Here is a 59,088-nt window from a genome sequence, read left to right as displayed (position 1 = left end):
TCTCACTAAGTAAGATCATAGGGAGACTAGTTAGGGTCACAATGTTTTGCGAGAATGCTCCAACCATATGGGATCAGCATAGGCTTAAAGGAGCACTCAAACTCGGTGACCCCCAAGGCCTACACTCTGAAGAGTCCATCATGGCCTCTCCCTTCCGATTCAGGTCCAACCCCTAAAAGAATTTTTTGCATGCAGACACTGCTCATGAATTGTACAATACCCACGACCTCACACTCGTGTTTAAAACACGTTTAACACAATTGCGCTACAATTTAACACTGGTTCCTAAATAGGAAACCTACACTTTCTCTTTAACACTGGTTCCTAAATAGGAAACCTACACTTTCTCTTTAACACTGCGCATCAACACTTTTCTCAAGATAACACTGGTCAGGTTATTGTACAATTCACAGCTTACAACACAAGTAATATCACATCAAGTGTTAACCACACACTAATTCACAACCAAAACTCATTCACAATTTCACATCTCATACTATCACAATCCACCATCACAAGTTTACACGTATCACACAAATTAACACATGTTCAACTTTGCACTTATACTTAATCTCAATAACAATATCATAATCTCAAGACAACATGTTATTCCATAATTCATCACATATTTCATTTATAAGCACTTCTCATCAATTATACAATATCCATGACCTCACACTCGTGTTTCAAACACGTTTAACACATTGCGCTACAATTTAACACTGGTTCCTAAATAGGAAACCTACATTTTTTCTTTAACATTGCGCATCAACACTTTTCTCAATATCAACACTGGTGGATTATTGTATAATTCACAGCTCACAATGTAATTATTGTCACATAAGTGTCAAACACACACACTTATTTGTAACCAAATATCATTCTCACACTTTAACATCTCATAACTCATATACACATCACACAATAATCATATTTGCATGACACAAAACACACACACACATATATATATATATATATATATATATATATATATATAGTAAATCAAGCTACATTATTTTTAATCAAAAGAGTTTTTATAACAATTAATTTAATGTTACATCAAAAGAAATTACCACTAGGCATTAACCTTACAACTTTATTTAATTCATCATTTTAGTATTACAATAAATATATACACACAACATGTTGATAATCATCGTGGAAAAATATAGAATAAGATAATAATTCATATAAAATAAGTCATTAAAAATAATACTATTTAGAATATAATTCACGTTAATAAAAAGAGCTCATTTTTTTAAGGGTTCACACTCAACACAAGAACACATTAATTTCACAACAATTTTTCATTGGGACACTAACTGGTTCACCAAACATATATAATTCATATATAATTCACAGTTATAATTATAAAGATAAAATAAAAATGACAGAAACATCCAAAACTCATTCCAATTGATACTCTAAGTATCCCTACACATGTTTTCACTAATTCCCAATTGTGAATAACTCATCCCTTACCTCTAAGTGGACTCACGTGTCTTCCGAAAGCGATAGAGGCATCTCTAGCAAGTTCCTAAGATTCCTCAATTTTTTTCTGTGATTGCTCTGGTAGGGTTCCCAAACGTTAGAGAGAATGAGAAGAGATTTAAGCCTCCATTTGTACTGTCTTCGTGCGATTCCTTTTTCTCCCTCACGAATATTCTTTCGCAAATCCCAACGGTGAAGGCATGAAAAATTGAATCTCGAACAACATATCAAGATTTCACGACAATCCAACGGATAACGAAACCGAGATCGTAGTTTTACCGAGACAGCTCTGGGTTTCTGCGGGAAAGGAAATGCTACAATGCGAAGCGTATTTCTCTTATCTCAGACAAGATATCCAAATTCCCAACGGTGAGAATGCTCATAAATGGGTTTCGAACATGCTGTTTAAATTTCACGACAATGCAACGGTGAATAAGTTCGAGATCGTCATTTTTCTGAGACAAGTTTGGTGGCCTACGGAAAAAAGAGAGGATTTTGGGAGAAGAAGAGAGAAAAACGAAAATGAGGGAAAGAGGAGACATCCTTAGTCTAAAAACTGACCTAACATCGCTATTTATACCTAGGGTACAAACAACTTATTATTACTCTATTTTTTTTAATATTTTATAAAAAAGAACTCTATTTTATTCCCTATCAAATTAATAAATCAAATGCCTTTTTTTTCCCTTCAAATCATTATTTCTCATTATTTATTTATTTATAAAAACCTGATCATTTTTCTAAAACTCTATTTATTTAGAAATAAAAATTCTTTTTAAATTGGCTTACGAAAAATTGGATGTTACAGAAGACCCCCCCTTGATGATCGTCCTATGGTTGCACTAATCAATGGAGCATAAGTATTACAAAATTTATATTTTTATATTATATATGATACATCATTTGATCTTTTACTTTTTGATGAATTATTTTTATATTTAGGTTTCATCAATCTAAGATTGTGGCAAAGGCTGTCGCTTTGTCCATTAAGCAACAATTTGGTCAGGCTTGGCCTACATGGGGAGCGATTCCAAAAGTTCATCAAGAACTTCTTTTCCAACATTTTAAGATAACTTATCCTTCTGTTAATGAATTAGTTCAATGGTTGAAATGGATAGTAATGCTGATTTTGTTTTATTTTATCTGAAATTGTAAAATTTGTATTTTTCTAATTGTGAACCATGTCATAACTTTGTCATACTTTAGAGAAAATTGGTCTAGAGACTCGAGGAAGAGAATGAAATTAAAAAAAGCTTTTAACTCGAAAGCCTCTCATAGACTTTTTGAGATGTTTAGGGATACTCGAAATGAAAATAAAAGGTCATATTGGATTGGAGGTAGTGTTTTGAATGATCTGCTATCACATTGGAATGCACCCGAGTATCGCTCCAAGTGTGAACAAGCCAAAAAAAAAATCGGCCATCTGAAAAGGGTGGGTGTATGTACACAGGTGGTTCTATTAGCTAGCAGGATCACACCATTCGCTTGGTATGTACATTATAATTATAATACATACTTGTTTAATTTACCACTTAATGTTTATTTTATAATGTTTGTGAATAGTCAGAGGAGCTCGGTCGATCTGTATACGTAGATGAGGTCTTTCAGCAAACTCATTTACGAAAGGATACTGGTCAATTTGTCGATGATAGATCTAGGCAGACACATGTTAGACGATTATCTTGCATCTTTTTTTTTTTATTCTTTAAAATGTTTATTATATTTATGAAATAATAACTGTTTATGAATGATAGGAAGAATTTGAGGCTAGGCTATCTCAAGCTAGGTCTGATGCTGCATCAAGTGTTAGTGAATCACAACTTACTCTTTTAGACCTTATTGAAGAACAAAGACTTAAGAGTCAGTGTTGGGTTACAGTTGTGGGACCAAAGCATAAGGGACACATTTGTGGTACTGGAGACCTTGCTTATACTTATAAATGTGGTGGAAATGACAGCTTCATGCAGCATACGCAAGGATCAACAAAGGCACTCTCCTGATGACTATTTTGATTATTAACCTAGCAACACAAAATTACTATTGGCAATCACCATTGACATATTACATTTTGTTTTTATTTTACATTTGTTTTCAATTTTACTTAATGATCTATTTTACTCTTTGTTTGGGATTTATCAATTTCACTATTTCGTTAATTACATGTATGTATTAATCCAAATTTTTACGCTAAATAATATAAATACATAAAATAATTTCTAAATTATCAATGATAAAAAAGAAAAACAATTGAAATATTTTTTTTATGAAAAAGGATTTTTGATGGAAATATTCGATAGATACAGTTCATCGGAAATTTCTGACGGGTAGAAAAAAATTCGTCGGTTAAAATTTCCTACAACCATTTTTCCGACGATTTTTGGTTTGTTGGAAATCCGTCGGAAATTTTGAATTACCTATGGATTTTTGACGTTTCCGACAAATTTCTGTCGTTGGAAATATGCTTTTTTTTGGGTAGTCATATGCTTGAATTTTTGAAGGCATGCTAGAATAAGTTTTTCTAGTTTGGGCTAAGGGTAGGTGTCTCTTAGGCTTTTATTCACAAAGAATCCTAGGGTTGAGTACCTTAGTCTTTTTTTCTGGGGAGGAACTAAGATTGATTGTGATTGCTTGTAGGAATTCCATTTGCATGGTGAAAATCCGATTCAGATTAAATTAGATAATTGAAGTAGCTTCTCTAGATATATAGAGTGAACTAGTATAAAAATTGTTGTACATCTGCTCTTGACCTTATCTTTCTTTCTCATTGTATTTTTAATCAATTTGCTAAGCTTAAAGAAAATATCTTTTTGAAAAACAACTTTAACAAAAGGATTTTGTGTTAAGGGTGATTGATTAGATATTGGTTTTAACAAAAGTTTGTGATACGATCCTTGGAAAAGAAATTTTTTCTTTTCAAAACTCTATTGTTTTTTAAAGTTTGATTTAAACACCATTATTTTTAAATTTTGATTTAAACACCATTGTTTTTCTTTTCAAGATCACAGTTTTTCTAAAACGGGCTCTAAACAAATCACTTTCAAAGATGATGCCTTTCTCAAGCGACCTCCATTGTTTGAGGGAGAACATTTTTTTCGTCTTGGCAAAAATGAATGAAAATATTTATTCAGTCAATTGATCCCGGTGCATGAAATGCTATTGTTAAGGGACCTTTTATACCTACTAAAGAAGTGAATGGTAAATTGGTGCCTAAAGAATGAGATGAGATGAAAGATGATGAGAAAAGAAAAGTGCAAGATGATAAAAAAGCTAAAAACATTTTAACTTCTGGTTTATCTTCTAATGATTTTTTTGTATTGCAAGGTGCAAAAGTGCAAAGGAAATATGGAAAATGCTTGAAGTCGCTCATGAAGGCACCACAAATGTAAGAAGAGCAAGAAAGCACACTCTTGTATTCGAATATGAAGCTTTTCAAATGAAGAATGGAAAAACCATTTCAGAACTTCAAACAAGATTTACTCATACTGTGAATCACCTTCTTGGTCTTGGAAAAACATTTGAAGATGATGAGCTAAACATCAAATCCTCAATTGTCTTAAAAGAACTTGGGAGCCAAAGATCACAGCGATCAAGGATTCCAAGGACGTGGCATCAATGTCGGTGGAAGCTCTATTCGAAAAATTGCTTGCATATGAACATGAGTTGATTCAACAATATCATGTAGAAGAAATAGAAAAGAAGAGAAAAAGAATTGCACTCAAAGTTAGTTCTTCAAAGGAAGATTGCAAAGAAATATATAGTGATGATGATGATGCAGAGAATTTAAGCTTGATGGTGAAGAAGTTTGGAAAATTTCTCATAAGATCCAAAGATAGAAAATTCTCTAAACCTTCAAAGAAGATAGAAAGCAACAACAACACCCTCACATGCTTTGAATGTGGGAAGCAAGGGCATATCAAATCTGAATGTCCTATCTACCTTAGAAAACAATTTTCTGAAAAGAAAGGAAAGAAGGATATAAAATATTAAAAGGCCTACATAGCTATGGAAGACAATGCATCCACATCCTCTGATTCTTCTAGTGAAGAAGAAGTTTCAAATGTGTCCTTGATGGCAGATTCAATGGATGACTCCTCAACCATTGAAGAAATTGAGGTAAATTTTGAATTTTAAGAAGTTTTAGAAGCATTTAATGAAACGCATGAAGAAGCGCAAATGCTTGCTATTTCAAACAATAAGCTGAGAAGTGATTTAAAATTGCATATCACTAAATTGGCTTCAACAAAAAGTGAGTTGGATAAATTGAGGCAAGAAAATGAAAAATTTGTTTCAAGCTATAAAGCCACTGGTTGTGTTTATGCTTCTACTTCTCTTAATACAGATGATTACCAATCTTTGCAAATTGTTTGAAAATTTAAAAAAGGATCACTGTGAAGAACGTATGAAGTTGCAAACTATGCTTTCCTATCTTAAAGATATTTTTAGAAAAATGAACAAAGGCAAGAGTGATCTTAGTCACTTGCTCAATGTGCAAAAGCATACTATCGATAAGATTGATTTAGGGTATAACAAGCAAACTACCTTTTCTAAGAAAACCAAGTTTGCATCCTCCAAAAAGGTGAACCCAAACAAAGCCTCCAAAAAGAAAAACGTAATGAATTCTAAGCCTAAAACAAAGACTTGTCATTATTGCATGAAAATAGGGTAGACATCTTATAAATGCTATGTTAGGAGATTTGACATTCCTAGAGGAAAATGTGTTTGGATTCCTAAAGATTTAATTGTGGAAATTAACCTCATTGGACCCAACCTCAATTGGGTACCACCTCTCTCTAATTGATTTTGTCTAGCAGGTGTGCGTAAAAGCAAGCGACTCACTATGGTAGTTGGATAATGGCTATTCTATGCACATGATGGGTGACAAGTCTAGACTTACTGACTTTGTGTCAAAGGAAGGAGGATATGTCACTTTTGGAGACAATAATAAGGGAAGAATTATGGGAGAAGGAAACATTGGAAATCAACACAAGACATAAATAAAAAAATGTTCTTCATGTTAATGGACTTAAGCACAATCTCTTGAGCATAAGTCAACTATGTGACAGAGGCTTCAAAATTGAATTCAACAAAAATTGTTGTTTCATTTGTGAAGCTATATCTGGTGAGGTTGTTCACATAGGTAAAAGAATTGGTAATATCTATATGTTGAATATTGAACATGCATCATTTCATGAACTTAGTTGTTTGGTATGTAAGATTGATGATTCGGGGTTATGGCATCGTAGGGCTTCCTATATAAACATGCATCATCTCAATCATCTAGTTAAAAAGGACTTAGTAATTGGTATTCTGAAACTCAAGTTTGAAAAACATGAATTGTGTGAAGCATGTCAAAAGGGGAAACAAGTTAAAAACTCTTTTCAAAGTAAAAACATTTTTTCTACTTAAAAACCCCTTAAACTACTTCATATAGATTTATTTGAACCTTTGAGAACTATGAATTCAGGTGGCAAATATTATGGCTTAGTAATTGTAGATAATTATTCAAGGTTCACTTAGACTTTGTTTTTGAAAACAAAAAATGAAGCTTTTGATTCTTTTCGAAAACTTGCCAAAATTATTCAAAATGAGAAAGGTCTTAATATTGTTTCAATTAGAAGTGATCATGGAGGTGAATTTCAAAATGATTATTTTGAAAAGTTTTGTGTAAAAATGGAATTCACCATAATTTTTCCACCCCAAGAGCACCTCAACAAAATGGTTTTGTGAAAAAGAAAAATAGATTCCTTGAAGAAAGAGTTAGAACTCTTCTAAATGAAACATAGCTACCAAAGTACTTTTGGGTTGATGCTGTGAGTACTATTTGCTATACTTTAAACAGAATTCTTGTAAGACTAATACTAAAGAAGACTCCTTATGAGCTTTACAAAGGAAGAAAACCAAATATATCTCATTTAAGGGTTTTTCAATGTAAATGTTTTGTTGTAAACAATGGAAAAAAATCCCTTGACAAATTTGATGCGAAAGTCGATGAGGCTATTTTTCTTGGTTATTCATTGCAAAGCAAAGCATATAGAGTGTTTAATAGGAGAACTTTGTGTGTGGAAGAATCTGTAAATGTTGTGTGTGATGAAACTAACTCTATTGTTCAAGAAAACTCTTTGGAAGATGAAGATGGAGGTTTTCAGGATAAGGGCATTGCACTTGAAGATGAATCCAAAGTTAAAGAGCTTTAACAAAGCAAAGAAATCACTGCCACACCTCCTAAAGACCTCCCAAGAGAATGGAGAACTCAAAGAGACCTCTCATTGAAGAAAATTATTGGTGAAATATCAAAGGGAGTATCTACTCACTCTAGACTCAAGATTTTATGCAATAACATGGCTTGTGTTTTTCATATTGAACAAAGAAACATAGATGAAGCTTTGTATGATGAGCATTGGTTGCTGGCTATGCATGAAGAATTAAATCAATTTAAAAGGAATAAAGTGAGGGATTTAGTTCCTAAACCTGCCTCTCACAAGTCAATTAGAACCAAATGGGTGTTTCAAAATAAGCTTGATGAATGAGGCGTTATAGTAAGGAACAAGGCTAGATTGGTTGAAAAAGGATACAACCAGGAGGAAGGCATTGACTATGATGAAACCTATGCACCTATTGCAAGGTTGGAAGCCATTTGGCTACTGCTTGCTTTTGCATGTATTATGGATTTTAGGTTATACCAAATGGATATGAAGAGTGCTTTTCTCAATGGATACATTGAAGAAGAGATATATGTAGACCAGCCTCCAGGTTTTGTAGACTTCAAACAACCTAATCATGCTTACAAGATGAAAAAGACTTTGTATGGTTTGAGACAAACACCTAGTTGTTGGTACGGAAGATTGAGCAATTTCTTAATTGAACAATTTTTGCAAGATGTCAAGTTGACAAAACGTTGTTTATCAAGAGATTAAACAATGAGTTGTTCATTGTGCAAATTTATGTTGATGATATAATCTTTGGTGCTACTAATGAAACGTTGTGTATGGAATTTTGCGGTACTAATGCAGAAAGAATTTGAGATGTCTATGATGGGAGAATTGAACTTCTTCCTTGGACTTCAAGTCAAGCAAATGAAACATGGAACCTTCCTATGTCAAACAAAATATTGTACATAACTAATTAAGAAATTCAACATGAAAAAGTGCAAAGAAGCATCAACACCAATGACAACATCGACTTATCTTGACTTAGATGAAAATGGTAAATCAATGGATGAGTCAAAGTATAGAGGTATGATTGGTTCACTTCTTTACTTAACTGCAAGTCAACCAGATATTATGCTTAGTGTTTGCTTGTGTGCAAGGTATCAAGCTTACCATAAGGAATCTCACTTTAACAATTTTTAAAAGGATCATTAAGTACCTTAAGGGCACAACCAATGTTGGTTTATGGTATCCCAAAGGTACCTCCTTAAATCTAATTGGCTTTTTAGATTTTGACTTTGTAGGATGCAAGCTAGATAGGAAAATCACAAGTGGGACATGCCATCTCTTAGGAAGCTTTCTTATATCTTGGAATTACAATAATGAGGCATGTGTAGCACTATCCACTACAGAAGCAAAATATATTGCAACTAGAAGTTGTTGTGCTCAAAGTCTTTGGATGAAACAACAACTAGAAGACTTTGGAGTAATCCTTGATCACATTCCCTTGAAATGTGACAGCACAAGTGCTATTAATCTATCTAAAAATCCTGTCATGCATTCTAAAACCAAACATATGGAGATTAGACATCATTTTCTTAGAGATCATGTATCAAAGGGTGATTGCAGCATTGAGTTTGTTGATAATGAACATCAACTAGCTGACATCTTTACTAAACCTCTTGCTAGAGATATGCTCTTCTTTATTAGGAATGAACTAGGTATCTTAGATGGATCTAGTATTGAATGATGTTATGCTTTTAAAACATGTAGCTTGTATATATATGCTCTCTATGTCTGTCATTTTCTTTAATGTCTTAGTATGTTGATATGTGATTGATTTTTTTTTTAAAAAATATGTGTTTTACTTTGTTATTTCGTGTTTTTCACTATTTTAACCGATTACCTTCCTGTGTTAATCAATTACAATGTTTTTGTGTGGTTACCAACTTCTGAAACATTCTTGCTTTAATTGATTACCATACATGCTTTTGTGGCTCTTTGGTTTAAGGTTTTTTTGTTGTAATCGATCATTGCATCATTTTAATCGATTACATGTTTTGTCTTACAATCTTTTTTGGCGTTGTGCTCTATTGTAATCAATTACGACCTTGTTTTAATCAATTACATGCTATGGTTTATGGCTTCTTTTTGGCTTTGTGTTCTATTTTAATCGATTACCTTACGTTTTAATGGATTACAAAAGCCTAAGGGGGAGTTTTTTTTGGCATATTTAATCGGTTACACTTGCATTTTAATCGATTACTTATATCAACTTTTGGTTTTGGGTGAAAACAAGGGTCAATTTAATCGATTACTATGCAATTTCAATCGATTACTTGCGTGTTTTTTGTATGTAATCCATTACATCTCTTGGTCTTCACCTCATCAACCACCATTATAACTACATTTACTCCCGCCACCCACCTCGGCCAACCATAACGCCTTAGTCTCTTTTTATAAGCCAACCTTACCCTGTCCACAAATCACACGAACACCTCCTTTAAAACCTCTTTTTACCACCCCTTTCTGAACCCAAGAATCTTCTGCTCTCAAACTCTTTGTCTCCTCTTCAAGATGGCGATCAATTTTTCAAGAGCACAAAAGAAAGCAAAAACTTCCAAGAGGAAGCAAGGTGAATGCTCACATGCAGCTACTAACCATTTAGACACATGGTTCACAAATGAAAGCAAGAAGAATGACTACAAGATGATATATGTTGTAAAAAACATGAGGATCCCCAAGTATTTGGACTTGGAATGGTTCTCTCAACAAGGGTTCAACTTTCCTAATTTGTTGGAAGCACAAAGACTGTCAAAGCTAGTGTAGATGAAATGAACTTTTTATCCAGAGCTAGTCAAGGTTTTCTACACTTGTGCGTGTGTTGACCTTGAAGGTAACATCTTCTTTACTGTCAATGAAGTAGATATGGTCATTGATGCTACTGTGTGGAAAGAAGTAGTCGGTCTGGACATGGGAGGAGTCCGCAAGTTCGATGAAACTCCTTATGGGTACTGTTAGAGATAGGGGGAGCAACATGAAGACTTAGCCTTGAATCTTGAAGAAGTTTTGTCTTTTATATGTTACTACAAGAAAAATGACATATGCCTACGAAAACTTTTGCCTACAAATATAAATTATTGTAGGTAAAAGTTAAAAAATACTTATACCTACAATTGTTTGTCATTGGTAAAATTCAAAGATTTATACCTACTATTATTTGGTGTAGGTAAAACTCAAAATAACTTTTACTTATAAATAGGGGTAGTTTTGTAATTTCACATGCACTAAGTTTTTGTATTAGGGGTAGTTTTGTAATTTCACATGCACTAAGTGGATATTTGATGTGTGTGGTTGGAAATAAATTTAATTGAATTGGTAGAAGCCCAATCCAATTAAATTTTAGAGGGGGAGGTGAGCATTTGCTTACTACACCCCAATTCCATCATATAGTCACACTTTGTGCATGTCCTTCATGCTTTTCATGCCTCATGACACCTAAGCACACTTAGTGGAGAATCTTGGAATTGATCTTGGATTAGTGGGCTGAACCATAACTAAAATTCACTAATCATAATTAGTTAAATTTTGGCTCCAAAGTTTGGCTCCACAAATTCAATTTCAAATTCAAGTGAAATTTGAATTTCCCTCCAATTTTGTGTGACACTTAGGCTATAAATAGAGGTCATGTGTGTGCATTTTTTTGGAACTTTGATCATTTGAATATTAAACTTCAGATTTCAAAGCTCATTTAGAGCACAAAATTTCGTGCTCTTCTCTCCCTCTCCCTTCATTCATCTCCTTCTTCCTCCAAGCTCTTATCCATGGCCTCCTATGGTGGTGAGCTTCTTCTAGACTCATCTTCTCCTTGAAGTGGCGTCTCCTCTCTCTCTTCCTTCTCCATTCCGCTGCCATTCATCTTCCAAGAAGCAAAGGAATCCATTGATGAAGAAGATCCTAGGCCTACAAGCTCCAATGGAGCTTGCATCATGTGGTATCAGAGCATCTTCATCTAGGTGATGTTCTTTTGCTTCCTCTATCTTTTTGTTCGGTGAATTCTCTTTAATTCCTTGTTCTTCATCTTATTCTCCATGTATATCCTCCATTGTCTTGTGGTTTGGTGCTGTTTAGAGTAGATTAAAAAAAAAAAACTGATTAAATCTTAGATCTACACTTGTTCTTGCATTTCTATGGTTCAAATTTTGTAGATCTACTCTTGAATCTTGTTTTTGTGTTGATTTTAGGTTCTATCATTTTTCATTCATAATATTCTTATGCTGAACCTTAGATCTAAATTTTCTTCCAAAATATTGATTAGAAAAAAAAACACAAAAATCTAAGTGTAAATCACTTAATCCATGTTGTCTTAGAGTCATGTTTAGTCATAGTAATTGTCACATTATGTTCTAAGTTTGTGTTGAATTTTTATTTTGTTGATTGAATTCTAGATACATTTGTTCATGTATTCTTGTCATTCTTAGCCTATCTTTTTAATTTTGAGTCTAATTCATGCATGTTATTTAGTTCATAACATGTTTTAAATCAATTCCTAGAAGTAGTCTTGTTCTTGAACTTTTTTTTTGTTTTCTAAGTTTCCTACGTGATGCCTATGATGAAGTTGAGTTGTGGTGCTGAGTTGTGGCTGGATTTGTGAATCAAATAAGTCTTAATCTCTCTTGAATTGTTTTATTCAAGATAATTGAGCATAAGCAAACACAAATTGTAACTATCCAAGCCTTAAGCAACATAAACACTACTCTTGATTTCTAGGTTGAAATCGCTGGTGCTGGCAGCTTGAACATACAAAATTGTATAAATTACTGGGAATTGGTCACTACGCGTTTTGAGCTGAAATTTTTACTGAATTTTCTAGACATTTGGAAAAAAATTATGAAAAAAGAACCAAGCGATTTGGATTAAAGGAAAAAATAAGAAAAATCACACAAGTTGGCAGAAAAATCAGTGTCCAGGAAAAAAAAAGTGAAAGGGAAGTGTGCTTGTTGTTTTGGCTCAAAAATTTGTTCTATAATTGGTGCCTATTTTATACCAATCCTAGTTCTGAAATTTAAATTGAAAATTATTGTGAAAACAAGTGCCAAAACTAGAGGTTTCTTGAGTCTCTTTTTTTTTTTAGTTTTTCTACTCTACTCTACTCTAGAGCCATTCTAGGTTTCTCTTTGAGTCCTAGCTTGCTTTTTTGTGCTTTTCATTGCTTTAATTGTTGAATAATCCTTGAAAATTTGTCTTGTTAAAACTCTATTGGTTTAGCTTTCATTTCATTTTTTTTGTCTTTGGTTATTGCTTGTCTCTTTGTTTCCTTGTTTGTGAGTTACCATATAGGGAATTGGAAAGGAGGATTGGTGCCATATCTTGAAGAATTTGAGTTAAGAAGCAAGGGGCCAACCACCTTAAGAGCTATTGGACTAAGAAGCACTCCAAATTGAGTGAAACACTAAAGAGAGAATAGCCACCACAATTGAGGACTTTTTTCTTTGTAATTTTATAATTGGCAATTTGCTTTGCTTTCAAATTTTGTAACAAAAAGGCCTTTCATTGGAAGTAAGTTGGGAGCCTCCGCTAGGTCACCCTACTTCCATTTTTGTGTAATAATTTTAGGCAATTTCCCCTTAGGATAGTGAGTGTTTTGTTGGGAACCTTAAATGAGGTCATCCAAACACTCTTAGGATCCGCCTAGTTTGCATTTCTTGCACTTTAATTTCTTGCTTATTTTCATAGCTTATTTCTTTTACCCTCCATTGTCAAACCGCCTAGATAGCTTGCCTTTTACCAATTAGTTTTTACCTTATCTTTCACACCTCTTTTAGTGTTTATTTTGGCTAGTTTCAACCATAGTTTCTTTTACCTTTTGTTTTCAAACCCCCAACAAGAAAGAACCATAACTTAGGAACCAACATGAGTCTTCATTCTTCATCTAGTGTTAATGGTGAGGGTTCTACTCCTAAGGACCCCTTGTATAAGATATTAGATGAGTTGAGATCCCTTAAGTTGTGGAAAGAAAAACAAGAGAGAAAAGAAAAAGGTAAAAAAAGAGTGGAAGAAATAAGTCAAGATGAAAGAGAGAAAATAAGAGAGGAAGAAAGAAGAAAAATAATGAAAGAAATGAAAAGAGAAAAACATGTCTCCTATAGTAGTCATAACTCCTGCAAGAGCCTAAGTGAAGAACTTCGTGACTATTATGAAGGAAGGCATAGGTCACATCTTAGACCTCACAACCATAGGAGAGAAAATGAAAGAAAGCCTCAAGAGGTTAACATTAGCCTCCCATATTTCCACGGAAAAGATAATGTTGAGGCCTACTTAGATTGGGAAATGAAGGTTGAACAACTCTTTGCTTGCCATCATATTAGCGAAGAGAGAAAAGTTCCATTGGCTACCCTTAGCTTTCAAGGGTATGCCCTCTATTGGTGGACTTCCCTTGTTAAAGAACGAAGGATTCATGGGGATCCTCCAGTAGAGTATTGGAATGATCTTAAGAGTGCCCTTAGGAAGAGGCACATTCCCTCCTACTATGAAAGAGAGCTTATAGACAAGCTCCAAAGGCTTAGACAAGGGAGTATGAGTGTTGAAGAATATAGACAACAAATGGAATTACTCCTTTTAAGAGCTGGACTTAGGGAGGAGGAAAGAACAAGCATAGCTAGGTTCCTTAGTGGGCTTAATATGGAAGTGAGGGACAAGGTTGAACTCCTTCCATATAGGGACCTAGATGAGCTAGTCCAACTTTGTATAAGAGTGGAGCAACAACTTAAAAGAAAGCCTTCTTCAAAATCTTATGGCTCTCACTCTTATCCAAGGAAGGACCAAACCCATGGAATTTTAGGGGCTGCACCTTCAAAACCCAAGGAAGATAAGGGTAAGACCATAGAGAAATACACCCCTAAGACTAGTTCCCAAGAAAGGACTAGCAACATTAAATGCTTCAAATGTCTTGGGAGAGGTCACATTGCCTCTCAATGCCCCACAAAGAAAACCATGATCATGAGGGGTCAAGACATTTATAGTAGTCAAGAGGAGACTACTTCTTGCCCTTCCTCTAGTGGAAGTGAAGATAAAGTAAAGGGTGAAGAGTCTAGTGAGGAAGTCTACCCCCATGAAGAAGGTGACCTCTTAATGGTTAGAAGGCTCCTTGGAGGTCAATCTTGTGATCTATCTCAATCTCAAAGAGAGAACATCTTTCATACAAGATGCAAAATTTTAGATAAAACTTGTTCTCTCATTGTGGATAGTGGATCTTGTTGCAATTGGTGTAGCACAAGATTAGTTTCCAAGTTGAACCTCACTATCATTCCCCACCCAAAACCTTATAAACTTCAATGGCTCAATGAGCAAGGGGAAATGATAGTTAACCAACAAGTGAAGGTACCTATCTGCATTGGGACATATAAGGATGAAGTTAATTGTGATATAGTTCCCATGGAGGCAGGACATATTCTTTTAGGAAGGCCATGGCAATTTGATAGGAAGATCATTTACAATGGCCTAACTAATGAAATTACCCTCACCCATCTTGGCACTAAATTTGTGTGGCATCCTCAAACACCTTCACAGGTGGCCAAAGATCAACTAACTATGAAAGATAAGAGGGATGAGGAAGAAAAACTAGAAAAACAAAAGAAAAAGAAGGATAGTAAGGCCTTGTGTTCAAAGGCCATGGGGAAGGAAAAGGAGGAAAAGGATTCCTCCAAGAAGATTGTTAACAAGGAAAATCATTTTGCAACAAAATGTGATATTAAAATAGAACTCCTTCTTAATCAATCTTTCTACCTTCTCCTATCAAGGGAAACATCCCTTAGCACCGCCTTACCTCTTGAACTTGAGGTTATTCCTCAAGTAAAGGAGTTGTTGGATGAGGGTTTGGTTCGCAAGAGCTTAAATCCTTGTACTTTGTTTGTGCCTAAAATAGGTATTATTAGGCACCAAATCCCTATGATAGGTGGTATAATGAATGTGTTGAGTGGTGCAACACTCTTTTGTAAAATCACTCATGCACCCAACATCTTCATGATTTGTGTACATAGGGACTCATTAGGTAGGCTTGTTCTTATTTTTTGTTTCAATGCAAACCTAGGTGCTCATGTGGGACACCTTAGGTTTGTCGTAATTCTTTTTAGGAATAATCAACATGAAAATAAAGAAAAAGGTATGTATTATTCCATTACTTTCCTTAACTTTTTAAATAGTGATCAAGGGCTTTCCATGAACCCTAAGAGAATAAAGGTCATTCCTGAGTGGTCTACTCCACCAAGTATAAGGGAAATTTGGGGCTTCAATATCTTAACAAACTTTTACAAAAAGTTTGTCCCATATTTTTCTATACTTGTAGCACCACTCATTGAGTTGGTGAGGAACTATATTCTCTCATGGGAAGATGACCAGGAAAGGGGTTTTCAGTCCTTACCATACTCTAACATACCCAACATCACTAATACATATGTTTTCATTCTTTTTACAGGTGTTGAGGAAAGAATCCATGAGTTTCAAGAACCTCTGGATTTGAGGTCAAATCCTTTTCAAGGGGGAGGGAATGATGCAATCCTACCCCCCAAGGGCATTGGATAGAAGACTCCAAGAAGATTGGGCCAAAAATGCAAGAGAAGGCCCTAGGGTTCTCATGAGGAAAGATGCAATCCTACCCCCCAAGGGCATTGGATAGAAGACTCCAAGAAGATTGGGCCAAAAACGCAAGAGAAGGCCCTAGGGTTTTCAGTCCTTACCATACTCTAACATACCCAACATCACTAATACATATGTTTTCATTCTTTTTACAGGTGTTGAGGAAAGAATCCATGAGTTTCAAGAACCTCTGGATTTGAGGTCAAATCCTTTTCAAGGGGGAGGGAATCATGCAATCCTACCCCCCAAGGGCATTGGATAGAAGACTCCAAGAAGATTGGGCCAAAAATGCAAGAGAAGGCCCTAGGATTCTCATGAGCCTTAGGGTAGATTTCGGGCCCATGGGCTAAGTATGAGCCCACTTATCTTGGTACATATTAGATTAAGGTTTCATTAATTATGGGCCTTGTATTTAGGGCTCCATAATGTAGGTAGGGTACCCTAGAAATATAGGATTTTTCAGCCCTTGTATTTTAGGGCACCTAGACTAGTTTTTGTATTAGGGGTAGTTTTGTAATTTCACATGCACTAAGTGGATATTTGATGTGTGTGGTTGGAAATAAATTTAATTGAATTGGTAGAAGCCCAATCCAATTAAATTTTAGAGGGGGAGGTGAGCATTTGCTTACTACACCCCATTGCCACATCATATAGTCACACTTTGTGCATGTCCTTCATGCTTTTCATGCCTCATGACACCTAAGCACACTTAGTGGAGAATCTTGGAATTGATCTTGGATTAGTGGGCTGAACCATAACTAAAATTCACTAATCATAATTAGTTAAATTTTGGCTCCAAAGTTTGGCTCCACAAATTCAATTTCAAATTCAAGTGAAATTTGAATTTCCCTCCAATTTTGTGTGACACTTAGGCTATAAATAGAGGTCATGTGTGTGCATTTTTTTGGAACTTTGATCATTTGAATATTAAACTTCAGATTTCAAAGCTCATTTGGAGCACAAAATTTCGTGCTCTTCTCTCCCTCTCCCTTCATTCATCTCCTTCTTCCTCCAAGCTCTTATCCATGGCCTTCTATGGTGGTGAGCTTCTTCTAGACTCATCTTCTCCTTGAAGTGGCGTCTCCTCTCTCTCTTGCTTCTCCATTCCGCTGCCATTCATCTTCCAAGAAGCAAAGGAATCCATTGATGAAGAAGATCCTAGGCCTACAAGCTCCAATGAAGCTTGCATCAAGGAGGAAGGAAGGAATCTGAATGGAATCGCTGTCTTTGAAATTCGCACTCGCGCTCGTGTCTCTATATTGAGCCACTTTGAATCCGTTACGACAGTTGGAAATCAAATCGAGTTTCACCTGAATGCTCTTTCTGGACTCGATTTAGGTTTGTCTTTGCTTCCTCAAATCCAAATTCCATGCTTTATGCCCTCTCATGTTGTGTCGGTGAAGCCTTAATTTTGTATTTGTGTTTCATTCCTTGCAAGATCTCAGTTCTACGTTCGATTTCATGCTTCTTCTTTCGTTACTGTAGGGATCTTTGCTTTCTTTTGGAATTCACATTTAATGGTGTTGTCTTAGGCTGTTTTGGAAGAGCAAGATCTGTCATTATTTTATTATTTTGAGATTATGTATAGAGGATTTTTTTAATGTTGATTCCGTTGCAGATCGAATAGTATGAGAGGATATACATGAAGAATGAGATAATATTATAATCCAATATTTGTAAGAAAGATCTGATTAAACTATTTAAAACTTTTAGTATTAAACAACATCCATTTTGGTGAAACAATCTTAGCAAGAAGCCAAGGTGATGAACATGCAGTGATTAATCATCAAAATAAGCATTCAGTATCTGTCAACATACCATTCTCTTGTGAAGAGGTTCAGCTGGATAACACCATAAGAGTTCTCTATAGTGGTGAAAATGATTTCTCTTCTCAATCTACTACTATAGACTCAAAGCCACCATTGCCATCACAATCAATGTCCAATGGCAGTGTGCACCCTGAGGCAACAAACACTATCAATTTTACCAATCATGAAAGCATAAAAAACTTGAATGATAAGAGGATTGGCTTTCTTAAAACATGGTCCAGTAAACTTTGGTGACACTTATCAGTTATGAGTGGAAGGGTACATACAGAAAGTGTAGAAGACGATAATAGCTTAAGCTACACTAATAAGCCTTTACCTGTTGATTTGTTCTTCAAAACATTTGAAGGTCCACAATTACAAACTCCTAAGGTATGTCATTACCATCTACCAATTTAACTGTAGTCATATTTTGTTAAAATAAGTTAATCATTGTGTCCTAATGCTCTTATTTGTTTGAAGTTAACCATTGGTGTTTGGTCTAATGTATTTTATTATTTTGATTTACTCCTTCAGAAGTCTTTAGAAGAGATGGTGCTTCCTCAGGACAAGTAGTGGCCATTTCTTCTTCGGTTTCCAGTTTCATCTTTTGGTATTTGTCTTGGAGTTAGCAGTCAAGCAATTCTTTAGAAAGCATTGGCCACGTCTCCTTCCACTGAATTTCTTCACATAACCCCTAAAATGAATTTCATCCTATGGTTAATCTCTATTGCTATTGTTGCCATTGTTTTCACCACCTATCTCTTCAAAATAATTCTCTATTTTGAAGCAGTTAGTCGCGAGTACCATGATCCAGTTCATGTTAACATCTTTTTTGCCACATGGATAGCCTTTTTGTTCCTAGCTCTTGGAGTTCCCCCATCAGTTGCCAAAGACCTGCATCATGTAGTTTGGTACATTCTCATGATTCCATTGTTCTGCCTTAAGCTCAAGATATATGGAAAGTGGATGTTTAAGGGCCAAAGAATGCTCTCAAAGGTGGCCAATCCAACCAATCTCAGATGAGCCTAAAAGAAAGTCCTATTTTCTTCTTTGCTCTTGGGCTTGCTTACTACATGGTGTTATTTGTAACTCTCTCCCATATGCTTCCAACAAATAAGGCCATCCCAAAAGACCTCCATCCAGTGTTCTTTCTTTTTGTGGCGCCATCTAGTGTTGCTGCTATGGCATGGGCTAAGATTCAAGGTTCTTTTCATTATGAATCACGAATTTTCTATTTCACTGCCATGTTCCTAAATATCTCACTAGTAAGCTTTTGTAACACTTGTACTTTAAATATGCATAACCATTGTTTTTTCAAAGTTTTCATTGTCTAAAAAAATGGGCCAGGCTAATATAGTTTGCACAACTTTTTCCTGACACAATCAATCATTTTAATATTCAAGTTGCTTGTTAGTCTCATATGCTTTTTCAGGCTGTTCGAGTCAATCTTTTCAGAGGATTCAAGTAAGCTACATTTTTATATCTATATCATTGGCTATTATTCCGTTATGTTGATTTTTCTTACAAATATTGGATTTGATTCTGCAGATTCTCACTTTCATGGTGGGCCTACACATTTCCGATGAGCATGTTGTGTGGGAGGATATACATGAGCAACGTGCACTCAACGTCTTTTTGGTCGTTGGTGATTGTGTTCTAGTTGGCTTCCAGGTGATCAACTTCTCTTAATTGTATTTTCTTCTCAAATATTAATGCAAATGTGAGTTAATAGCCACGGCTGAAAAATGCAAGTTCCTTTTACTTGTTACTGTATGAGAAAATTGTTTTATTTTAAATAAAAAATGCAAGTTCCTTGTACTTGTTACTGTATGAGAAAATTGCTTTATTTTAAATTAAAAAAAATGCAAGTTCCTTCTACTTGTTATTTGATTTTTCTCTTGGAGTATGTTGGACTTGCCATGGTTAAAGTGTATTTATCATCACATGTCCATTATCTAGTCAGTGATTTTTCTAACTGTATTGCTCGTGTATGTTGATTTTAGGCAGCGGTGGAAGCATAGGCCAACATCGTGCATGAAGTTAAGGAAAAAATCCCATTACTTATCGTCCAGGTTGGTTGGTGACTTTTATGTGTTGCTACCATTTTTTCAAGGGTTTGGTTTAATAATGTTTTCATTTCCACACAATAATGTTGCAAATGGTTTCTTGATTCCTACAATACAATTTTACATAATAGGCCAGTATTAAGGTATATTTATGTTGAATCAGATCTTTAAATGCTAGATTATCAGAAGGGGATGGCCTCTGTCATCAATTTGACACTCATACCAACACGTGTCTATAGTTATTGTCCTTTCTTCAGTTCCGTTTTCTAAAATTAAGTTTATATGAGCTATTATTTTTGGTGGTTTTCAAGTCTCATGACTAAGACGATTTTTTTTATATTAACAGTGTAACTAGATTAAAACCTCCTATCCTCCCTAGGCTGCTCAATGATATTATTTATTTGTTTAATTTCACTTGTGGTCCTCTAATTTAGACTTTGTACAATGTTGGTGTCTTAAGTTTTAATTTGTGTGAGCAAATCAAGCCCCTCTATTTTTAACGTTAAATTAATTTAATTCTCCTCAACTTTCTTATAATGGATAATTTGAAATAGTCAGACTAGTTAGAAATTTATTGGAAATTTGATGGGTTGTATTTGCTCAAAAACCTGTAAGGGGACTAAAACTACACATCTATAGTAGGACTAAAAATACAATTAAACCTTGTTTATTTTGTTACTTGCACTATTTTGCTCATCTGAAATCTTCAGAAGCCATAATTTGTAATCCTTCAATTGCCAATCTTTGAAGGGGTGTTTAATTTATTAGTTATTGCAACAATGTGCGGTTTTAAATAAGAAATCATGTGTTTTAGCTGTTGCTATTTTCATGCTTTTCATCACCATGCTTTCTCGTGTAGGAACAAAAGTCTCCTAGAAAGAAGAATCCAGCCTTTGGCCCATTAGGCATGATTATAAAAGTCTAGCCTCAAACTTGGTAGGGGTAATTGCAAGAATTTCAATTTTTATTATTTTTATAATGTGATTATCATTGAGATAATTAAAATCAGTGTTTTTTATTTGTCAATTTTTTTTTATCTTGATACCATGGGTTTTTCTTTTTTCTTTTTCCTTGTTTTTTATTTTATTTTTATAACTTACATATTCTTCCAATTTAAATGTCATTTTCCACATGATAATTAAAAAATATAACAATGAGCATAGCTAGAAGATTTATTATTATTATTATTATTATTATTATTATTATTATTATTATTATTATTATTATTATTATTATACGGTTTTTACCTACAGTTGAAGATGATAGGTACAAATTAAAGACTTTTACCTACAGTTAGAAAATGTAAGTAGAAGTTAATGACTTTTACCTACATACTATACATAGTAGGTAAAACCTATAGTGATAGACAATTAGTCGTCATTACACGCTCCCTCAAAGTTGACGGAAGAAACGTCCGTAGGACAAAGTCTATCATATATTTACCTACGAATTTTTTATTTATAGTGACAGTTTTTGTCCATAGGTATAGGTCATTTTTTTTATAGTGTGTCCAACTCTCTTGAGTGAAATTTGTATTGATTGTTGTATTGTGTGTTGCATCTTAGTCTTTATCATTTCATATGTGCATCATGCATCATCATGTAGGAGTAAGAAGAAAGGTTCTAAACTAAGAAAATCTCTTATGTGTTTAAAACTCTCTATTTTAATCAATTATAGACCGATCGTAATCGATTACACAAGTGTTTGTAGCTTGCAAAGAAGTTTCTCGTATCGGTTTAAATTATTAGAAGCTTATCATAATTGATTACAAGTTCTCTTTGAGACAATGATTGATTTTTCAGGAGTCTCTACTTTAATCGATTACCAGGTGATATAATCGATTACTTCCCTCTTAAAAGTGTTTCTGAAGTGATCAAAAACACTTTAATCGATTATATCAAGAATCTAATCGATTACATTATTCTTCAAAGTTTTATAGTTTTTGGAAAAAAACACTTTAATCGATTGAAATGATAATATAATCGATTACTTATTCAACATAATCGATTACATTGTACATTTAATTGATTACAGGAGGTTATAACTATTTTCTCTATAAATAGCCATCCTGTGTTCTTACTTCATGTGTGGAAAAATTAAGTGCGAATTTGTATGAGTTGAAGTTAGTGATAAAGAGAGAAGAGAAAAAGTGCTAAGATATAGTGTGACTCACAACTTTTAATCTTTGATTATGAAGATCATATTGTGAAAAGTGAGTTGTGGAATTCTGAAGGCATGAATTTCATGTGGTTTACACATTGTTTGTTTGTGCATGAATTTCTGAAGGCATGCTAGAATAGGTTTTTCTAGTTTGGGCTAAGGGTAGGTTTCTCTTAGGCTCTTATTCAAAGAGGATCCTAGGGTTGGGTACCTTAGTCTCTTTTTTTGGGGTAGGAACTGAGATCGCTTGTAAGAATTCTATATGCTTAGTGAAAATCTAATTCAGGTTGGATTAGATAACTGGATTAGCTTATCTAGAGATATAGAGAATGAACCAGTATAAAAATTGGTGCACTTCTTCTCTTGATCTTATCTTTCTTTCTCATTTTGGTCTTGATCAATTTACGGAAGGTTAAAGAAAATATCTTTTTGAAGAAATAACTTTAATAAAGGATTTTGTGTAAAGGGTGATTGATTAAATATTAGTTTATTAAAAGTTTGTGATACGATCCTTGAAAAAGAAGATTTTTTAACTCTGAGTTTTTAAAAGTCTATTTTGATTTAGAAACTAATTCACCCCCTCTTGGTTTGTGAGCTCCATCATCTATTTCAGGTACAACAAGATGCAAACCTATAGGGGAATGCTTTTTGACCCTACTAGGAACTTGAGGAATCGCTTAAGAGTTGGTGGACTGCCTGCAGAGGACAAAATGCTAGTTTACTTCATTACCTATATTCTCACACCTAGGCCTAGCAATCATGCTTAGGTAATAGATGCTGATCTACAAATAGTTTATGGTCTGAAATTAGGTATCAAGATGAACTGGGTATTGCTAATTGAAGACATTATGTTGAAGAGTCATCGCCTGGTAGGTTATGAATTTCCTCATGTTGTGCTTGTCTTAAGATTCATTTACTACTTCAATGTTGATGTCTCTAATGAGATTGTGGACTTTACCAAAACCTTTAGTGAGATTACCGAAAGGCATATCAAGAAGCTTGGAATGAGGTTTGTTGATCATGAATGGATAATGGTTGGAGAGCCTGTAGCTGGAAACATTGACGGGATGGAAGAAGATGCCGAAGCTGAAGCTCCACAAGAGCCTGCACATCAATGGAGTCCTTTTGAGTCACTTATGATTAAGAAGATGGACGATATGCTTCACCTCTATCAAGAGCACTAAGGTGAAGTTCATAGTTCATTGGAGAATATAACTACCCGGCTGGAAAACATTGAGACTAGGCTGACCCTTAGTAACCTCCTTAACCCTGACAAGGATGAAGCTTAGTTGTGTTTTAAGTGCTTGTTTTAGTTATTTGGTTGTCCTTTCTGATTATGTTTAATTTTTTCTCTGTGTCTCTAATCACTTGTTATGTGATGTTTGATTAAGTGGTTATGTTTTCTTATAAAGATTGTAATGTTTAAGTTGTAATGATTTTTTTTTCTATGAATGAAATGCTAGTGTTTATCTGTTCTTACTCTATGAGTAGCAGTGACTTTTTGGCCTTGTTGTGCCAAAAAAAGGGGAGAAACATTGCATTAGCATTGGATTAGGGAGAAGTAGTGCATTGCATACATACGTTCTTATACAACTCTACCTTAGATGATGATGATATGATTTGACACTTTTCTTAGTCTTCAGAAAACTTTCAGGTTTTAATAAGAGAAGTCTCTACTCTCAAGACTCTCCAAATGCACTCAAATGGAAATTCAAGTTTGGAATCATCAAAGCCAAAAAACGGGGGGATTGTTAGAGATAGGGGGAGCAACGTGAAAACTAAGCTTTGGAGCTTGAAGAAGTTTTGTCTTTTTACATGCCTAACTCCATGAGTGGAATTTGTATTGTTTGTTGCATCTTAGTCTCTATCTTTTCATATGTACATCATGCAAAGTTAGGAAGATTGTTTCTAAAGTTAGAAACTTCTTCAGTGCATAAAACTCTTTGTTTTAATTGATTACAAAGTCATTTATAATTGATTACATAAATGTTTGTAGCTTGCAGAGATATTCTAGTTTCGGTTTAATCGATTACCAGTTATATGTAATTGATTACACTATTCAGTTGAGACCATGTCTGGTTTTTCACGAGTCTCTGCTTTAATTGATTACCAGGTGATCCTAATTGATTATTTCGTTCTTAAAAGTGTTTCCAGAAGTGATCGAGAACACTTTAATCGATTGCATTAAGAATCTAATCAATTACATAGTTCTTGAAAGCTTTCCAGGTGTTGGGAAGAACACTTTAATCAATTGAAATGATAATATAATCTATTACTTCTTCGAAATAATCAATTACATTGGCTATTTAATCGATTACAAGCAGTTATAACTATTTTCTCTATAAATAACCAGCTTGTGTTCTCACTTTTAAGAGAGAAGAAAAAGTGCTAAGAAAAAGTTTGTGCAACTCACATCTTCTAGACTTCATTTTCTGAAGCTATCATGGTATAAAGTAAGTAGTGAGTTTCTTATGAGATCAAGAAGAGATTCATTCAAACAAGAAAAGGTTCTTGCATGTGAATGATCAGGTTGTGTATCTCTCTGACTCATTTTTTCATGTGTTTTACATGTTGTTAGCATATGCACGAATTTTTGAAGGCATATATGCTAGAATAGGATTTTCTAGTTTGGGCTAAGGGTAGGTGTCTCTTAGGCTCGTATTCACAAGGGACCCTAGGATTGGGTACCTTAGTCCTTTTTTCTAGGGAAGAACCGAGATTGATTGTGATTACTTGTAAGAATTCTATGTGCATGGTGAAAATCCGATTCATATTGAATTAGATAACTGAAGTAGCTTCTCTAGAGATAGAGAGTGAACTAGTATAAAAATTGTTGTACATATGCTCTTGACCTTATCTTTCTTTCTCATTGTATTTTTAATCAATTTGCTAAGCTTAAAGAAAATGTCTTTTTGAAAAACAACTTTAACAAAAGGATTTTGTGTTAAGGGTGATTGATTAGATATTGGTTTTAACAAAATTTTGTGATACGATCCTTGGAAAAAAAAGTTTTTTCAAATCTCTATTTTTTTAAGTTTAATTTAAAAACCAATTCACCTCCCTCTGAATTTTTGAGTTCCATCATCTTTTTCACCTTGGAGATTGTTTTGTATGAACAGTCATCCGATTAACTATATTGACACTTCTTAGCCCAAAGCTCCTACATTAGACGTGAACAAGGGGAGTGCGCTTCTAACAAACAACTAAAACTAAATTGTACACCACATGAACATTCTACCTCACATAGTTCATCATCCTTGACCTGTATTGCATTCCAACAATGAGGTGTGCTAAGGCACCATTTAACTATCTTATTGTCTTCAACGTAAGATTCAAGCAAAAAGCGTACTTATTTCTCTTCTATATGAGGGTACTCTATACTAAGTAGAGTTCATACGAGGATGTCATCACATATAGAATAACACTTGTGTTCCACGCATCCAATATGCTTACTTTGACCCTTGTTTATCTTGACAATATTAAAATGCTTTATCCAACCTGTAAAAAGCGATACAAATACAAAAGAAGCTCATACATGAAGTTTTCATGAATTTCCATTTGTGCAGCTGAGATTGACCTTTATTATTGCATTACGAATGAAAAACATTATAAGACACGCCATCCACATAACACATTTGAAATTTCAAATAACAAAAGGCCATGAATAACAAAACAAAGACTCACAGCCGTTGCAAAAGCTACTCTCCTTGGGAAAAATCCACTACCTCGAGATGGAGAATTTCTGTTGGACAAGTGACCTCAATAACTTAAGAGGGGGGTGAATTAAGTTTCAAAATTTTCCCACTAGCAAACTTTTAACCCCCTTTCAAATGATAGGCTCAGAATGCAAAAGAAGAAGCACCAATCAATATAATCAATGTTCTTTAAACGTTAAGATAAAATTGATTGCAATAAAATAAATGAGATAAGGGAAGAGAGAAATGTAAACTCAATTTATACTGGTTTGGCCACTTCCCGTGCCTACGTCCAGTCCTCAAGCAACCCACTTGAGATTTTCCATTATCTCTGTAAATCCTTTACAGACTTTGAACACACCTTGGGATCCTCACCCTTGTGTTCAAGATTCTCTAAGATACAACCCGTCTCTTGATTACAATTCTCACAATCCAAGAGACAACTAGTCTCTTGATTACAACTGACTTTCTGAGATGAACAGAAAGATTTCTCTCCTTTAGAGATGATAATACAATTTGAAGATCCTAGAGGAATTTCTCTCTTTTAGAGATGATAATACAATTTGAAGTTCCTAGATGAATTCTCAATAGATTTGCAAATGTTTGCCCAAGATTTGTTGAGAGAGCATTTGACAATTAAGTTATCTTAGAATCTCTCTCTTGCTTTTCAAAGTCAGACACACATATATATAGGACCATTGTGCCTTTTCAAAATGGTTTTGAAGAGACGTGTCTTTTCAAAAAGTTTTTTTGAAATTTTCAAATTTCAAATTTCAAACTTTCTGGAAAATCTTTTTAAAATAATTTTGCTTCTGATAATTGATTACAATGCCTGGTAATCGATTGCTAGTGGAAAAATGTCTTTTTCAGAAAATTTTAAAAATATTTTAAAACCTTTTTATAATCAATTTAAAAACTATGTTGTGAGGTCAAACCTTTGCAATCACTAAGAGACTCTTTTAACAAAAGATAGACTAAGACTTAGCTTTCTTCTTGATCTTTGTTTTCTTAGTCTTGATTTAATCTTGAAGCAATCCCTGTTTGCTTAACCTTGAATGTTTCTTGAAGCAATCTTGTTTGATTATACTTCGGCATCATTAAAAACCTGTATTCATACATTCACATTCTCCCCCTTTTTTGATGATGACAACCATTATCAAGTAAATTCTTTTTGGTATCATTAAAACCTGCATGATTCACATTCTCCCCCCTTTTGATGATGAGAACCATTATCAAGTAAATTCTTTTTGGCATTTGGCATCATTAAAACATGCATGATTTACAATTTCAATTCCTACAAGGGATTCCAACTGATCAGTCCTATCTATGACTTCACCGCCATCATCAGCCCCAATGACATTGACAAGTCCAACCTCATAAACGCCACCAGCTTCGTCCTTGGGTCTGCACCATCCAGCTCCGTGACACTCAACTCAAGGACCTCATCTACACCTTTAACAACCACGAGATGGAGCAGAAAGGTCACATAGCTTTTGTCCATGAGAAGGAGCAACAACATTGACAAATCCACGACGATGGTGGATTTGAGACAGATACAAAAGGCATAGTGGAAGCAGAGCCACAACGGAGACGGCTTTGCGATAGCAGCATCGGTGCCGGTGGGGGAGGATTATTTTCTGGTGGCGAGCAATCCCAAGAAATGGTGTCGAGAGGTGTGCCACCTGGTGTACTGTGGTGTGAGGAAGAGGGACTCCAACAAGTGGGTGTGCGAGGCTCAGGAGGGTTTTGTTGAGTGGGAGAGCTACAAGAGGGTTTCAGATGAGAGTTAGAGTGGTGAGAGTGAGCATGAGAACAAGAGAGTGAAACTACAGATTGGGTTTATCATGAGAGTGTTGTCCTTATGTTATTAAATGGTGTCTATTTATAGTGGTGCTGTCGTGGCGCTATTAATCACGTGTCTTATTACAAGTATTTGCGTTACGGTCCCATCTGAGGGCTGTCATAAAGTTGTCATAAGTTGGTTATTATTAAGGCATATTTGATTTATGTTGTTCTTGAACTTGTCATCAGCTTATTATTTTTAAGTCGATCGATGCGTGCTAAGTTGCATCCCAAATGTCCTTGACAAGCAAAGTCGATATTTACCCAGCTGAAACAATGAGTAATGTAGTGATTGATCATTGACTTGCATGAGTAATCACTTCATGAGAAATCATGATCATATGCTTCAAGTAATCTCAATTTATTAAACTATTTTAGATAAAATGTTAAATAAAAAATACATGGCAGACCATAATTGACATGGCAATAATATTCTCTACACAATTTAGCTTGTTACTTCATAGGGATTTTAATCTCTCTTAATTTAGTATGAAAATCAGAAAACCAGTGAAGCACAGAAAATATGATTGGATTATAGGTTTTCCTTGGCATTTTTGTCTTCTATGTGGTCCAAGCTTGCTTTGGAACCTCCGCTATCATTGATTGACTGATATAGGTGGCAACTCGATTTCTCATTGAGCCAGTTATATATGCACCATAACACCAAATGTGCACCACCGGATCTCTGATTTTTTAAGCACACCCGTGACCACCCTAAGTGCAGTATTGGCCAATTTCAAAAGAGAAGAACAGAGCACATGCGCATGCCTTGATAGGGATTTAGAAAAGTTCATGCCCGTGAACAATATGCAACATTAACCTTGGTAACAGAATGAAGGAAAAGAGAAGTATATATAATGATGTAATAGAAAAAAATAAAAGGAAATGATAAATGTTAACCGAGTGTGTAAAACTGATTGGTGCAAAGCAATTAATAAATGTAACAATTATCATGAAGTACATAAAAGAATTGCACCAGTATGATGGAATTGTTTATCTCCATTTTATCCTATGTTAATTGTCGTAAAACAATCCCATAAAGATTGGGTTCGAATCCGACCATTATATATAGCATCCAAAAAAGTACTGCACAAATCCAGCCTTAAAGTAACTAATAAAGTTTTCCACCACAAGGTACCTATATCTTCTGGTAGCCTATATATATAGCTGTTTGCAACCACTGGCTAACATACCTAAAAATTGTACCGATATGGCTTCACTTGTGTGTCTCCTTTTTTCCTTGCATTTCATGGTTATCATGTCAGGTTCCTTACCAGCAAATAGTGAAGTGTTTGCAAAAGAGTCTCCTATGTCGCTATCCACAAAACCCGTGGAAAGACTCACCCAACTCCACTTTTATTTCCATAACAACAAAATGGGGGAACACCCGACTGCTATGAAAATTGTTGAGCCTCCTAAGGTGTCCATTTCTGGTTTTGGGACTATTTACATGATGGATGACCCTCTAACTGAAGGACCAAGTCCAACTTCAAAGCTTGTTGGAAGATGTCAGGGAATATATGCTGAGGCTTCGCAACATGAACCTGCGATACTCATGGTAACGAATTTGTTCTTCACTGAGGGCATTTACAATGGCAGCACCCTCAGCATTCTTGGGAGGAACCCTATGTTGCAGAGTGTTAAAGAAATGCCAATTGTTGGGGGTAGTGGGATCTTCAAATATGCAAGGGGTTCTTCTGTGCTTAAGACACATGTGCATGATGCTAAGGCTGGTGTTGCAATTGTCGAATACAACGTGTCTGTCCTGCATGTTTGAGTGAAATAGGTTGAAGTTGCTCTTTGTAATATAGGTTTGTTTTGGAGGTTGAGTTTGAAGTCTTTCTCTTCTAATCTCTTTAATTTTAAGTCCATTCGTCTTAAAAAATAGTAGGTTTCAAGTTAAAATAATAGCTGTCCTGTTGTTTTATTAATGGAAAGTAATGTTACTACATTCAGTGATAGATGTGGCAATTAAGATTGATTAAGAGCAACAGATGTAATTGTTTATTCCTAGATATGCATGTGATGCGCTGGTATGAATATGATTGAAGAGTTAGCATTATAATACATTACTTAATTCATGGCTGTGGGTGGGTTGCGCAAGTGTGAACGCATGAATGCAATATATGACTGGATTTGTTCACATTGTGTACATCCGATACAAATGGGAGAGGTATATTGCAGTTATTATATGTACGGACTATATGGCAATATTCTGGTGGATCGATGTGGTAATTGTATTTTGTGGCAGCATGCATGTAAACATTTTTTTTTTCTTTTTGAAGAGCCAAAAAAGAGTTTATTTATAGAATCATAATACAAACCTTTAGACAAAATGTGTTAAGTCTCAACCTCCAAAACATTACAAAAAGTAGTAATAATAACTCTTGACAGACAACATTACAAAAGCATATGCGAACAGCACCCCCGCCTTACAAGGCCAAAGAAGTAAACATCTTTTTCTTCTTATTGCCGACATATACAAGGCGAAGGAAATTGGTAAACAATAGTGGGAGGTAACCAATGGGACATATTAGGAGATTGCGGTTTAACTGGCAAAATATAGGTACTGGCTCCATGCTTATCAACAACAGATACGCTTCATGTTTTGGGAGAAAAAGTTTTTCAAGGCCTTTGTTTCAGTCTTTGCGAATTGTATTCGTGTGGATCACATAATGGTACTTTGAGACTGTGATGGGCTTACAAAGTACACAGCACGGACTGTGCGTTGAGCATTATAAGCATTTTGAATGTTTTGGTGTGTTATTACATGTTAATAATACTAAACCAGTCTGAACCTGGTTTTTTTCATGAATAAATTCAGTTTTTCCCTTAATAATATTATAATACATTTATTTTTGAGTGAATTCCAATTTGGATCTTGATATTATAACATGCTGACATTGGTTCTTGGAATTAATGGAATAGTAAAATAGTCCCGAAAATTATAAAATATCAATTAATTTAATCTCTAAAATCGTAATAATCTGTCTTGGAACCAAAAATTATGGTAAAAATAGTCTCTTAAGGTGTAAATTATTAATTAGTTTCATTATCAATGTCGTCCAGAGTTTTTATGGACAATGTTGACTAATGAAGCTTTTTGGTTAACATCGGTTGAGGCTATTTTTTGATTGACATCAGCTAGGGTTCTTTGTAGTTGATGTCTACCGCGACTATTTTTTGGCCAATGTAGGCTAGAGTTGTGTTTCAGTCGATGTATGTTGGAGCTATGTTTTGGCCGATGTCAACCAACAATGTTTATTGGTCAACATTGGCCATAACTATTTTTGGTAGATGTCGACTAGGGTTTATTTGGCCAATGTTGGTCAGTGCTTTTTTGTCGATAATGACTAGGGTTTTTTCAGTTGATGCCAACAAGGCTTTTTCCAACAGACATTGGCTAGGGTATTTCTAGTCGGCGTCAGCTAGGCTACTTTTTGGCTAACGTTGACCGAAATTATAACTGACCTGTGTCAGCCAAAAAAACCTTAGTCGATGTCAACCCAAAACTTTTCCCAACTGATGTTGGCTAAAAAAATTCTAGCTACAGTTAGACAAAAAATAGCCTTAGTTGAAGTAGAATGAAAGAACCCTAGGCAACGTCAGCAAAAATATCCTCGACTAACATTAGTAAAAAAATGTAGCAGATGTCGGCAAAAAAATAGCCATGGCCGATGTAGATCAAAAAACATCATTAGTTGACGTCGACAAAAAATCCTAGCTGACATCGACAAAAAAATTAACCTCAAATGATGTTGATAAAAAAACTAGATAACATCGATAAAAAAAAATCCATGAACGACATCAAAAGTAGTGACTAATCTCTGTCAAAGACTGTGAGCACACACAAACCACTATCTCTATTGATGTTTGTAACACCAGTATTTTAAAATCCAAACCGACCTGTGTAAAATTATATGTACAATGTAAAATATGTATTTATATAAGGGATCAAATTACACCAGTGTAACTTTGACAATTATTACACCATTCTATAACTTTTAACCGGATAATATTTTTTTATAACTCATTGTTGGAATGAAAGTTCTTTCGCATAGATCATATATGCAAAATTTTATATTAATCCAAAATCATTTGTTACCTCGTTCATATAGATTAAAATCGATGTAATATAAAGATTTCAAAATATAATAAAATATTGATTATTTGATTACCTTCTTGTTATTGTTTAATTTTGACAAAATTTGACACAGACAATCTTGGTAATATATACTTATTATTCAACGGTTGGATCAATAAAAATTACATTCTATATCAAGTTACAAAACTTATGTCATAGTTTTCAAAGTTACACGAATGTAATTTGATGTCTCCTCTAAAATTAAATATAAATATATAAATTTCTCATTCAAGTTTAATACATTAGTTATACTATCAGAATTTATTTTGGGAGAGAAGTAAATCTCTCGATAAAATTTTATTTAAACAATACCATATGTCATTCTTAATATTATATTTCTTACAATTTTAATTTCAAATATGCACATATTCTTTTATATATTTAAATAATTATATTACTTTGTATTTGTTATAATTTCAAATATTTATTTGATGTACATTATAATTGCTAGCAAAAATAGTAAATGAATAACCACCAAATGCATTGATTAACAACAAAAATAGCACTAGATGTCGAAGTTAAGTGATGATGTGTAGCCTTATAAATTGATTTTTATATAATTATCGATGATTGTGATAGTATCATGTCATCATTTGACTGGCGACAAGGACTCAAAACAAAAGTTTTGGTATATAAGAAAAACCATGAATTGTTGGCAGCCTAACCCCATTACAAGCCTGGAAAGTCCTTTGGATTCATTTTTGTGTGTTCATTACTGTATGATATGAGATGAAATGCAAAGGTTGAAACATGTGTTGGTTGTTTATGATGGAATAAGCCTAAACACTTGAGTTTGAGTGAAACAATGACTGTGAGGTTTTGGTTGATGATCCTTCCTTGATTTCTGTCATGCTTACTAGCTTATTTCAGCTGTGACTCTAATACTTGTGCTCCTATCTTTGAAAAGCTGCATGCTTGTGAGAAGTGATTGATTTAAGCATTCCATAATATTCAGTTCATATGGTTGATGTCCTTGATGAATCAAATACCATTTTCTTTTGATTGACCACTATCTTTGTCACTTGAGGACAAGTGAATTGTTCTTTCTTTGCTTGAGGACAAGCAAAATTGTAAATTTGGGGGAGTTTGTTAGTCGCTTCATACGACAAACTTTTGTATAGAAATAATTTTCCAAAGCTTGTATAGTTCCCCAATTTGTGGTTATTTTGTAGTGATTTTTATAAATAAATCTTGTTTTTTGGTTAATGCTGTCTCTAGAACATTTCCATTGGATTTAATGATGAAATTTGTACATTTTCAGGTGAAAAAGAGGCTAAGTTTTGAATTGCAAATGTAGCAGTTGGGCTAAGCTCAACAGTGGGCTAAGCACATACCTACTGCTAAGCGCAGCTTCAGCGCGCTTAGTGCAAAGGAGGATCTGGCAGAGCATCAGCATCAAAGCCGCACGCTAAGCGCGAGATCAATGTGCTAAGCACAGTAGGTGTGATTGAGGCCGTACCCGAATCAAATAAACATTAAAAATACAGTATCTAGGAAGTGATCCTAGATCGTCTCCCAACGAGCAATGGTCAACCAAACATTCATAACAAATAGTAATACAACAGTAACGAATGGGGGGGGGGGGTTGTTTGTTTTTGTAAATTAAACAATGAGTAAATTTTAATTGGAAAATATTAGAATTAAAACACGTTATTTCCCCTTGATTCACAAGCAAGTCTCTTATTCTAGGTTACGAGAATTTATCCTTTATCAGTTCAACCACTTAATCCAACCCTAAATTAAATTACTAAGCGAAATTTAACATAAGGCTGTCATTATGTGATTAAGCATCACATACACCAATTAATCATGAACGAAACTTATCATTAAGCATGAACGTAAATTAAGCGCAGAGACAATTAATCAAGCACTAAGCATGCATGGATCAATAGCAACAAATACAGAGTAATTGGTGAAGAGGAAAAACTGAACAGAATTCAATAGTAATAATAAAACCTCAAAGAGAGTTGTGCTTGATCCTTAAGAGAAAACAACGCTGGAGACTTAGCCTTCCATTAATCAGTAGAAAACGAAATTGTAGTAGAAAACAAAGAAAACTAGAATTACTCTCCCAAAATGAAAAAAAGGCTAAAACCCAAAAGAGGGCTAAAACTAGAACCTTGGTGCTGTTATATAGTTTCTCAGCCCTAAAGCTTACAAATCTGTTTTAAATCCAAGCCCATAAATAAAATAAAATCTAGATAAGATAAGATAAGATCTAGATGAAATAATATCTAGATAAGATAAGATAAGATCTAGATGAAATAATATCTAGATGAGATAATATCTAGATGAGATAAAATCTAGATAAGATAAGATTTGGTAGAATAAAATAGTCTGCTCTCTTCAAGTCCAAGCCCAATTCTGGATTCAAGCCTAATTGCTTATAATTCTCCTGAAATTAAATTAAGAACACAAAATTAATCCAGTAAGCCCAAATGATAAAACTGCATAATTAATTTGACAATTAAGGCTAATCAGTAATTAAAATGGTGACAAAAAGGGTTAAGAAATATGAGAAAATGATGACACATCAAATCCCCTCACACTTAGCCTTTTGCACTCCTGGGCAAAATAAAAATAAAGCAAGGGACAAATCTAGAGACATTAAAGAGAAACAAAAAGACACAACAACAATTACATATTTCTCAATGAATCTCAAGGAATGAAAAGAATGGGTAACATCCAACACGTAAAGAGTTGAAGAGTCAAGGCCGTCATGAAAATCATCCAAGCATGTCAAGCATGGCAAGATAGTCAATCAGCTCAAGAATGAAAAGTGATAAAGCCTCACAAGAAATGAACTCTATCTCTCAAGTGTCTAGGCTACTGTTTACTCTTAGAGCACCCATTAAAACAAACACCACATAGACTTGGCAAGACTCTAAAATTGACAACCACATCACAAGCACATGCACATAAGGATCAAAAGGTCTTTTAAGGTTGTAATGGGGCCAAGGACAAGGTAGATGAAAGTATGGGATAGTAGCTAAAACCCAAAGGAAAAAGGGAGCAATGGGGAATAAGTGAGAAGTAAGAAAAAGTAGTAAACCCCAAAACCAAAATTAAAAAGTAAACCCAAAACAAAATCAACCAAGTCCTCAAACCAATCCAAGTCTTCAAACCAAGACCTCATTTATTCAACTTCATTCTTTTTTTTAAAATTTTTTTGATTTTTTTTTTAATTTTTTTTGAACGTGAACAGTAGCAATTGAAAGCATTTGAAAAATAAAGCAACAATTAGGCAATATATGTATATACATCAAGCATGGTCAAAATACATCATCAAGCATGGCCAACAAAAACATATCATCCAATGAAACATACCCCCCCCCCTCAATCTTATTCCCAAAATAATTCCAAAGCTCCAAAGCGTGAATTCATGGTTTTTCACTTAAGTCTTGTAATGAGCTTCAAAACAAAGAAAGGGGAACATAGGCTCAAAGGGGCTATCAAAAGAATTAATTCAAGGTAGGTTCATTTGGCTAGAGGCTTATAAGAACAAAATGCCTAAATCATCACCCAACATGCATGTGAAGCAAGAAGTATCAACAAGAGTCAAGCCAAGGCTATTGTGCAAGCAATCAATGGGGCAAAACACACCGAATAAAATAGATGATGATGGCTCAAATTCTCACCGAGGGTAAATCTATCACCTTCAATTCGAGCTTTCAAAACTAACTTGACATGCAGAGAAAAACAAGGATTTCAATTCACAAAATGCCAAGAAACTCCTATTTCAAAAACAATTACCCATTACCTGTACATAACCTATAATTCAAAGAGAACATGCAATGTTGTACACAAAACATAAAAGCAAAATAACAAAATTAACCTAGAAAACCTAATAAAATTAAACTAGAATACCCAACAAAATTAAAGAACAATCTTCTCCCCCCGATCACACTTATACAACACATTGTCCTCAATGTAGCACAATCATAAGATCATGAACAATCAAAGCAATCAATAAATTTGGACAAGTGCAATAAAAGTAATGAAGGAGACAGAAAATGAAAACTCCCTAAGTCATGGCGGAAGAGAAGTAGGGTGAAGTAAGGAGGTCTCCTCCACCACTACATCCACTAAGGAGGGATTTGTGAGGAATGGTTTCAGCTGGTGTCCATTGACCTTGAAGCCTTTATCTGTGGATTCACTTTTGATCTCAACTGTACCATAAGGAAAAACATTAGTCACCACAAAAGGACCAATCCACTTTGACCTCAACTTACCACTCATGAGTCCGAGCCTAGAGTTATACAATAAAACTTTATGTCCAACCACAAAGTCCTTCTTAGCTATCAAGCTGTCATGGAACTTCTTGGTCTTCTCCTTGTAGAATTTGGAATTCTCATAGGCTTCTAAACGGATCTCATCTAGCTCACTTAGTTGCAACTTCCTTTCCTCTCCAACCTGGTCAATAGAGAAGTTGCAGGTCTTTACAGCCCAGTAGGCTTTGTGCTCTACCTCTACAGGAAGATGACATGCCTTGCCAAAGACAACCCGATAAAGAGACATTCCTATGGGTGCTTTGTAGGCAGTCCGATGCGCCCAAAGAGCATTATCTAGCCTGTTGCTCCAATCCTTTATGTTCGGTTGCACAATCTTCTCCAAGATCCTTTCTATCTCCCTGTTTGAAATCTCAGCCTGCCCATTAGTTTGGGGGTGGTATGGTCTGGAAATTTTGTGCATGACCCCATACTTTTTGAGCAAGGCATACATGGATCTGTTACAAAAATGGCTGCCTTGATCACTAACGATGGCTCTAGGAACTCCAAACATGCAAAACAGATTAGATCTAACAAAGTCCACAACAACCTTAGCATCGTTAGTTCTGGTGGGTTTGGCTTCCACCCATTTTGAAACATAATCAATTGCAAGGAGAATATAAACAAAACCAAAAGAGTAAGGGAAAGGCCCCATAAAATCTATACCCCAGACATCAAACACCTCACAGAATAACATGGGTTATTGAGGCATTTGCTGTCTCCATGAAGGTGAGCTGCTTGCTCTCTGACAAGGCTCACAAGTGCTACATATTCTCCACGCATCCTTGAAGATAGTGGGCCAATAGAAACCACAATCAAGCACCTTGTAAGCTATCCTCTGTATGCCAAGATGGCCATCTGGTGCAGAAGAATGATAGAATTGTAGGATCGAGTCAATCTCATGGTCTGGAATGCATCTCCTAATAACCTGGTCACTGCACAACTTCCACAAATAGGGGTCATCCCAAATATAATGCTTAGCATCGCTCTTAATTTTATCATTTTGAGCTTTAGATGCTAAGGGAGGAATTAGAAATACTATACCAGGGAGTGGGGAAGGAATCAGAAATACTATATCAGGGAGTGGGGAAGGAATCAGAAATACTATACCAGGGAGTGGGGAAGGAATCAGAAAATTTCATTCATATTTGCTTTGCATCGCTCCAAATATAATGCTTAGCATCGCTCTTAATTAACAATATTAGAAAACCAGAAAGTGGGGAAGGAATCAGAAACACTATACAGAATCTACAAATGGTCATCCGGAAAATTATCCCAAATGGGTAAGTCCTCAGACACACGCTCAATCCTACTCAGGTGGTTAGCCACTAGATTCTGTGCACCACTCCGATCACAGATTTCCAAATCAAACTCTTGGAGCCAAAGCATCCACCTGATCAATCTAGGCTTTGATTCAGCCTTCTTCAACAGGTACTTCAGAGCTACATGGTCAGTATAAACAATAACACGAGTGCCAAGCAAATATGAATGAAATATTTCAAGAGCAAAAACTATTGCTAATAGCTATTTCTCTGTGGTAGTGTAATTTGCTTGAGCAGCATCCAAAGTTCTGGAAGCATAGTAGATCACCCGAGGCAGCTTATCAATCTTTTGAGCAAGGACAGCCCCCAATGCGTAATTAGATGCATCACACATTAGCTCAAATGGGGCTGTCCAATCAGGTGCCTGAATGATAGGGGTGGTAGTCACCGCACGCTTGAGGCAATCAAAAGCCTCTTTGCATTGGTCATCAAAATCAAACTCCACCTCCTTTTGCAGCAGATTGGATAGTGGAAGGGCCACTTTGCTAAAATCCTTGATAAAACGCCTATAAAACCCTGCATGACCAAGAAAAGAACGAACCTCTCGCACGCAAGAGGGGTAAGGCAATTGTGAAATAACATCTATTTTTGCAGGGTCTACCTATATGCCCCTACTAGAAATGATATGCCTTAAAACTATACCTTGTTCTACCATGAAGTGACATTTTTCAAAATTCAGCACAAGGTTAGTTTCAATGCATCTATTAAGAACTCTATCCAAACTATCCAAACATGCATCAAAAGAGGATCCATAAACAGTAAAATCATCCATAAACACCTCTATGCAACTCTCTAAAAAATCACTGAAAATGCTAAGCATACACCGTTGGAGGGTACCAGGGACGTTGCATAGGCCAAAGGGCATCCGCCTATAGGCAAAAGTGCCAAAGGGACAGGTGAATGTGGTCTTTTCTTGATCCTCAGGAGCAATATGAATTTGTAAATAACCAGAAAAACCATCAAGAAAACAGTAATGAGACTTACCTGCCAAGCGCTCAAGCATTTGATCAATGAAAGGCAGGGGAAAATGATCTTTTCTAGTTACCTGGTTCAACCTCCTATAATCAATGCAGACTCGCCAACTGTTCTGCACTCTTGTGGTGATAAGCTCATCATTCTCTTTCTTGATCACTGTGAGGCCTGTCTTCTTAGGAACCACTTGGACTAGACTCACCCACTGGTTGTCAGAAATGGGGTAGATGATTCCAGTTTGTAAGAGCTTGCTCACTTCCTTTTTCACCACATCTAGAATGACGGGGTTGAGTCGCCGCTGTGGCTGCCTCACTAGCTTAGCTCCATCCTCTAAAAGTATCCTATACATACAGGTAGATGGGCTAATACCAACAATGTCTACTAAAGTCCATCCAATGGCTTTCTTGTGCTTCTTGAGAACTAGCAACAACTTCTCCTCTTGCTTAGCAGCAAGGGAGGCAGAGATGATCATTGGAAATTTTTCCTTGTCATCCAAGTACGCATATTTGAGGTTTGCTGGTATGGGCTTTAACTCATGTGTGGGTGGTGGCTGAACAGTGGGAGGAACCATGGTAGGAAAAGAAGAAGGTTCCTCAGCCTGTACCTCATAAAGCAAGTCAGAAGTATATGTACTTCCTGCAACATGGTTAGTGCATTCTGACTCTAAAAAATCAACATCAAGAGGTACAACACCCAGAAAATTTGAACTAGACTCAAATTCAAATTCACTCTCAACATAAAAATCAGATGCAGGATCAGATTCAAACTCAGATTCAGATTCCATGCATAAGGAGTGACAAGTATGCAGATCAGATAAAAATGGATGTTTCCTACCATGAAGAACAGAATCAAAATCAAACATATAATCATCAACAATCTGATCAATTATCTCAGCACGAAAAACGAAATGATCCTTAGATGGATGTTTCATGGCATCCAGAATGTTAAAATGAACAACAATATCACCAAATTCCATAGACAATGTGCCAACATAAACATCTATCTTGGTTCGGGCTGTTTTCATAAATGGCCTGCCTAAAATAATTGGAACTGAACCATGGGAAAATCCCTCTTCCTTATTAAGAACATAAAAATCAATAGGAAAAATAAGTTCACCAACCCAAACCAGCAAATCCTCTATGAAACCTACGGGGTAAGCAACACTTCTATTTGCCAAATGAATCACCACATCTGTAGATTGCAAAGGTCCAAGAGATAAAGAATTGAAAATAGACAAAGGCATGACACTAACTGATGCTCCTAGATCTAGCATGGCATTCTCAAATTTATTGTTCCGAATAATGCAAGGTATACATAAAGTACCTGGGTCCTTACATTTCTCAGGAATGTGAGGAACAGGTTTACCTATCAATGCTGACACATTTCTGCCCATGCTAATCCTTTCATTGCCTTTGAGCTTCCTTTTGTGGGTGCACAACTCCTTTAGAAACTTGGCATATCTTGGAATTTGCTTGATGGCATCTAGCAGAGGTATGTTCATCTATACTTTTCTGAAGGTCTCCAAGATCTCCTTTTACGCTTCTTCCATTTTTTGTTTGGAATTACTTTAGGTGGGAATGGAAGAGGGATAGGAGGCTGCTGTAAGTTAGAATTACTAGAAGAAGGTCCACCTGCATGAAAATTTTTGTTAGGAAGCTTTCTCTTTTGTGCAACTATCTCATCCTCTTTTTCAGGTGTAGAATGAAGCTTGACAGGTTTAGGTGCAGGTGCTGCTACTGGTGGAGGCACTTGAATTTGGTTGCCATACCTCAAGGTGATGGCACTCACATTTTTTGGATTCTGCACAGTTTGTGAAGGCAATTTGTCAGAATTTTGGGATTGAGCTTGGTTCAACTGGGTAGCCATCTGCCCCATTTGATTTGTCAGACTCTGAATGGAGGCTCTTGTCTCTTGCTGAAATTGCATATTTTGGATGGTCATTTGCCTTACTAACTCTTCAAAGGAAGGTTGAGGAGGGGCCTCAGTTGCTTGTTGTCTTTGTTGTTGCTGCTACTGCATTGGAGGCGGAACATATGGCTTGCTTGGACCAGCAGCATTCTAGAAAGGAGGGACAAGCTGTTGTTGTTGTGGAGGACTTGTCCATCTCAGATTTGGATGATTCCTCCAACCTGGATTGTATCTATTGCTTGAAAGGTCATAATTATTCTGCTGTTGTTGGTTTTACTACTTAGGAGGTCTATTATAAATGTTTGCAGCATAAGCTTTAGGTTGCTCATTGACTCAAGATTGCTGCAAAGAAGGACAAAGATTTGTATGGTGATCTGCTGAAGAACATGGACCACAGACTCTTGCAACAGGTGTAGATTTTTGATTCATGGCAAGCTGAGTTACCAGGTTGACCAAGGCATCAAGTTTTCCTTCAAGCTTTTTATTTTCAGTAGATGAAGATGAATCCGTGGCCACCTCATGGACTCCTTTAATAACAATAGCATCATTTCTTGCACTGAATTGTTGGGAATTGGAAGCCATCTTCTCAATCAAATTCCTAGCCTCAGCAGGGGTCATATCACCAAGAGCTCCACCACTGGCAGCATCAATCATACTCCTTTCCATGTTGCTAAGTCCCTCATAGAAATATTGAAGAAGGAGTTGCTCAGAAATCTGGTGGTGAGGGCAGCTTGCACACAATTTCTTGAATCTTTCCCAGTACTCATACAAGCTTTCTCCACTAAGTTGCTTGATGCTTAAAATGTCCTTTCTGATGGCAGTGGTCCTAGATGCAGGGAAGAATTTCTCCAAGAACACCCTCTTAAGGTCATCCCAGCTGGAGATGGATCTGGGAGCAAGGTAGTACAACCAATCTTCTGCCACTCCCTTTTGTGAATGAGGAAAAGCCTTTAGAAAGATAAGATCTTCCTGGACATCAGGGGGCTTCATGGTGAAACAAACAATATGGAACTCCTTAAGATGCTTATAAGGATCTTCACCTGCAAGACCATGAAACTTGGGCAGCAAATGTATTAGTCCAGTCTTGAGAACATATGGAACACCCTCATCAGGATATTGGATACACAAGCTTTCATAAGTGAAATCAGGTGCAACCATCTCCCTAAGAGTCCTTTCATGAGGTGGAGGTTGAGCCATGTTCTTACTATAAAAATTAGTAGTGGAATGCTCAAAATCAGAATATTCAGAATCACCCTCAACAAAATGCTCAGAATGCTCAAAATGCACAGAATGACCAGGATGCACACTATGCCTAACTAATCTATGAAAGGTTCTATCTATTTCAGGTTCAAAGGGTTGTAAATCACCTGGATTGTCCCTAGTCATGCACTATATGCAGCAAATAATGTGTTTCTCAACAAGCACCTAACAACGGGGTATAACTACAACTATACTCAAATGATATCAAAATGAGCTGAAATTTTGTGAGCAACACCATAAAATCATGAAAAGATAGCACAAAAAATTTCAAACAAAATTCAAAGTCTAACTATGAAAACTACCTAAGCAAAGTTTAGAAAAATAGGACAATAATACTTGAAAAATAAAAAAACTTAGTAAGTAGCTGATTTTTGGAGTTTGGGAGACCTCAACTGGCTAAAGCGATTGTTATAGTTTGGGAAATTTTTTTCTACCCCAAATGCATATATAATAATAGTCGTTCTGATACCCGGAGCAAAAGTTATGGCCGTTTTAAGTTTTGCTAAAATCAAGTTCCCAAAATTTTTGTCTCTCTCAAATAATGCCACACTAAGTGCTCCTGGTATTTTTCACACAAAATATGGATCAAAAGAAGCTACCACACAAAAAATCAGCCAAAAATAACAACTCTAACTATCAAAATAAAAATTGCTAATTAAATTGCAAAATCCGTTGTTAATCACTATTCAGCATTGTTCACATCAAAACACAAAGCTGAAATAGTCGTTGAATCAGTCGCTAAACAGGGAATGCAACTGAAATGCAAAACAGAACGCTACACAAAATAAGATAACTAAACACTATTATGAACCTTTGGCCCACTGCTCCCCGGCAACGGTGCCAAATTTGATCGAGGTCGTACCCGAATCAAATAAACATTAAAAATGCAGTATCTAGGAAGTGATCCTAGGTCGTCTCCCAACGAGCAATGGTCAACCAAACGTTTATAACAGATAGTGATAAAACAGTAATGAATTGGGGGGGGGTTGTTTGTTTTTGTAAATTAAACAACAAGAAAATTTGAATTAGAAAATAACATAATTAAAACATGTTGTTTCCCCTTGATTCACAAGCAAGTCTCTTATCCTAGGTTACGAGAATTTATCCTTAATCAGTTCAACCACTTAATCCAACCCAAAATTAAATTACTAAGCGAAATTTAACATAAGGCTGTCATTATGTGATTAAGAAACACATACACCAATTAATCATGAACGAAACTGATTATTAAGCATGAACGTAAATTAAGCGCAGAGAAAATTAATCAAGCACTAGGCATGCATGGATTAATAGCAACAAATACAGAGTAATTGGTGAAGAGGAAAAACTGATCAGTATTCAATAGTAATAACAAAACCTCAAAGAGAGTTGTGCTTGATCCTCAAGAGAAATAAACGTTGGAGACTTAGCATTCCATTAATTAGAAGAAAACGAAATTGCAATTGGAAGCAGAAAATGAAATTGTAGATTGAAGCAGAAAATGAAATTGCAGACAATGAATTTTATTGGTACGTGAACAATGTGCCTGAACAATAAAAATTGGAATTGCAAAACCCTAAAATTATTCTTTTCTCCAAAACTCTCTGTAAACTAAAACCCTGGTGCTGTTATATAGGTCCTCAGCCCCAAAGCTTACAAATTTGTTTTAATTCCAAGCCCATAAATGAAATAAAATAAAATCTGGACAAGATAAGATAAGATTGAATGAAATAAAATCTAGACGAAATAAAATCTAGATGAAATAAAATCTGGATAAGATAAGATTTGATAAAATAAAATTGTCTGCTCTCTTCAAGTCCAAGCCCAATTTCGGATTCAAGCCCAATTGCTTATAATTCTCCTGAAATTAAATTAAAAGCACAAAATTAGTCAAGTAAGCCCAAATGATAAAACTGCATAATAAATTTGACAATTAAGGCTAATCAGTAATTAAAATGGTGACAAAAAGGGTTAAGAAATAGGAGAAAATAATGACACATGAAATCCCCCCACACTTAGCCTTTTGCAGTCCTGGGCAAAATTAAAAAGCAAAGCAAGGAACAAATCCAGAGACATTAAAGAGAAACAAACAAACACAAAAACAGTTACATATTTCTCAATGAATCTCAAGGAATGAAAGGAATGGGCAACATCCAATGCGTAGAGAGTTAAAGAATCAAGACAATCATGAAAATCATCCAAGCATCTCAAACATTGCAAAATAGTCAATCAGCTCAAGAATGAAAAGTGATAAAGCCTCATAAGATATGCACTCTATCTCTCAAGTGTCTAGGCTACTGTTTACTCTCAGAGCACCCATGAAAACAAACACCACATAGACTTGGAAAGACTCTAAAATTGACAACCACACCACAAACACATGCACATGAGGATCAAAAGGTCTTTTAAGGTTGTAATGGGGCCAAGGATAAGGTAGAGGAAAGTATGGGATAAGTAGCTAAAACCCAAAGGAATAGAGGAGCAATGGGGAATAAGTGGGAACTAAGAAAGAGTAGTAAACCCCAAAATCAAAATTAAAAATTAAGCTTAAAAAGTAAACCCAAAACAAAATCAAACAAGTCCTCAAACCAATCCAAGTCTTCAAGCCAATACCTCATGTATTCAACTTCATTCTTTTTCTGTTTTTTTTTTTTCATTTTTTTTAACGTGAATAGTAGCAGCAGAATTTGAAAGCATTTTGAATAATTGAACAATAAAGCAACAATTAGGCAATATATGTATATACATCAAGCATGGCCAACAAAAACATTTCATCCAATGAAACATACCCCCCCACACTTATTCCCAAAACAATTCCAAAGCTCCAAAATTCCTTAAGGGTAGGGTGAGATCATGGTTTTTCACTTAAGGCTTGTAATGAGCTTCAAAACAAAGAAAGGGGAACACAGGCTCAAAGGGGCTATCAAAGGAATTAATTCAAGGTAGGCTTATTTGGCTAGAGGCTTATAAGAACAAAATTCCTAAATCATCTTCCAACATGCATGTGAAGCAAGAAGTATCAACAAGAGTCAAGCCAAAGGCTATTGTGCAAGCAATCAATGAGGCTAAACACACCGAATAAAATAGATGATGATGGCTCAAATTCTCACCAAGGGTAAATCTATCACTTTCAATTCGAACTTTCAAAGCTAACTTGACATGTACAGAAAAACAAGGATTTCAATTCACAAAATGCCAAGAAACTCCTATTTCAAAAACAATTACCCATTACCTGTACATAACCCAAATAAAGAACAATCTACCCCCACACTTAAACAACACATTGTCCTCAATGTAGTACAATCATAGGATCAAGAGCAATCAATAAATTTGGACAAGCGCAATAAAGGAAAGAAGGAGATAGAAAAAGAAAACTCCCTAAGTCATGGCGGAAAAGGAGTAGGGTGAAGTAAGGAGGTCTCCTCCACCACTACATCCACCAAGGAGGGATTTGTGAGGAATGGTTTCAGCTTGTGTCCATTGACCTTGAAGCTCTTATCTGTGGATTCACTTTTGATCTCAATTGTACCATAAGGAAAAACATTAGTCACCACAAAAGGACCAATCCACTTTGACCTCAACTTACCACTTATGAGTCCGAGCCTAGTGTTATACAATAAAACTTTCTGTCCAACCACAAAGTCCTTCTTAGCTATCAAGTTGTCATGGAACTTCTTGGCCTTTTCCTTGTAAAATTTGGAATTCTCATAGGCTTCTAAACGGATCTCATCTAGCTCACTTAGTTGCAACTTCCTTTCCTTTCCAGCCTGATCAATAAAGAAGTTGCAGGTCTTTACATCCTAGTAGGCTTTGTGCTCTATCTCTACAGGAAGATGACATGCCTTTCCAAAGACAACCCGATAAGGAGACATTCCTATGGGTGCTTTGTAAGCAGCCTTATGCGCCCAAAGAGCATCATCCAGCCTGGTGCTCCAATCATTTCTGTTTGGCTGCACAATCTTCTCCAAGATCTTTTTTATCTCCCTGTTTGAAATCTCAGCCTGCCCATTAGTTTGGGGGTGGTAAGGTGTGGAAATTCTGTTACAAAAATGGGTGCCTTGATTACTAACGATGGCTCTAAGGACTCCAAACCTACAAAATATATTAGATCTAACAAAACTCACAACAACCTTAACGCCGTTAGTTCTGGTGGGTTTGGCTTCCACCCCTTTTGAAACATAATCAATAGCAAGGAGAATATAAACAAAACTAAAAGAGATAGGGAAAGGCCCCATAAAGTCTATACCCCAGACATCAAACACCTCATTGAACAACATGGGTTGTTGAGGCATTTACTGTCTCCATGAAAGTGAGTCGCCTGCTCTCTAACAAGGCTCACAAGTGCTACATATTCGCCACACATCCTTGAAGATGGTGGGCCAATAGAAATCACAGTCAAGCACCTTGCAAGCTGTCCTCTCTATGCCAAGATGGCCACTTGGTGTGGAAGAATGACAGAATTGCAGGACCGAGTCAATCTCATGGTCTGGAATGCATCTCCTAATAACCTGGTCACTGCATAACTTCCACAAATAGGGGTCATCCCAAATATAATGCTTAGTATCACTCTTATTTTTATCATTTTGAGCTTTAGATGCTAAGGGAGGAAAAACAGAAGCAACCAAATAATTCAAAATATTAGCAAACCAAGGAGTGGGGAAGGAATCAGAAATATTATACAGAATGTACAAATGATCATCCGAAAAATCATCCTGAATGGGTGAGTCCTCAGACGCACGCTCAATCCTACTCAGGTGGTCAACCATGAGATTTTGCGCACCACTCCGATCACGGATCTCCAAATCAAACTCTTGGAGCCAAAGCATCCACCTGATCAATCTAGGCTATGATTCAACCTTCTTCAACGGGTACTTTAGAGATGCATGGTCAGTATAAACAATAACACGAGTACCAAGTAAATATGAACGAAATTTCTCAAGGGCAAAAACTATCGTTAATAGCTCCTTCTCTGTGGTAGTGTAATTTGCTTGAGCAGCATCCAAAGTTCTGGAAGCGTAGTAGATCACCCAATGCGTAATTAGATGCATCGCACATTAGCTCAAATGGAGCTGTCCAATTAGTTGCCTGAATGATAGGGGTGGTAGTCACCACACGCTTGAGGCAATCAAAAGCCTCTTTGCACCAATCATCGAAATCAAACTCCACCTCCCTTTACAGTAGATTGAATAGTGGAAGGGCCACTTTGCTAAAATCCTTGATAAAGCGCCTATAAAACCCAGCATGACCAAGAAAAGAACGAACCTCTCGCATGCAAAAGGGGTAAGGCAATTGTGAAATAACAACTATTTTTGTAGGGTCTACCTCTATGCCCCTACTGGAAATGATATGCCCTAAAACTATACCTTGTTCTACCATGAAGTGACACTTTTCAAAATTCAGCCCAGGGTTAGTTTCAATGCATCTATTAAGAACTCTATCCAGACTATCCAAACATGCATCAAAAGAGGATCCATAAACAGTAAAATCATCCATAAACACCTCTATGCAACTCTCTAAAAAATCACTGAAAATGCTAAGCATACACCGCTAGAAGGTACTAGGGGCGTTGCATAGGCCGAAGGGCATCCTCCTATAGGCAAAAGTGCCAAAAAAAAGTGAATGTGGTCTTTTCGTGATCCTCAGGAGCAATATGAATTTGTAAATAACCAAAAAAACCATCAAGAAAACAGTTATGAGACTTACCTGCAAAGCGCTCAAGCATTTGATCAATGAATGGTAGGGGAAAATGATCTTTTCTGGTTACCTGGTTTAGCCTCCTATAATCAATGCAGACTCACCAGCTGTTCTGCACTCTTGTGGGAATAAGCTCATCCCTTTCATTCTTAATCACTGTGAGGTCTGTCTTCTTAGGAACCACTTGGACTGGGCTCACCCACTGGCTGTCAGAAATAGGGTAGATGATTCCAGCATGTAAGAGCTTGGTCACTTCCTTTTTCACTACATCTAGAATGACAAGGTTGAGTCGCTGCTGTGGCCGTCTCACTGGCTTAGCTCCATCCTCTAAAAGTATCCTGTGCATGCAAGTAGATGGGATAATACCAGGAATGTCTGCTAAAGTCCATCCGATGGCTTTCTTGTGCTTCTTGAGAACTAGCAACAACTTCTCCTCTTGCTCAGCAGTAAGGGAGGCAGAGATGATCACTAGAAATTTTTCCTTGTCCTCTAAATAAGCGTACTTAAGGGTTGTTGGTATGGGCTTCAACTCTAGTGTGGGTGGTGTCTGAAAAGTGGGAGGAACCAGGGTAGGAGAAGAAGAAGGTTCCTCAGCCTGTACCTCATAAAGCAAGTCAGAAGTGTATGTACTTCCTACAACATGGTTAGTGCATTCTGACTCTAAAAAATCAACATCAAGAGGTACAACACCCAAAAAAATCAGAACCAGACTCAAATTCAAATTTACTCTCTACATAAAAATCAGATACAAGATCAAATTCAAACTGAGATTCAAATTCAATGCATAAGGAGTGACAAGTATGCAGATCAGATAAAAATGGATGTTTCCTACCATGAAGAATAGAATCAAAATCAAGCATATAATCGTCAACAATCTGATCAATTATTGATGTGCCATTATTTTCTCCTATTTCTTAACCCTTTCTACACCATTTTAATTATTGATTAGTCTTAATTGTCAAATTAATTAGGCAGTTTTATTATTTGGGCTATTTCAGCTAATTTGATGTTTTTAATCTAATTTTAGGAATTAATGAAGCATTGGGCTTGAATCCAGAATTGGGCTTGGACTTGAAGAGGGCAGACTATTTTATTCTACCAACTTTTATCTTATCTAGATATTATTTAGATTTGATCTCATCTAGATGTCATTTAATCTAGATCTTATCTTATCCTATCTTATCTAGATTTTATTTTATTTATGGGCTTGGATTTAAAACAGATTTGTAAGTTTTAGGGCTGAAAAACTATATAACAGCACCAAGGTTCTAGTTTATGTCTCTTCTCTCTCTCTCCTCTCCTCTCTCTCCTCTTTTCGTTTTGAGTTTTAGGCTTCTCTTCTTCTTTTAGACACTTTTTCGTTTTGCAATTCTAGTTTTTACTTTTTGTTTTAGCAATAAAATTTCGTTCTCTATTGATTAATGGAAGGCTAAGTCTCCAGCGTTGTTTTCTCTTGAGGATCAAGCACAATTCTCTTTGAGGTTCTATTATTACTATTAAATTCTATTCAGTCTTTCCTCTTCACTAATTACTTTGAATTTATTGCTATTAATTCATGCATGCTTAGTGCTTGATTAATAGTCTCTGCACTTAATTTACGTTCATGCTTAATGATCATTTATGATTAATTGGTGTATGTGTTGCTTAATCACATAATGAATGCCTTATGTTAAATTTCGCTTAGTAATTTAATTTAGGGTTGGATTAAGTGGTTGAACTGATAAAGGATAAACTCTCGTAACCTAGGATAAGAGACTTGCTTGTGAATCAAGGGGAAACAACGTGTTTTAATTATGATATTTTCTAATTCACATCTATTCGCTGTTTAATTTACAAAAGCAAACAACCCCCCTCCGCCCCCCCCAATTCGTTACTTTTTTATTACTATCTGTTATGAACATTTGGTTTATCATTGCTCGTTGGGAGACGACCTAGGATCACTTCCTAGATACTGCATTTTTAATGTTTATTTGATTTGGGTACGGCCTCGATCAATTATCTTAGCACGAAAAACAGAATGATCCTCAGATGGATGTTTCATGGCATCATGAATGCTAAAATAAACAACAATATCACCAAATTCCATAGACAATGTGTCAGCATAAACATCTATCATGGTTCGAGCTGTTTTCATAAATGGCCTGCCTAAAATAATTGGAACTGAACCATGGGAAAATCCCTCTTCCATATTAAGAACATAAAAATCAATAGGAAAAATAAGTTCACCAACCCGAACCAGCACATCCTCTATGAAACCTGCGGGGTAAGCAACACTTCTATTTGCCAAATGAATCACCACATCTGTAGATTGCAAAGGTCCAAGAGATAAAGAATTGAAAATGGACAGAGGCATGACACTAACTGATGCTCCTAGATCTAGCATGGCATTCTCAAATTTACTGTTCCCAATAATGCAAGGTATACAGAAAGTACCTGGGTCCTTACATTTCTCAGGAATGTGGGGAACAAATTTACCTATCAATGCTGACACATTTCTGCCCATGCTAATCCTTTCATTCCTTTGAGATTCCTTTTGTGGGTGCACATCTCCTTTAGAAACTTGGCATATCTTGGAATCTGCTTGTGTTGGATCAAGTGGCCTCGGAATAATTAAGAAGGGGGGCTTGACAAATTAAAAACTATCCTTCTTAATGTTACTAAATTCAATTAGGGTTTTACTACAAAGTTAAGAAAGTAAAGAACATAAATAGAAACTTAACCAAAAGTAAAAGCGATAATTAAAGAGCACAGCGGAAATTAAAGAGTGCTGGGAAGAAGAAGACAAACACAAGAGTTTTATACTGGTTCGACAACAACCCGTGCCTACATCCATTCCCCAAGCGACCTGCGGTCCTTGAGATTTCTTTTCAACCTTGTAAAATCCTATACAAGCAAAGATCCACAAGGGATGTACCCTCCCTTGTTCTCTTTGAACAACCAAGTGGATGTACCCTCCACTTGAACGAATCCACAAGAGATGTACCCTCTCTTGTTCTCAGTCACAACAACCCAAGTAGATGTACCCTCTACTTGTACCACAAAGGATGTACCCTCCAATGTGTTAAGACAAAGTTCTCAGGCGGTTAGTCCTTTGAAACTTTGTGAAGGGGAAACAAAAGATATCTCAGGCGGTTAGTCCTTTGAAATCTTTTGTTTATGGGAAAGGGAAGAATCAAAAGAATTCTCAGACTGTATCTTTTGAATTCTTTGACAAGGGAGAAGAGAGACACAAAAAGAATTCAGGCGGTTAGTCCTTTGTTCTTTTGGAAAAGGGAGAAGAGAGACACAAAAAGAATTCAGGCGGTTAGTCCTTGGCGAATTCTTTTTGGCAAAGGGAGAAGAGAATGGAAAGATATAGCACACTTTTGTTTTCAAGGTTTGGAAACCAGAAAACTATAGAAACCTTTCGGCAAAGGAAGAAGAAGAAGAAGTTCAAGAAGATGTTCAAAGGGAATCAAAGGTTGTAAAAGAATATATGAAAAAGTTGTAATTAATTGTTGTTCAAATGCAAGTCAAGGTCTTGCTTTTATAGACTCTTCATGTCTGGTCAAGAAAACCATTAGAAGAGTTATAACCTTTAGAAAAACCTAAAAATCATTGGAAGAGTTATATCTCTTGATTTTTATTCAAAACTTGTCACTGGTAATCAATTACCAAAACCATGTAATCGATTACACAAAGCTTTTTTATGAAAGGATATGACTCTTCACAATTGATTTTGAATTTCAACGTTCAGATACACTAGTAATCGATTACCAATATCTTGTAATCGATTACACCATTTTGAAATCAATTGGAACGTTGCAAATTCAGTTGAAAGCTTTTTGAAATCAAACTTTGCCACTGGTAATCGATTATCATAGAGTAAAAACTCTGGTAATTTAGAAAATTTTGAGAAAAACTCTTTTGAAAAACAAAACTGTGCTATGTTTATTTTTTGAAAAATCTTTTCAATACTTCCCTTGTGAAGTCTTTTTGTTTTCTTCACTTGAAACTTGAATTCATCTTCTCTTGAATCTTGAAATCAAACTTCTCTTGATTCTTGAATCTTCTTGATTTCTTCTCATGAAACTTGATCTTGAACTTGTTGACTCAATCTTGAAATCATTCTTTGGGCTTTTTGTCATCATCTTTGTCATTATCAAAACTACTTGAATCAACTTGATTCATCATCATGAAGCTTGCTTCTACAAAATGTTGTTGCCTGATCCAAGCCAACCTGGGTTCTACACAGGAACAGTAGTTCCGAATCCAATTCAACTAGAATCTTCTTCGAGAAGTGTTGGAGCTTGTTCACAAAATGAAGCTATAGAGTCCTTGTGAGAGGCAAGACAAAATAAGGATCTTTTATGAAGAACTTATTTACATCAAAATTTGGAATATAATCACATGTAAATATTTGAGATAGAACTTAGAAAATAACTTATGATATGACTATAAATTGTTTAGTTTATTCTAATAAGCTAATTAGGATAACTTACCAAAACAACTTATAACTTAATTGAAAATCCTTTAACCTTATTTCTTCTTCAGTTATAAAAACAAGAATTCCTTAAAAAAAACTATGATGAAAGCAAAAATATCCCGTTGAACACAATCAGAAAACACTTACATGTTGGTGACAAATGTGGCCTATGATTTCTGAGGTTGACTTTGATCGTTGTCCGAATATTGCCGATTGCTTTTCTTTCCGACATATTTCAACTTCAGTGGAAACTACTTAGAGTATTTGTAAAGTCACTCTAGTAATCCAAGTCCAATGTTTTAAATCTTGGTTAATAGTGCATAGCGCCCGGTTCAAAAAGGCTATAGGTAGATAGTGGATAACCGTATAGCCGCTATTTTGATTTTTTTATATAGTTTATACAATGTATAGAACTATATACATTTCTCTTACAAAAGCAATACACTGTAAATTTCCAAAAATGATAAAAAAAATTACTCAAAATTAACGACATTCATAACTAACAATAGAAAAAGTCACAAGTGTCTTATAAAACCTACAAGTAAATACTAACAAAAGTTAAATAAAAGTTTTCTAGTTAGGAATCATCAAATACTAACTATCATCTTATAAATCCAATTCTTATTATTTTTCATTTTCACTACCATATAACAATTGTAGAAATTGAAATCTCAAACATAACCCTGAAAAGGCCCTATTTATAATAGGTTTCATTATTTTTTTGTCCTCTAATTTATGTTATAAATTCAATATAGTCCTCTTATAATTTTAAGATTTAATTCGGTCTTATATTTTTAAAAAATATTTCAAATCAATCTTTATTTTTAAAAAATATTTCAACTCAATCTTTATTTTTAAAAATTATGACTGGAATTGGTTTTAAATGGAACCAAATTTAACTTTTTAAAAGTAAATATCTAATTGAATAATTTTTTTAAAAAAACACAGGACCTAATTGAATCATAAAATAATAAGAGAATCAAATTGGACTTTAAAAAAATTAAAGAACCAAAAAGTAATTAAACCTTTAAAATAAAACGTTATTAAATTTGATGGAACCCTAATTTGCGGATCTAATTTTTAGCATTAACAAACTGGGGAACCTATTTGAGACTCTCTAAAATTAGATAAAATAAAAAGAAAGGGAATTAGAAAAGGAGATTGATAAGTTGAGGATCACTTGCCACAAAGAATAGAATTCTTTGATAAGAACCTAAGGTTTCACACAAGAATCAAGAGAGACACTATGTTAATGGTGCCTAATATGAAATTTCATCAAAAATTGTCAACAAAGTGTTTAAGGATTCTATTTATACCTCCTACTAATAACTATAAATTAAGCCTAAGGCCTAATAATTAATCTAATAATTAAAAGACTTGAAAATAACAATAAAAGGTTGTGGCAACCCATTATAAGCCCCAAAATAGGCTCAAAATACAATTAAAAACGAAAATAAATTTTATTCTAAAAGTTGGCTAAAATTTATGAGTTTCAGTTCTTCTTTTCTTTCCTCCATGAAAATATTTAGTCTCTCATCAAGCTCTTCTTGAAATCTTTTACTTCTTGCTCTAGTAATTGGTCCATCCATGTTGAGCTCACCCAAACCAAACTCTTCCTCCTTGGATAGTCCTCTATCATTCCCTCTTTTTAGGTAATAATTCACCCTTGAATTGATGTCAAAGGTACATACATCACAAAGAGTCAAGTCAGTAACATTAAAAGTGTTGTTCACACCATAGTCAAGTAGTAAATCAATTATATATGCATTATCATTTATGCGCTCTAAAACATTAAAAGGATCATTTCCCCTTTCTTGAAGTTTATGTAGAAGCAAGCTTCATGATGAATCAAGATTGATTCAAAGAGTTTTGATGATAACAAAGATGATGACAAAAAGCTCAAAAGTCAAGAACACTTCATGATAACAAAGATGATGATCTCAAGAATCAAAGAATGAGTTCAAGATTGAATCAAGAACACTTCAAGGTTCAAAAGGAAATTTGATTTCAAGAATCAAGAATCAAGTTCCAAGAATCAAGATCAAGATTCAAGACTCAAGATTCAAGAATCAAGAGAAGACTCAATCAAGATAAGTATTAAAAAGTTTTTTTCAAAAACTGAGTAGCACATGATTTTTTCTCAAAAACCTTTTACCAAATAGTTTTTAATCTCTGGTAATCGATTACCAAATTATTGTAATTGATTACCAGTAGCAAAATGGTTTTCAAAAAGCTTTCAACTGAATTTACAATGTTCCAGTTGATTTCAAAATGTTGTAATCGATTACAATGAATTGGTAATCGATTACCAGTGTGTTTGAACGTTGAAATTCAAATTCAAATGTGAAGAGTCACATTCTTTCACAAAAAAGCTTTGTGTAATCGATTACACTGATTTGGTAATCGATTACAAGTGATAGTTTCTGAACAAATCAAAAGATGTAACTCTTCCAATAATTTTCAACTTTTTCAAATGGGTTTTTAAGTTTTTCTAAAGGTCATAACTCTTCTAATGGTTCTCTTGACCAGACATGAAGAGTTTATAAAAGCAAGGCTTTGATTTGCATTTCAATATATCTTTTCAATTCATTCTTTAGACAATAAACTCTTGCCATTTGATTTCTGAATCTCTTTGAACTTCTTTTTCTTCTTCTTTTACCAAAAGCTTTCCAAATTTTTCTAGTTTTCCAAACCTTGAAAACTGTGTTATTCATCTTTTTCATTCCCTTCTCCCTTTGCCAAAAAGAATTCGCCAAGGAGTAACCGCCTGAATTCTTTTTGTGTCTCTCTTCTCCCTTTTCCAAAAGAACGAAGGACTAACCGCCTGAATTCTTTTGTGTCTCCCTTCTCCCTTGTCAAAGAATTCAAAATGACACAGTCTGGGAATTCTTTTGATTCTTCCCTTTCCCATATACAAAAGATTTCAAAGGACTAACCGCCTGAGAATTCTTTTGTATCCCCATTCACAAAGTTTCAAAGGTTTAACCACCTAAGAACTTTGTCTTAACACATTGGAGGGTACATCCTTTGTGGTACAAGTAGAGGGTACATCTACTTTGGTTGTTGACTGAGAACAAGAGAGGGTACGTCTCTTATGGATCAGTTCTAGTGGAGGGTACATCCACTAGGTTGTTCAAAGAGAACAAGGGAGGGTACATCCCTTGTGGATCTTTTCTTGTAAAGGAATTTTACAAGGTTGAAAAGAAATCTCAAGGATCGCAGGTCGCTTGGGTACTGGATGTAGGCACGGGTTGTTGCCGAACCAGTATAAAAACTCTTGTGTGTTTGTCTCCTTCTTCCCTACTCTTTTAATTTTCGCTGTGCACTTTAATTTCCGCTTTTACTTTTGGTTAAGTTTCTTTTCTATTCTTCATTTACTTAACAACATAGTAAAAGCCTTAGAAGAGTAAATTTTTAATTAGTAAAGATTTAGGAATAATTAATTCAACCCCCCCTTCTTAATTATTCTGAGGCCACTTGATCCAACAAGTGGTATCAGAGCTAGGTTTCTTGTAGAAAGTTTAACCACTTCAAGATTCATGACCTCTTCAAATCCTTTGTTTCCTGAAGGAAATTCCATACATAGACCACCCATGTTCAATGGTGAGGGCTACCATTATTGGAAAACCCGTATGCAGATTTTTATTGAAGCCATAGATCTAAACATTTGGGAAGCAATAGAAATAGGACCATACATACCCACTGTAGTAGATGTAAGCACAAGCACTACAACACAAAAACCTAGAGATAAGTGGACAGAAGAAGATAGAAGAAGAATCAAGTATGATCTTAAAGCCAAAAACATTATTACTTCAGCCCTAGGAACACATGAAGGAACCACTGATGTAAAAAGATCTAGAGTCAATACCCTTACTCATGAATATGAATTATTTAGGATGAATCCTAATGAAAATATCCATACCATGCAGAAAAGATTTACACATATAGTAAACCACCTTGCCTCTTTAGGAAAAATCTTTCCTAATGAAGATTTGATTAATAAAGTTTTAAGATTCTTAAGTAGGGAATGAAAGCCCAAGGTAACTGCTATTTCTGAAAGTAAAGATCTCTCTTCCATGTCTCTTGCTACTTTATTTGGAAAATTGCAGGAACATGAGATGGAACTCCAACGTCTTAATCAAAATGAAGAAAATGACAAAAAGAATAGAAGTATAGCCCTTAAAACCTCATCATCAATGCAAGAAGATTCAGATGATGAAGAAGACTTTTCATTCTTTGTGAAGAAATTTCAGAAATTTATCAAGAAAAGAAGAATTGATAGGCGTCAGAACTTCAACAATGGAAGAAAATCACAAGAAGATTCTCAAGTCCTTAGTGTTGAAGCAAAGCTTCATGGTGAATCAAAGGTGATTCAAAGGTGTTTTGATGATAACAATGATGATAACAAAAGATGATGACAAAGGTGATGACAAAAAGCTCAAAGATCAATCAAAGAACAACTCAAGTGAATCAAAGATCAATCAAAGAACAACTCAAGTGAATCAAAGATCAATCAAAGAACAACTCAAGTGAATCAAGAACAATTCAAGAGTTCAAGATAAGAATCAAGAAGAATTCAAGACTCAAGAAGAAAGTTTAGATTCAAGAGTTCAAGATAAGAATCAAGAAGAATTCAAGACTCAAGAAGAAAGTTTAGAGTCAAGAATCAAGATTCAAGGTTCAAGATCTCAAGAATCAAGATCAAGATTCAAGAATCAAGAGAAGGCTCAATCAAGATAAGTATGAAAAGTTTTTCTCAAAAATTGAATAGCACATGATTTTTCTCAAAACATGTTTACCAAAGAGTTTTTACTCTTTGGTAATCGATTACCAGATTGTTGTAATCGATTACCAGTAGCAAAATTGTTTTGAAAAAGTTTTCAAATTGAATTTACAATGTTCCAATTAATTTCAAAAAGCTGTAATCGATTACAATGTTTTGGTAATCGATTACCAGTGCCTTTGAACGTTGAAATTCAAATTCAAATGTGAAGAGTCACATCTTTTCACATAAAAGCTTTGTGTAATCGATTACACTCTTCAAAAAGGTTTTTGACTTTTTCAAATTGGTTTTTAAGTTTTTCTAAAAGTTATAACTTTTCTAAATGGTCTTCTTGACCAGACATGAAGAGTCTATAAAAGCAAGACTTTGTTTTGCATTTTCAATTAATTCATTCTTTCAATCTTGAATACTTTTCCAATCAATCTCTTACAATCCTTTACAAGCCTTGAATCTCTTTGAACTTCTTCTTCTTCTTTGTACCAAAATCTTTTTGAAGTTTTCTGGTTTTCCAAACCTTGAAAACTTGTGCTATTCATCTTTTCATTCTCTTCTCCCTTTTCCAAAAACAATTCGCCAAGGACTAACCTCCTGAATTCTTTTTGTGTCTCTCTTTTCCTTTTTCCAAAAGAATGAAGGACTAACCGCCTGAATTCTTTTGTGTCTCCCTTCTCCCTTGTCAAAGAATTCAAAACGACACAGTCTGAGAATTCTTTTGATTCTTCCCTTTCCCTAATACAAAAGTGTTCAAAGGACTAACCGCCTGAGAATTCTTTTGTATCCCCATTCACAAAGTATCAAAGGTTTAACCGCCTGAGATCTTTTTCTTAACACATTGGAGGGTACATCCTTTGTGGTACAAGTAGAGGGTACATCTACTTGGGTTTGACTGAGAACAAGAGAGGGCACATCTCTTGTGGATCAGTTCTAGTGGAGGGTACATCCACTAGGGTTTCAAAGAGAACAAGAGAGGGTACATCCCTTGTGGATCATTGCTGGTAAAAGGATTTTTACAAGGTTGAAAGAAATCTCAAGGATCGCAGGTCGCTTGGGGACTGGATGTAGGAACGGGTTGTTGCCGAACAAGTATAAAAACTCTTGTGTGTTTGTTTCCTTCTTCCATACTCTTTTACTTTCCGCTGTGCATTTAATTTCCGCTTTTACTTTCTGTTAAGTTTCTCTTCTACTCCATATTCTCTTAACAACATAAGTAAAAGTCTTAGAAGAGTAATTTTTTAATTAGTAAAGGATTAGGAATAATTAATTCAACCCCCCCCCCCTTGTTAATTATTTTGAGGCCACTTGATCAAACACTTAGATGTTACAAATTTAACCAAATTGGTCACATCAAAGCCAATTGTCCTTCAAATGAAGAATGGCCTGAGAAAAGTGAAAAGAAAAGGTATGATGAAAGAAGGACCAAGAAAGCCTACATTGCATGGGATGGCAATAATTCATCCGATGGTTCAGAAAAGGAGATTAATCTTCTAACCAAGGATTATGAAAGTGATGAGAACATTTCTCAAGAATGATAAACAAAGAGAAAAAGTATGATCCTCATCTTTGAAGATCTAGACACCTTAATCATGAAAAAGGTAATATCAAAACCATTCTCTTATTAAAAAAATTTCTTAAGTTGAAATTTTTCTTCAATCAATTTGATTATGATGACTAACAATTCTTTCATTTGTTTGTTTCTGATTGTTTTAAATTATGAGTATGTTTTCTTGATTAAGTTTATCTTATTTGCATGAAATCTTCATTAAAATATTTTAATAATATCTATAATCATTATTCTTCAATACTTGTGTTTGATTGCTTTGATATAATTGAATATCTACATGTTTAATGTTTTTGCATGATATAATATGTGAATTACATGATTAAGAATCATTCATAAAGTATTTTTAATATATTTTTTCTTTAAAAAGTATTTTGATAATCATTCAAAATTCCTTCTCTCCTAAAAAGTCTATCAGCTTTTGTTTTTCTGGCTAAAATAACCTCTGGTAATCGATTACCATAATAGTGTAATCGATTACAAGCAGTTATTTCTGGCTATGTTGCTCTCTGGTAATCGATTACCATATTTGTGTAATCGATTACAACGTGTCCTTGCACCTATATATTAAAATTTCAAATTCTAAAATCTGCAACTCTCCTCTCTCTCGAAAACCCTCGCCCCTAAATCTTTCTTCAGCCATATCTCACTCATTTCTTGTCCAAATCACTCCCCACAAAGCCCAAACTTCATCTTTTTTCATTCTCTTTCATTTGAACCGATTAAAATTTCGAATAATCACTTCAAATGGCAGAACCATCAAAGAAGCGAAAGGGCACTTCGAGTCGGAGTCAACGACATTCCGAGTCATAGGAAACGCCGATTCCTTCCTCTATTCCCTCTGGATCATTGTTTTCATCTAAGGAACAGCGGATACGGTACACAAATCTCTT

At 35.2% G+C, this 59,088-nt stretch overlaps 1 protein-coding gene, 1 non-coding gene and 1 pseudogene across 2 annotated transcripts; all 3 read left to right on the top strand.

The window, feature by feature from the left end:
• The first annotated feature begins 10,565 nt into the window (after positions 1-10,565).
• On the top strand, positions 10,566-20,152 carry LOC114410673 (annotated as a pseudogene).
• Positions 20,153-28,950: 8,798 nt separating this feature from the next.
• Positions 28,951-29,911, top strand: LOC114409523 (dirigent protein 22-like). Its single transcript, XM_028373009.1, has one exon. It carries the CDS (start codon positions 29,053-29,055, stop codon positions 29,617-29,619), a length of 567 nt encoding a protein of 188 aa, XP_028228810.1. The 5' UTR covers positions 28,951-29,052; the 3' UTR covers positions 29,620-29,911.
• Positions 29,912-41,168: 11,257 nt separating this feature from the next.
• Positions 41,169-41,275, top strand: LOC114410971. Its single transcript, XR_003666361.1, has one exon. It is a non-coding gene; the product is annotated as a small nucleolar RNA R71 (small nucleolar RNA).
• The last annotated feature ends 17,813 nt before the right edge of the window (positions 41,276-59,088 follow it).

This window comes from Glycine soja, chromosome 4 (assembly GCF_004193775.1).
Source record: "Glycine soja cultivar W05 chromosome 4, ASM419377v2, whole genome shotgun sequence".
Classification (NCBI taxonomy): Eukaryota; Viridiplantae; Streptophyta; class Magnoliopsida; order Fabales; family Fabaceae; genus Glycine; species Glycine soja.
Note: the sequence above shows the minus strand (reverse complement) of the source record. Positions and strands in the feature narration are given on the sequence as shown.

Excerpts from the sequence above, each read along its gene's own strand:
- LOC114409523 (XM_028373009.1), top strand. The coding sequence starts at position 29,053 with ATGGCTTCACTTGTGTGTCTCCTTTTTTCCTTGCATTTCATGGTTATC.